This window comes from Musca autumnalis, unplaced genomic scaffold (genome assembly GCF_047663935.1).
Source record: "Musca autumnalis isolate F117 unplaced genomic scaffold, ASM4766393v1 scaffold_5, whole genome shotgun sequence".
NCBI classification, from domain to species: Eukaryota; Metazoa; Arthropoda; class Insecta; order Diptera; family Muscidae; genus Musca; species Musca autumnalis.
This window is the reverse complement of record NW_027412088.1, coordinates 25,824,263-25,896,351: the sequence shown is the minus strand read 5'-3', so window position 1 is coordinate 25,896,351 and position 72,089 is coordinate 25,824,263. Positions and strand designations below refer to the sequence as shown.

General features: G+C 38.8%; 2 protein-coding genes and 1 pseudogene across 2 annotated transcripts; 1 reads left to right on the top strand and 2 right to left on the bottom strand.

Annotated features, from left to right (window-relative positions):
- Positions 1 to 7,909: 7,909 nt before the first annotated feature.
- LOC141405900 (fatty acid CoA ligase Acsl3 pseudogene) lies at positions 7,910 to 11,254 on the bottom strand (annotated as a pseudogene).
- Positions 11,255 to 13,492: 2,238 nt separating this feature from the next.
- Positions 13,493 to 40,568, top strand: Tmem131 (Transmembrane protein 131). The gene is made up of 5 exons (XM_073957381.1): positions 13,493 to 14,799; positions 20,932 to 22,572; positions 29,421 to 30,341; positions 30,411 to 33,103; positions 39,455 to 40,568. Exons 1-4 carry the CDS (start codon positions 14,122 to 14,124, stop codon positions 33,060 to 33,062), a joined length of 5,892 nt encoding a protein of 1,963 aa, XP_073813482.1. The 5' UTR covers positions 13,493 to 14,121; the 3' UTR covers positions 33,063 to 33,103; positions 39,455 to 40,568.
- Ufc1 (Ubiquitin-fold modifier conjugating enzyme 1) lies at positions 40,160 to 43,548 on the bottom strand. The gene is made up of 4 exons (XM_073957382.1): positions 43,297 to 43,548; positions 43,105 to 43,236; positions 42,870 to 43,037; positions 40,160 to 40,735 (listed from the first exon to the last, which is right to left on the bottom strand). Exons 1-4 carry the CDS (start codon positions 43,417 to 43,419, stop codon positions 40,664 to 40,666), a joined length of 495 nt encoding a protein of 164 aa, XP_073813483.1. The 5' UTR covers positions 43,420 to 43,548; the 3' UTR covers positions 40,160 to 40,663.
- Positions 43,549 to 72,089: the final 28,541 nt, after the last annotated feature.

The window sequence follows — 72,089 nt, the reverse complement described above, 5'->3', positions numbered from 1 at the left end:
CGAGAGACTTCCTTGTCCAGCTAGTAGGGGATTCTGGTAACCTCTGGGAAGGCTGTAAACTAGCTGCTGTCCCTGTGGAGGAGATTCCCAGGAGGATTGTGGCCACTACGTGGGTGCCGCCTCCTGACTCTGACGCAGGGGGAGTTGTTAAGATGCTGCGGAAGCAAAATAGGGGTCTGTCGGTAGACGGCTGGAGGCTTTTGAAGCGCTTCAGAGAGAGAGACGGCATGGTGATGCGTTTCACCATTGACAGTGAGAGTGCTGAATACATCAGAGACTGTGGGGGAGTGCTGTACTTCGGGTCCGGTGGACTTCGGTTCAGGTTCTCGGGGTCACAGTAAGGTTGTTCAGCAGCACGGTCTCAAGGTGTTGCAGATTAATCTGCACCACTGTAAGGCCGCAGCTGCTGAACTCCTTCTCTCCCTCACAGACTCTGCTGTGGATATTGCTTTGGTCCAGGAACCCTATTTGTATAAAAATAGGGTTTCTGGGCTAAACAATAAGCACTTCTCACTATTCCATGCGAATAATGGAGATAAAGTAAGAACTTGTATTGTAGCTAGAAAAAGTTTAAATCTTATTCAACTCTACAATTACAGTGATGGTGATACGACTGTGGTGAGACTGGATGGGGTTACCGGTAGGGCTCTAGTCTTGGCCTCAGTCTATATGCCGTATGAGGCACCCGACCCACCTAGCGAATTGGTGCGCAAACTTGTGGAGGAGACGGCGGGCAGCTGCAGATTGGTGATGGGCTGTGATGCAAATGCTCACCACTTTCACTGGGGAAGCAGAGACACCAATACGAGGGGTGAGTCCATATTCGATTTTATTTTAGTTAATAATCTTAGAGTATGCAACAGGGGTGACACCGCCACCTTTCATAATAGGGTAAGGGAGGAGGTCTTAGACATCACTCTTACGAATATGGAAGATACTTCCATAATGGACTGGAGAGTATCGAATGAGTGTTCTTTTTCAGATCACAGGGCGATACACTTTCGAGTGCATTTTGGAGGTAAAAGGCAACTACCTCATAGGAATCCAAGGAGAACAAGCTGGGAAATCTACAACTCCCTTGCTTCCTCGAGGTTGTGCGAGTTCTCCGAACCACGTACAACGGAGGAAATAGATGGCCAAGTTGAAGATCTCACGCGTGTCCTCCTGTGTTGCTATGAGAAGTCCTGCCCGTTAACTTATCCTGGTAGGAGAACACAACCAGTTTGGTGGAATAAGGAGCTGGCTAAGCTTAGGAAAAGTTGTAGGAAAGCATATAATAAAGCTAACAGAACAAAGTCTGATACCGACTGGAATCTCTATAAAGAGAGTTTCAATCGGTATAAGAGTGAAATCAGGAAAGCTAAAAGGGACTCGTGGAAAAGCTTTAGTGAGTCGATAGAAGGGGTTAATGCAGCGGCGAGATTCCGTAAGGTGATCTCGAAGGATCCAAAACCCTTCGGGAGTATCAAACGGGATGATGGTACCTGGACTAACTCCGCTCTGGAGACTCTAGATCTGCTGACAGGAACACACTTCCCTGGGAGTGAGGATGCCAGCTCGAGTGCACCGAGTGTGTATGAAAGCAGGAACCGCACGCCCGAGGAGGTGGCTCTTGTCAACAGATTAATAAGCTATCCCAAGATCTCATGGGCGATAAGTACTTTTCAGCCATATAAGTCTCCTGGACCTGATGGTGTCATTCCAGCGATGCTTCAGAATGCACCGGCTGTGCTGATAACCATCCTTCAGAAGATTTTTAAGGCATGTTTACTACTATCGCACATTCCGGCACTATGGAAAGAGGTGACAGTGACCTATATTCCCAAAGCTGGGAAACCAAGTCACTCGTTGCCTAAAGACTATAGGCCGATTAGTCTTTCCTCTTTTCTCTTAAAGACTTTGGAAAGGTTGTTAGACTTAGAAATTAGAACTTTCTTCAGCAGTGACCTCATAAGCAATTCTCAACATGCTTATATTAAAGGTAAATCAACAGAAACAGCGCTACACTGTGTCGTAGGTTGTATAGAGAAGAATATGGGGGATTCGAATTTCACTTTGGCTGCCTTTCTGGACATAGAGGGTGCCTTTAATAACGTGAAGCTCGAATCCATTCATCTCGCTCTAGAATCACTGGGTGTCCCCTCTATCTTAATAGATTGGATTGACAGTATGCTTAGAAGCAGACTGATCAATTCTAATATTGGGGAGAGCTCTATTAGGAGATCTGTCACCAGGGGCACACCTCAAGGGGGTGTCTTATCCCCCTTGCTCTGGCTACTGGTGATAAATGGGATACTCTTGGAATTCGACAATTTAGGAACAAGGGTAGTTGCTTATGCGGATGATGTGGTAATCCTGATTAGTGGGAAATTCTTAACCACATTATCTGATTTAATGCAAAGGGCACTTGCTAAACTCTCACGCTGGGCTCACAACAATGGACTGGGTGTGAATCCGGCTAAGACAGAGCTGGTGCTCTTTACTAGGAAAAGAAAGATCAGCGAGTTCGTACCACCAACACTAGATGGAGTGCAGTTGAATCTCTCTACGGAGGCGAAATACCTGGGTGTGATTCTTGACCATCAACTTAGATGGAAAAGGAACACAGAGGAGCGCACCAAAAGGGGTCTAATTGCACTCTATTCTTGTAAGAACTCGATAGGTAAGAGTTGGGGTCTGAGACCAAATGTCGTACATTGGTTGTTCTCGACAGTGGTATGCCCCATTCTGACCTATGGGTGTCTTGTTTGGTGGCAGGCCCTGAATAGTAAGTCAAATTTGTCTAGACTAGCTAGTGTGCAAAGATCAGCCTCAGTTCTTATTACGGGGGCAATGAAGAGCACCCCTCAAGCAGCACTGAGTGCAATACTGAACATCCACCCTCTGGATGCTTCTGTTCAGTATCTAGCATCCCGTAGTGCCTTGAGGCTCAAGGAGTTTAATCTATGGCGTACTTCAGGGTCTGGACATGCTAGCATTTTACATCTTAGCAGTCAGATCGGACTATGTGGCGGTGGGTCTGAAACAGACTACATCTCGCCTTCGCTGGACTTTGATGTAGCGGAGGTCTATATCCCTGCCAGAAGTGAATGGGAGCATGGCAGGCCACTACCCGACAGCCTCTCCATCTTTACTGATGGCTCTAAGATGGTCGAAGGTACTGGTGCGGGGGTGTACTGCAATGAGCTAAACATTAAACGCTCTTACAAGCTTAATACGAATTGCAGTGTCTTTCAAGCGGAGGTCTTCGCAGTAATGAAGGCCTTAGAATTAATAGTAGGACTGACGGACGAAACAGGTAGGGCAGTCACAATCTATGTAGATAGCCAGGCCGCCCTTAAGGCGCTAAGGTCTTATACTATTAAATCTAGGATTGTTCAAAACTGTAGGGCCTTGTTAAAAACTTGTAACTCACGTGTTAGGCTATGCTGGGTACCAGGGCACTGCAATGTTGAGGGAAACGAGATTGTTGACGAATTAGCAAGACGTGGCTCCCAGTCCTCTAACCTTATGGTAGAGGACTACGTCAAACCCCCGCTTTGCTATTTTCTCGGCAAGCTTAGCCAGTTCTACGCAGAGAAAACCGAAAGGATATGGCAGGACGTACCTGGTTGTAAGGTATCAAAGTCTATCTGGCCGGCTATCTCGAGGCGTAGGACTGCGTCCCTTCTCTCACTATGCAAGTCGGAGATCAGGATCGCCACAGGAGTCATAACTGGCCACTGCGGCATTAGATCTATGACGTGCAAGTGGGATGGCAACAGCATTGAGTACTGTAGGCTATGTGAGGATGAGGAGGAAACGGAGACAATTGAGCACCTTTTATGTAAATGTCCTAGACTAATTGTCAAACGGCATTTACTTTTTGGTGTACACGTGATTGAATCTCTTTCCTACTTTTCCTCTGTCGACCCAAAAATCTTGGTAGCGTACTGCAAGAGCCTTAAGTGGCTCTGGGGCAGTACAGTGCGGTCTTAATCTGCATCCGTATGTAGCATGTAGTATACATATATTTACATATTTACTTATATCCATATTTTCCTTACTTTCATTTACTCTTCTCCTACTCTTGATCATTACTAATTACTGTATTTTCTTCTCCCTCCTCTCATCTATTCTGTACACTTCCATTTTCTCCCTCTCCTTCCTATCCAAACCCCCTACATAACCAACCATATCCCAAACACATAGCATTGGAACTCTCACATTATCATCTTTGGCATCACCATAACAAACACCCTAACCAGCAAAAAATCATCATCTCCATTATGCATGCAATCACCATATATTCAACACAATAACCTGATTTACATCACAACAACAACACCAGCAATCACCAATAACAAACACATTAACCAGCAACAATCATCATCTCCATTATGCACACAATCACCATATACTCAACACAATAACCGGATTCACCTAAGTACATCACAACAAAACACCATCAATCAACAATAACAACAATAGTCTGGATGATCACAATGGACCTCAAGGTCTCCGAGTGGAGTGGCTGTCAGCATTGGCAGTCACGCATCCTGAACCTAACCTAACCTTCGATTCGATTAAAAGGCATCTTGTTTTCTTTATTATTGTCCTATTCATTCTCTCAGCCATCCCATTTTGTTCTGGGGTATAGGGCACTGTGGTTTGATGATCAATTCCATTTTGGAATCATTATTCTCTTCGTTTGCTTGTTACAGAATTCCGTTCCATTGTCACTTCTTAAGGATTTGATTTTTTTGTACGATTGATTTTCTACTAATTCCTTGAACTCCAGGAACTTTTCTGCAACTTCCGGTTTTCTTTTTAAAAAGTATACAAACAATTTCTTGAGAAATCGTCTATAAATGTTAGCATATATTTTGATCCACTTATTGAAGGAACTTCCATTGGGCCACAGAGGTCTGTGTGCACCAAACCTAAAATATCATTGGCTCTGTTCCACCATCTTTAAACGGCGCTTTTGATTTTTAACCCTTCAAACACGAAACACAATCTTTATCACTTATTTCGCAGTCCTCACCTAGAACAGCACCTGAAGACATGTTCCTCAACGTTTCTTTATTGACATGTCCAGTTCGATTATGCCATAGCTCGCCCAGCTTAATTTTTTCTTGGCAATATTCATTCGAAACATACCATCTATCAATTCGCCTGTAACGATGATATCTCCGGCTTTGTTCAGAACTTTACATCCCATTCTGTTGAATACAAATTCGTACGAGCTTTCAACGATTTTGGAAACTGATGGCAAATTAATGCACAAATTTGGAACATGCAGGACGTCCTGAAAAGTTACATTTTCCTTCTTGAACTTTCCAACCATTGAGACCATATCCTCATTTCCATCACCATTCACAAGTATCTTTGTATTATTCGCTATAACTACTTCAGAAATTTTTTTTTTTTTTTTTTTGAAAGTCGTCGTTGAAAAATTCTGATTTGGAGCACATATGGGCGTTTGCACCAGAATCAAACGTTCCAGAATTGCCTTTATCTTCTTCATAGAATCGCCTTTTGAATTTTTGCATGGGCATTTTGCAGCAATGTGCCCGTACTGATTACAGCTGTAGCATTTAGGTCCTCTAGCTTTCCTTACTTTTTTGTTGCTAGCAAATGCCACATCCGTTGATTCCGTCATTGCATCTTGTAGCAATTTGTATTTTATTGAATCTCCCGTGATTTTAATACCGGAACTTAGGATTCCCATAATCATCGGCTTATATTCCTTGGGTAATCCAGCCAGAACAAATACGGCAGATCAAACACGTAGGTAGAGACAACATTTTATGGAAATAAGCAACTACCCAAACTCACACGACGCAGAAGAAAATCCAGCTACGGATGATGACAGAATAGTAGACCAAAGGATATCTGTAGAGCATCCAAATATTGAAGAAATTGCTAGTGTCATAAATAAACTAAAGAGAAACAAAGCTCCAGGTGAAGATGGTATGCCTCCAGAACTCCACCAATCAAATCCTGTGGTATCCGCCGAGATAATGTACCCATTTATATATGAAGCATGGTCCAATGAACAGTTTCCCAGCAAATGGACAAACGGGGCAATAGTAAAATTACACAAGAAAAATGACCGGACCGACTGCAATAATTGGAGGGGCATAACCCTTTTAAATGCTATATACAAAATAATAGCCACCATTATAAACAACAGACTCAAATGCGTTGAAGAATCACTGCGTGACGAGCAAGCCGGCTTTAGACCACACCGTAATTGCGTAGATCAAACCAATACTCTTCGTATTATAATAGAGCAATCGGTTGAATGGCGGCCCCTCTATACTTGGTTTTTGTAGACTTTAAAAAGGCCTTCGACTCTATCCGGTGTTGCGCAATATGGTCGGCACTGAAAGAAAGAGGAATACCTCAAAAGATTTTAAACCTAATAAAGGCAATGTAGGCAAATACCAAGCTACATGTCCGACACAATGGCACAAGAAGCGAGGACTTTGAGACGAACGCAGGAGTAAAACAAGGTTGCCCCTTGTGACCTCTCCTTTTTGCAATTACTTTGGACGTAATAATGTCAAAACTGGTAACGAAAAAAAGAGGAATTGTCTGGAACCTGAATAGACACTTGGAAGATCTCGATTTTGCAGACGACATCTGCTTATTGTCGCACAAATTCAGCGACATGCAGAACAAAATAAATGAACTTGTCCAACTGGCTAGAGCAGCGGGACTGGAAATTAATATTGAAAAAACAAAAGCTATGCGCATTAACAACTCATCGAGTAGCCATATAATGATTGACAACCAGCAGATAGAATATGTACAATCATTCTGCTATTTAGGAAGTATGATGTCGGCAAATGGTGATGTGGAAGATGACATCACAATCAGGCTAAACAAGGCGAGATCTGCATTTGGCAGAATGAACAAAATATGGCGGTCATCGCAAATATCAATAAAAACTAAAACAAGAATATTCAACTTATGTGTTAAATCCACCCTCCTGTACGGTAGCGAAACCTGGAAAATGACGTCCAGTATAATGTAGAGACTACAGACATTCATAAACAAATGTCTTCGAATATTATGTCGCATATTCTGGCCAAACCAAATAACAAACGACGACCTTTGGAGAATAACAAATGAGGAGCCAATTAATGTTCAAATAAATAGAAGAAAATGAAAATGAATAGGCCATACACTGCGAAAGACTCAAAAGAGCATAGCTAGAAGTGCTCTAGAATGGAATCCACAAGGCAGCCGTCGTTCAGGACGACCAAAAAATACCTGCAGAAGAACTATTTTAAAAGAATTACAAAATCAAAACATAAACTTTGAACATATTAAATTAATATGTAATGATAGAATAAGATGGAATTCTCTCGTAGAAGCCCTATGTTCCCATGCGGAATAAATAAAGGAAAAAAATCCAGCCAGAAGCATAGATCCAATCCATTCTTCGTCGACATTGAGCCCAGCCGACCTTAGCTTGTGTGTCGTATTAATTATTTTCGTTGAAGAGTACTTCAACGCTGGAGCAATCCTTCAATTTGGTTGAGCAAAACTTCTGGATGAGCCCAACTCTCCTTACAATACCGCTATCTTCGTATATGCCCTGTAATGTTGTCCATATTTCCTGCGCACTTTTGCACTCACGTATGCGGGGATACACCGCTTTGTCCACCAACAAAATCAGTTCAGCTTTGGCTTGAACTTTCTTACCTTCCTTTTCTTCTGTTCCTTGAACTGAACTCCAAAGGCCTTTTATTTGAAAATATGCCTCAACTGCAAATTTCCAATCTTCAAAATTCTCGCTTCCACGAAGCTTTTCCAACTGCAAATTGGTCGACATTGTATTATCCTTTTTTTGCTATACGCGAAATCACACAAAAATTCAAAATTATACGCGGAAGGGAAGGCCCATAACCTGTTATTGTGTTAAAAGTTTTAACGGAAGTAATAAATTTTATTTTTCAATTGACAACTTAGAATACAAAGGTATATTGATGATACAATATTTAATATAGCAAAGTATTATTTTGGGAGTTCATATCACTCTTTAACATATTATTTATTTAATAAATAAATTTAATTTTAATTTATTAATTCATATACATGAGAACATAGCCCATAGGGCCAGAAACCACAATACATTTACTACTCCAAAATCTTAAAAACTAACAATTAATTTTCAATTATCTAAAAAATTTAAATCAAATAACATTTAAAATAACAATAGAAAATAAAGTAATCATTTAAGGAACAATTAATAATATTAATGTAAATAATGAATCAGCTTTAGTATCGTAAGAAATTTGCAGCAACACACAAGCAATACATATTAAATTCCATGCAAGTTGGTATATTCCAGTAACCGTCTCCTATAACACTTTAAGGAGCCACTGAACGACTTTAGAATCTGTAGCAAACTATTGAATATTAATGCTGCTCTTACAAAAAAGAACCTCTCCAACAAAGAAGTCATGATTTGCGTATTCCTCACTGTGTCAAATTGTGTGCAATATTTGCGATTTGTTGTTCCCATTATGAAATTAAATAGATGTATCGGTAAGCCTCACGACAATAGTCTTATGCCACACGCAGAAACTTGCACTAAAATCTTGGTTTGTATTTAAGTACAAAGCGTAATAAAGTATTGGAGTTACAGTATGGAATTTAGAATGTGCGCGTACAATTTAAAGTTTCAATATTATTGTTTCATCATATAGTAATAAATAATTCTGTCTTTTTATATTGCTGTACTATAACTTTCATTGCATGAAAAATTGTTGTGATCCGTATTGGTAAGGACCGTGAGGTAAGGAGATTAAATATAGTACATGGTAAACTTTTCGCGAAGTGCATATGTATTTGGAAACGGCTAAAACTGCATCTAGTTATTTAGTCAATTTCATGAAGCGTACATGCGGTTTATGTCATGCTGATATTTGTCTTGGATGTCTTTGCGTTTTAGTTTGAAAGCAGCAGTTACAAGACCCATATCTGGTGACCAAACTTCTTTGCACAGTGTTATGGCAGCGGGAACTTCAAACTTTTGCAATTTACATTTGCCTGCGTGTTCCGCTATTTCCTTAATAACAGCCTTTTCAATGTCTACATTCGAGCAAAGTTCTTCAAATGTTTTGCCTTTGAGCCCAAGCCGTAATGACAACTCCTCCAAATGCTTTTGATTGGGTACTACTAATGCGACAGTGAATTGTTTAGTTGGATCGCCATATACACATATATTTTCAACCAAGGGACATGTCTTTAGTTCGGATTCCACTTTTCCAAGTGAAACATATTCGCCAGCTTGTAACTTAACCAAATCCTTTTTGCGATCAATAATTTTAAGTACACCATCTGGATGCATTTCGCCAATATCGCCTGTTTTGAACCAGCGCTTTCCATCTTCTTCAAAGTACTCTTCTGATGTTTTGTTTGGTAATTTGTAGTATCCCATAGAAACGCATTCGCCTCCAACAAGTACTTCACCCTGAGGGTATGGTTTATTGGTGACTCTATAGCCTCCTTCTTCCCAATTGACTAAACGTATATCGCAAACTGTCAATGGCGCTCCAACACGACCGTACTGCATGTCACGATAATCCATGACTGTAGCTCCAGATGTAGTTTCCGTCAATCCGTATCCCTGAATTACGTCAACGCACAAACAAGTCTTTATTTGTTCGTGTGTGTGCGGTGAAAGTGGTGCACCACCAGACATCATAATGCGAACACGGCCGCCCATTAACTTGGCAACTTTATTAAATATCAATCTATCAATCAAAGGAGTGTTGTAGCCTTTCTGGGTCCATTTTACTTTATATTGGTAAAGAAATTGGAAAAGCGCTTTTTTGAAGGCGGAACCAGAATTAACTTTGTCGATTATTCCCCTCGATATGCGATCTAATATGAGTGGGACAGTGGTCATACAAGTTGGTTTCAAAATGGTGGCATCACCTTTGGAGCCTCTCATAATTCTACTGCTAGTATCAATTAAAGTTAGTGGTGTGGAATAACCAATTGGTACACCCGTCATTAAACACACACTTTCAGCTACCAACTCGAAAACATGTGCCAGGGGAAGAAAACCAATAAGAACATCGTCGGGATAGATTGGAACAATATCGCAAAAACCTTTCATTGTTGCAATGCAATTTTTGTGTGACAACAGGACACCCTTTGGAGTGCCAGTTGAACCAGATGTATACATGATGATGGCAATGTCATCGCTCTTTGGAGAAACGCTCTCGAATTTACTCTCCTGGCCTTGGCTTGTAACTTTTGAGAATGGAATAATTTGTACGCCTTCCTTAAAACCCGATGTATCCGTTTTATGCAACTGATCTTCCATATAAATTATGGTGTTGACGTTTGGACACTTGTCTAACAACAATTTAAATTTGGGCAGCAAGTCGTGGGATGTAATTACTGTAGTCACTTCGGTTTCACTTATACAATGGGCAACACCCTCATCCCCTAATGTTGCATAGACGGTTACTATTGTCATGGATTGCTTGAAGCAGCCATGTGCAGCAATCATCCATTCTGCTCGTGTCTCAGCAAAAATGGCAATGTTTCTTCTAGGTTCCTGACCACATTCTCGCAAACCACGTCCAAAAGCTGCAGCTAAACGTTCAGCTTCGTTAAAGTTTTTCCATTTGTATTCACCCAACTTGTACTTTTTAAAGATTCTACCATTCGGCTGCACTTCATCTTCTTCACTTAAAATTTGACGTGTACCGAGGCAGCGCTTGGATGAATGCGTTTTAGCCACGTAATTGAAAACCTTTTCAAGTGTATCTATGTTGTCCTGCAACATTTTAATATGAACATCTCGAGGCGGTTCGATTGTCCGATAAGTTATTGACTCGTCGTTTGAGACAATTTTTGCCTTAACACGTTTTGATTCTTGCCTGCGTTTCCATGGCCTTTGTAGTACCAAATATATTGGTAGTGTAATTATATCACATAAGAATGCAATAGCTTTTATAGCCCCAACAGCACTCTGTATCCATAGGCTTTCGATTTGTGCATCATCTTCGATGAACATCTTTGTTTCGTTTTAACCTTTCTATTATATGTGGTTATGATAGGTCTATATTTTTATGCTGTACTACAAATGTCCCTGCAAGAATTTTACAGGGTTCTTCTTTCGGACTTTTGATCCTTAGTTATCCTTGACTTAGCTGCAGTTTAAACTGATGTATGATGTTTATATAAATGGTGTATGATTTTAGGCTTGCTTATAGCTATATCACGCCATATTAGAGTTGCACAATCTAGTTCATTTGAAAGATATAGTTCAATAGTTCAGCTCTTTTAACCGAACTAGTTCAGTAATCTAGTTCATACTTCACTATCCAGTTCAATCATCCGACAAATGTATGTATGTGTTAGTAAATCAGAGTTGTAATTGCAGACAGACTGTCTTGTGTAAATACATAATAAGCTGTGTTCCAGAACTAAAAAGTTTTAACAATTTTTACCACTTTTACATTATTTTACCACAAAATCGATGGTTAGACTAGCACGTTCTCAACAAACGCGAATTGTAAAAGAAAGAGGACGAGCAAAAATCTTAAATTTAACGTTAACGTGTATGGACACCAACGAAACTTGAAAAGAAACCAAAGAAATTGGTTTCAAGAAACCTTGCTAGTCTGACCATAGACAAAGTGTTCCTGGGGCTCAATTCTGTTTCTATGAAAATGTGAAATGAAAACCTTTATAAAGAAAAAAACTGTCAAATGAAAAAAATGTATAAAGGAAATATTTTTCATTTTAAATTTTCATAGCTGTTTTGGAACCGCTCATGGCCCTATGGGTTACTGTGTTTGTCAAATAAATTAAATTAAAAAAAATTAAAATTTTTGTAGGTAATCAAAAAATGAGTTAAGGCATCGACACATAAGAAGCATGGCATTCTTGCTGAAAAGACTAAAGACTAAAGGCCTGCGTACATAAGCTGCCTTGCATGCTTACCTTGCTTACTTCTGATAAAAGAATAAAAAAGAAAAGGGCAACCCAGTTCGAAATTTCCTCGGCCTTCTTTATTCTTTTATTTTTATTATGTCAAAAATGAAGCAGGAAAGCAAGGCAATCAGGCAGCTTATGTACGCAGGCCTTAAGTTCGACCTAATAAAAGATTTCAAAATCACATTTGAATTAGGTCTAACTTGGTCTTTTGTCACTTACCAGACATGACTTAAGGCCAGAACAGAATCAATCGTCGCTTGCTTCCCCAAATGTCAAATTATAAAGGAATGGCAGAGCCTCTTTGCAAATCCGCATGCGGAGGCTCTGGCATTACTTTATAATTTAACATTTGGGAAGCAAGCAAAGCAATCGACGATTGATTCTGTTCTGTTCTTTAAGCAATAATGCCATGCTTCTTATGTGTCGAGGCCTTTAGAGAATCCCACTATAGGTCACGTAAAGGGCTGTTTACACCATCTATCAATGTCGTATGAGATGTCAAATTTTCTACCTGCGAATGTTGTACACATAGTGTGACCACTATGAAAATTTTCATCTATCAAAATGATTTGGCAACACATATGTAAATTTTTCATTTAGGGAGCGCTCTATTTGATACGGCATTCTCGTATGTAAACATAAATTTATCAGCTGTTTTCTGGCATTCTAAAAAATTGAAAAACATAAATCTTTTAAAAAAGTAAATGGAATGGTGTTTTTTTATGTTATTTTCAAATCGATTGGTCGAAAGAAGCAGTCTTGCAAATGATTGTTTTGTGGCAAAAACATGAATGCCTCTATAACCCCAAAAACCAATTCTATCACAACAAAAATGCTAGATATTCCTTTTTCATTCAAAAAAATTACAATTTGCGCAAATTTGCAACTCAACAATAAATGTAAACAATGACAAAACAGCTGTTTTTATATTTATAGGTTATGTCATACGAAAATAACGCTTGTAGGTATGAACGCACAAATTGAAAGTTGTATGGACGACGTCAATTTTGACAAACATAGAGAATGTCGAATGGTTGAAAGAAATGACAGCTCATATGACATTGATAGATGGTGTAAACAGCCCTTAAGTAGCACAACAACTCTATTTTGGCCGAAAATTCTTCAAGATGTCAAAATGTTTGTTTACGTTTTCGTACAATTTATTCAAAATAACAAACAAATTGAGGCATAGAAACCACGACGCTGGGGTTTACGCCGCCTTATAAAGCTGAAAACACATCCAACGTTTGAGTAAAGTTTTGTGTTATTTGTGGTAGAAGAATAAAAACAAATTAAACTTGGCAGCACTTTGTCGTTAATTCATCTATTAGAAATGACACAAAACTTTACACAAACGTTAGATGTGTTTTCAGCTTTATAAGGTGGCGTAAAACGCCAGCGATGTGTTTTCAGCTTAATTTTATCATGATTTTACCATTAAAAAAGTAAAGGAACAAAGCTAATAACTTGTCATAATGACATTTTTCCAATGTCCCGCATTCTCCTCATTTTTTGCAATGTTACATTTAATCAGCTGATTTTAATTTATTCTGCAGATTGGCAACTCTTAAACAAAGAGTGTTTTTGATAAAGACGTATAAGTATTACGGTAAAAGAAGCAGAAGAATTATTTGTTTAAATAAAGACCATTATGCAAAAACATTTGCTAATTGTCGACAACAAATTGGAAAAAACAGAAGGAGAATAAACAAATCTACAAGCGACAACCAATAGAAGTCTTAATGAGACCAACGCGACGACGACGGACACAATCTCAGCAAACAGAAGAACAAATCGCAAAAAGGAAGAACAAAAACATCATCATTTTGGTTCATCGGCTGTCAACGTTAGATAGAAGCAGGCAAGAATCAAATCATCCTGTTGTGCTTGAAAGAAGAAGTACAAGAAGTATGTTTGAACGTTTGTGTTGTGAGTTTTTATTTTGAAATAAAAAGGAACAGCGCGACTGCAGACAGACATCAGACACAGAAGAAAGAAACAGAAGAAAACGTATAAAATACTTTAAAGGAGGAGTAGCAGACATTTTGAAATAGAATTTCGCGTTTTGGAATTCTCGTGTGTTTATAAATAAAGCACCACAAGGCAGAAGAACCAACCGAGATCAACCAAATAATATATACAACACACACAGACAAACGTACAATGTTCTCTTATCAACGTTTGTGGTTATCATTGCTAGTTTTAGCTTTTCTTACAACAACAATGTGGTGTTTTGCCAGTGAAGTGGAGATTTTGATTTCGGAAAATAGCAACACGGTCACTTTAAAACATGGTCATCACATGGAGACACAATCCGCAGCAGCAGCAACGGCCACACTTAAAGATATAACAGACGCCGGAGGTGGTGATGGCGGAGGCATTGAAGAAGAATTGGACAATGATATTAGTTTGGAGTTATTGAATCGTTTACGTTTTGAGCCGCCAGAATTGGATTTTGGCATATGGTCAGTGGGTACTGTGCAATCACATACAGTGACTTTGATCAATCAAAATCGCAATCACAGTGTTTATTTAAGTTCAGTAACGACGGGTAGAACACAAGCGTTCTATAGTAGTTTATTTGAAGCGAAAACTGTGCCTCCTAATGATGGCAATGCAACATTCGATGTGGTCTTTTTACCTCGGGATAATGGTGCTGTTAGCACAAATTTACACATACACACATCATTTGGCAAGCTATTGCTAATGGTGCGGGGAGAAGGACGTGAATGTCCGTATAGATTAAAGCCTTTGGTAGGCATAAAGGCTCCATTAAATGCCACATTAATGCCCATGATTCATATGTATAATCCACACGAGAGATCATTGCAGATATTGGAGGTAAGATATTTTGTAAATTATTATAGACCTACCTGTTAACAAAATTTCATAATTTTCTAAGTCCAGCCAGTAAATTCATCTTATGCCTTATTATATCTTAGATAGGGTATTCTTGTCAAAGGATTTGTTGAAGTGGTAGTAGGACTAATGAGCAAATGCTTGAGTCAGGTTAAATGTCTGAAGGCAGAAACACAATGAAATACGCCGCTTTTTTCACGCTCAGTTTCATGTAGAAGATTAAAGGCCAAGTAATACCTAATTCAAATGCTACCTAATTAATTTGAATTAGGTAGTACTTTGCCTTTAGTCTCTTACAGGAAACTGAGCGTGATAAAGCGGCGTATTTCATTGTGTTTCTACCTTTAAGGCTGCAAATTTGACGGCTTTCGTAGCTGTCTTTTCGATCGATATGTGATTATATTTTTTAGGTACTCCGTTGTGATCGTTGTGATTGCTTGCTTAAGTTAGAGCTAAGATCCTTCCCATGGCCCCTTTTGGATGCTTCCATATGTAAACGTGTTAAACTCCCAGCAAAGACCAACCACCCGAAAAAACTTCAACTTTGAAGCTCTTGTACAAGATACATACATATATTACATTTTATATTCCCAAAGATGAATATTTTTGGAAGAATCTGCAATAAGTTTCTTTTTTAGATGAATTTTTAAAAAATTGCTGCCAACAATCGCAGCACCATTTATCCATTTCAGCTGTTTTGTGTTTGTCTGTCACTACTTTTGCTTTAAACTTACTTATCGAGAGCGTTATCTATGTGATAACCAACCTATCTCCCAAAATAAATGAACATTTACTTGCGCGCATAAGTATGTAAATCTGAAAGTTTGTGATAATGAAGAATATGATGATATGTTTAGTGTGGCTCTCCACCATGAGGAAAACTTCAAGCGGGAATATATATAATATCAAATTGTATTCTATATTGGCAATTTTATCTTATAATTTGTATACCCTGTTAAAGAGGGTATATGCACTTGGATATGTCAAAATAATATGTCGGTGAATCCGAAATAACGGTATGTGTTAAAACCTAATTTGCCTTAGACAATTTGGAGTCAATTCTTTTCGACTTATTGTTTTTGTTGTAGCGACGCAAATATGTTCGTTTGAATATATTTTCAATTATCTGGTTCAGGTTACTCTGTGTTCAAATTAAACCTAATCTGCAAACTGGACTGGCTGCTTCCACGAATAATAGGGAGATAAATAAGTGGGTTTAACTGGGCACTTAAACCAGTGTGTCGTGAAGTCCTAATCCACTGAGTACCGCTATGATTTCCTTACCAAATTGGCGCCGCATAGAACGGTATATTGCTTCGTTAGAGATGAACAAGTTTATTTTGTCAGCACCGCATGTGATCCCGCTAGAGACTTGATGACCTTGTCCCTATTTCTGATTTTGGAAGACCCCTTTCAAGAGGTCTTGAATCTATAGAAGAACACTTAAGTAGGTTTTCAAAATATAGAAGATTCTTTGGAGGCTTCCAACGGCACAAGTCAGTCATTACAGTCAAGAGTTTATGAAGACCTCTTAAAAGCCTTCTTTGCGAGTTCTTCCACATATAGAAAACACATTAAAGGGGTCTTTCATTTATAGAAGACCCTCTTTAAGAGGTCTTGAATCTATAGAAGATCCCTTTAAGAGGTCTTCCATCTATAGAAGACCCCATTTAAGAGGTATTTCATCTATAGAAGACCCCCTAAAGATGTCTTCCATCTACAGAAGATCAATTTAAGAGTAAGAGATCTTCCATCAATAGAATAACTTTTGATCCTTCTTTAAGAGGACTTGGATCTGAAGAAGACCTCTACAAAAAGCCTGCCTTTCGACTTCTTCCACCTATAAAGGACCCCTTTAAGAGATCTTCAATCTTTGGGGAAGGCTGTTTAAGAGGTCTTCAATCTATAGAAGACCCTTCAATATAAAGAAACCCCCTTTAAGATGTCCTTTATCTATAGAATACCTCTTTAAGAGCCCTTCTATCTATAAAATACCCTTTAAGAGGTCTTTCATCAATAGAAGACCCCATATAAGAGGTATTACATCTATATGATACCTGTTTAATAGCTCTTCTATCTGTAGAATACCCTTTAAGAGGTCTTTTATCTATAGAAGACCCCTTTAAGAGGTTTTACATCTATAGAAGACCCCGTTAAAACTTCTTACATCTACAGAAGACCCTTTAATATGGCTTCAATCTATAGAAGATCCATTTAAGAGGTTTCCATCTATAGAATACCACATTAAAAGGTGGTCTGCCTTTTGTACCTTCTTTAAGAGGTCTTCCTTCTGAAGAAGAAGACCACTGTAAAAACCTTCTTTGAGAGTTCTTCCAACATAGCGGAACCCCTTTAAGAGTTCTTTCATTTATAGGTCTTTTTAAGAGGTCCTGCATCTATAGAAGACGCCTTTAAGATATCTTCCATCTACTAAAGACCCCAATAAGAGGTCTTCCATCCATAATAGACCCCTATAAGAGGCCTTCAATCTATAGAATATCTCATTAAAAGGGTCGTCTGCCTTTTGGGCCTCATCTAAGTGGGCCTGAAGTAGGGTGTCCAAAAAACCGGTTTTTCCAAACAAAACGGTTTTCGGTTAACCGAAATTTTCAGTTTTTTCAAAAACCGGTTTTCGGTTTTCAAAAATTTTCAAAACCGGTTAACCGGTTTAAACCGGTTTTGTAAAATAGGTACAAAATTGCTCATAATTGATAACTATTTGATTAAAAATGTGCGGCAAGGGGTAAATTAAGTATAACTAATTCTTTATTATATAATTATCTGATAATATCCTTGTTATTTAACATTCAACCTTAAAGTGGAGACAGCAAACATAAGTCAGAAATTGTGCTCTAAGAATAGAAAAAGCCCTTACAAATATACGATTGTGTAACAAAGGAATTAATCTTACATTTTATTAAGTCTGGATTCTCCTTCTTGCAGTGAGAACCTCAAGTTATCGTGCCGGAATCAAAATGTACTTTGTTAAAGTTACCCTTTACAACCTTAAATTCGACAAGTTCTTAGTTTACTGTAATAATTCAAAAACGTATGAATAACGTCATTCAAACAACCGTGTGATATTACGTATACGCAGTATTTTCATAGATCGTTCAATTGAACTATATTGGAGTTGTGCCATTTTACACTAAATATTTTCAAGTTTAAAGGTATCTGACATTTATAATTTAGCCGTACCTTTTGTTAGTTATGTTTAGTTTACTTTCAGGAATACAATTGTAATGAAATTTTAAAAATATTACTACTTTTTTAAAACCGGTTAACCGACACAAATAACCGGTTTTTTCGGTTAACCGAAAATGACGTTTTTGGCGAAAACCGGTTTCGGTTTTGTAACTCAAAACCGGTTAACCGGTTTCGGTTTTGGACACCCTAGCCTGAAGAAGATCACAGAATGGCCTTATACTTTGTAAGATGTCAAAAAAGGTTTATTTGCCGGCAACTTGATGACCTTGTTTCCACTATTGATCTTGTCGCAAATAGCTGTGGCATGCTATCGAACGTTATACCCACAGTCTTAAGGTAGTTTGTGGTTGGAATCAAACACCAACGGCGGGAACATCCTGCCAACTTCCCACGCTTCTGATACGATTTGGGTGTGTGGCTAACAACAAATTGAGGGGGCTTGTCATGTACCATTGAGATTTCGTGCGGGCCCAACGCCTTGAATGATTTCGGATGATGTCTGCAACATGGCCCATTGCAAATTGTGGTGCTACCTAATCGGCTGACAGTGCTTTTATACGACGTACAACATTCATCTTCGCCCTACTACTCTTGCAGTTCTCTATAAATTGGCTAATAACATGAGCACCTCTTTGGATCAGTCACTATCACGCCCTTAAAAGTATTATCCTTAAATCGCGGATTCGAGAGTTTTTGAGACGTTGCCCACCATTTGCTCAATCCTGATGCAATTTTGTGCATTGTGTCAGGTTGTTTATCCACTTTTCCCCCTTATGTGCGCGTCTTCAGGTTTCGTATGACGCTCATTTTCTAGTCCCATCGCTAGAGTTGGGCAATTGAACGAACTAGGACAGTGAACTAGTTCGTTCAATAACGTATGAGTAACATCATACAAACTAACGTGAGATATTAATTATACGCATTTTGTTCATACAAACGACCGGTGTCCAATGAACTAGATTGTGAACTAGGTCGTTCAATTGCCCAACACTACCTATCGCCTCTACTGGGAAATTTGGTCTAATTTCGGTATTCGATCAACAGATTGTCCCGCAAAATGTTCTCAGCTACCCGATGATTTGAGGAAATGGGCAGCTCTGTAAAGAGGTCATTGGTAAATTGTTTAAATCCTTGCCAATCAGCTTTTCCATGGTTCAAAAAAAGTATGGTGGTCAGTGGTTACCAAGTCGTGTGGTTCAAGAGTAAGTTCTTTATCTTCTGGGTCTTCAGGGTTCATATGGCGAAACTCATCACGCTTCGGTTTGAGGTCAGGTCTTCCATGGATAAGTTAGCTTTAAGTATGTTCGACCGTAGTAGCATATCGGTGGCTGATTGATTCATCGGTTTCTGAATCAATAAACTGAAAGCCGCCTTGAGATATTTCACCGACTAAATAATACTTATTAATTCTGCAATCATGAATCGGCCCTGCAATCCGACCCTCTGAGGCTTAAGTCTTCTGAATAACTCAGCTCCCTTCTGATGGCTACAATCTGCCCTCGTATAAGTTTATAATGAGTACATTGAGCTATATCCAAATCTGAACCGATTTCGATATAATTTGGGACACTTATTTCTAGACCGAATTCAGTCAAACATTCCAAATTTCATCAAAATCGGACGTATAAAGCGTGTTTGGTGCAGCAAATACGTGAAATCGGGCGAAAATATATATGGGAGCTATATCCAAATCTAAACCGAAATGCATATAATTTGGCACATTTATTTCTAGACCGAATTCAGTCAAACATTCCAAATTTCATCGAAATCGGACATACACAGCGTGAAAATTCGTGAAATCGGCCGAAAATATATATGGGAGCTATATCCAAATGTGAGCCGATTTCGATATAATTTGGCACACTTATTTGTAGACCGAATTTAGTCACACATTCAAAATTTCATCAAAATTGGACGTATATAGCGTGTTTGGTGCAGCAAATACGTGAAATCGGGCGAAAATATATACGGGAGCTATATCCAAATCTAAACCGATTTCGATATAATTTGGCACATTTATTTCTAGACCGAATTTAGTCACACATTCCAACTTTCATCAAAATCGGACGTATGTAGCGTGTTTGGTGCAGCAAATACGTGAAATCGGGCGAAAATATATACGGGAGCTATATCCAAATGTGAACCGATTTTCACCAAAAGCAATAGCGTTCTTCCTATGGCTAAAAAAATTGTAGTCCCCAATTTTCAGCTGAATCAGACAAAAAATGCGACCTGTACGTTGCGAACAAAAATACATGGACAGACGGACGGACGGACGGACATGCATAAATCGACTCAGAAAGTGATTATATGTATATCCCTAAAAGGAACTATGGGTCTATTTCGTTTCCTTTTGTATGTTACATACAAATGCACAAAGACATAATACCCCTTACCACAGTGTGGTGTAGTGTAAAAATAATCGGTTACGTTCTGAGACACAAATCACCTCTTACTTCACGCCTCAAGTATTTTGTTCACCCCCATTTACTCCTATTTTTTTTTTGCAAATTTCTTGGGGCTAAGATTTATTAGGGTATTTAAAAAGAAGAGTACGCGATAGTCCGTTCATAAAATACTCTGAAAATAAGCGTAAATTGGGTGAACAAAATGCTTGAGACGTGAAGTGAGAGGTGAAGTGTGTCTCAGAACATATCCGATTGTAACATTTATGTTAAAAGAGTAGTTAATGTATAGAGGTTTTTGAAACCGGTTATTATGACCCTATGGGCTAGGTTATTGTATTTGAATAGATAAAAACATATAATCCCTTGTATCCTTGCTGGTACCTTTTAAATACAATCACGAAGAAGATACTAATTCCATACATATCATAGTATTCCTTATTTAATTTTACTTTTCAATGCCTTACTGATATTGAAATAATATCTTCCGTTTTTTTTTCAGATTTACAGCAGCGGAGGTCAATTCCAACTAGAATTACCAAGTGGAGATGCAGAAGGACCACAAGGTCTATGGGAAATACCCCCATATAGTACGAAACCCATAATACGTATACGTTTTCAAGGTTATACAGCGGGTAATCATTCTGCCTATATACGTATAAAAATTGCAGAACCGCACAATGAAGGTAGTAGCAACTATGCTCATAATGATGATGGCGATGAGACCACCTCAAGTTCATCATCATCATCATCGCCATCCTCCACAAAAGAACAAGTATTGGTGGTGCCAGTTGAATTTGAAATATTATCCGAGTATGGCTTGTATGCTGTCAATCCTCTCATAGATTTTGGTTATATTACCATTGATGATGATCAGCAACAGCTGGATCACGCAACAATAAAACCCCTTAAACAAAAACTCTTTCTAAGGCACTCCAAAAATCAATTGGATATAAATAATTTGGAATTTGAATCACTTACATCCATTAAGGGGGTAATGATGGCCTCAAAAGATGCTGATGGTGACAGTGAAAGACGTAATATAGATATCTCCACAATTGCCATAGATCCAAGAGAAATTATTGAGCCAGTCACTTATTTAAATGAAAAACTAAAATTAATACTTAAACACACGACATCGGCATCGGCGGTACATACATATCACAATGTGGAGCTTATAATACGGGCTCATATCTTTAAAGGCTCCTTGCACTATGATCGAAATTCAACACTAATTTTGGATCAGGAAATATTATCACCAACACAAAGGCCAGCTGACGATAATGATGTGGCATTACACATAAGTGAAAATCTACAAAAACAACGGCACATAATGCTGCGCAATGATTTTCAAGTCCCGTTGCTATTTTATAATATAACGACAGAACTTAATGAAAGCTCTAAGCTAAACTTATACCTGCAACCCTTAAAGAGTAAAGAAAACGAAGTGGAAGAAGAAAATGTTGTGGTTTTACAACCAGGTCATACATTGGATTTAATTGTGGCTTTTAGATTAGCCATGCAAAAGCAACAACAGCTACAAGAAGAACAAAAGCAACAACAACAACAACAACAGGAAGATCTCAAAGATCTAATGAGAAATTATAAGACTGCCATTTATGTTTACACGAATATAACAAATTTCCAAATACCCATTGTTATAAGTTCAACACGTTTGTTTGTCACAACGCAAACGTTATCGTTATGGCGCTCAAATAATTCAGTTTATACCAAAGAAATACAACTAAGTTCCGTACCTTTTCGTGAGTTCTCACACAAAGGTTTTATTATTTTACAAAACCGCAATTCAATACCGATAAAGCTGAACAATTGGGATTTTCAAAAAACCTCGGGTATCTATTATGTGGTGAAATTTGCTGGCTCAATACCGGCGAGCGAAATAAATAAAAGTAACGACTATACTGTAGATTTGGAGAAGAGTGATTACAAGTTGAATTCAATATTGGAAGAAGGTGATATAGCCGTATTTGAGGTTAATTTGCTGCCATATACAGAGTTAAGTACAGCCTATCTTAACATAGCGACAACATATGAAAACATAACAATAGACATCAAGTTCAACATTGTCTTTGGCAAATTGGAGGTGGATCAGGAGAAGTTGCATTTTGCCAATTGTTTTCCGGTAAGTGAAGAGATACACTTTTTCATTGTTCAGTTTTAAGGTTAGTTTTCAAAGGAGTTGAAAATGTATGCCATAGGTAGTATAGCTTGTGTTTACCGACAAAGCGTAAATGTACCATCCATAGGTCACTTTTTCCCATTAAGGACAAAGCTGTTTAGTATTAAGAGGTGGTAGACCTTCATATGGTCTTATAAAGGACCTATCCATATATGAGCTTCAAAATTCTGTGGGAAACCACAGATGATCTTTTGAAAAACTAAGGATGTCAGCAAATCTGACTCATACAGTCCGCAATGCAGTTAGCAATGACTCTTGAGGCTTTACTCCCCCCAGTTATCCAGTTGCGGCTCATCAGCATGGTTTTCGTAAGCAGCACAGTACTACCGCAGAGCTGCACGTCATCTTCACACATATTAGTCGAGGAAACGACCAGAACAAGTGCGACAGTACAGTGTTGGTGGAGCTCGGATTATCAAAAGCCTTTGATACTGTCATGGGTCCACGCTGTTTGAAGACATCGAACAGACTATCCTCCAGCCATGTTTGAAACGTTGAATAATCAATTATATTTAATGTTGACGCCAGTCGTACATGAAATTAAGGAACAATAAGTCGAAGCTACGTCGAGTGAAACGGGCGAGTTTGACAAGGAGGGGTGATATCAGTTTTTAAACTCTATCTTTTCTGTATTTCACCCCCTCCAGACGTTATTAATATCATTAAGATCGTGCTTCTATAGACCATTTCTGAAAGAAAGGGTGCTTAGAAAGGGTGCTTCTATAGATTCTTTCTGAAGGAACGGGTGCTTATATAAACCCTTTCTGAAAAAACGGGTGCTTTTATAGACCCTTTATGAAAGAACGGGTGCTTCTATACAACCTTTCCGAAAGGAAGATTCCTTCTATAGAGGAAGGGAGCTTCTATATCCATGCCATTTCTGAAAGAAAGGGTGCTTCTATAGACCCTTTCTGAAAGAAAGTGTGCTTCATTAGACCCTTGCTGAATAAAAGCGTGCTTCTATAGACCCTTTCTGAAAGAACTGGTGCTTCTACAGACCCTTTCTGAAGGAACGGGTGCTTCTATAGACCCTTTCTGAAGAAACGGGTGCTCCTATAGACCCTTTCTGAAAGAAAGGGTGCTTCTATAGACCCTTTCCGAAAGAAAGGGTGCTTCTATATACCCTTTCCGAAAGAAAGGGTGCTTCTATATACCCTTTCCGAAAGAAAGGGTGCTTCTATAGACCCTTTACGAAAGAAAGGGTGCTTCTATAGACCCTTTCCGAAAGAAAGGGTGCTTCTATAGACCCTTTCCGAAAGAAAGGGTGCTTCTATAGACCCTTTCCGAAAGAACGGGTGCTTCTATAGAGCCTTTCTGAAAGAACGGGTGCTTCTATAGACCCTTTCTGAAAGAACGGGTGCTTCTGTAGACCCTTTCTGAAAGAACGGGTGCTTCTATAGACCCTTTCTGAAAGAAGGGGTGCTTCTATAGACCCTTTCTGAAAGAACGGGTGCTTCTATAGACCCTTTCTGAAAGAACGGGTGCCTCTATAGACCCTTTCTGAAAGAACGGGTGCCTCTATAGGCTCTTTCCGAAAGAAAGGGTGCTTCTATAGACCCTTTCCGACAGAAAGGGTGCTTCTATAGACCCTTTCCGAAAGAAAATTTGCTTCTATAGACCCTTTTCGAAAGAAAGGGTGCTTCTATAGACCCTTTCCGAAAGAAAGGGTGCTTCTATAGACCCTTTCCGAAAGAAAGGGTGCTTCTATAGACCCTTTCCGAAAGAAGGGGTGCTTCTATAGACCCTTTCCGAAAGAAAGGGTGCTTCTATAGACCCTTTCCGAAAGAAGGGGTGCTTCTATAGACCCTTTCCGAAAGAAAGGGTGCTTCTATAGACCCTTTCCGAAAGAAAGGGTGCTTCTATAGACCCTTTCCGAAAGAAAGGGTGCTTCTATAGACCCTTTCCGAAAGAAAGGGGGCTTCTATAGACCCTTTCCGAAAGAAAGGGTGCTTCTATAGACCCTTTCCGAAAGAAAGGGGGCTTCTATAGACCCTTTCCGAAAGAAAGGGTGCTTCTATAGACCCTTTCCGAAAGAAACGGTGCTTCTATAGACCCTTTCCGAAAGAACGGGTGCTTCTATAGACCCTTTCCGAAAGATAGGGTGCTTCTGTAGACCCTTTCCGAAAGAAAGGGTGCTTCTATAGACCCTTTCCGAAAGAAAGGGTGCTTCTATAGACCCTTTTCGAAAGGAAGGGTGCTTCTATAGACCCTTTCCGAAAGAAAGGGTGCTTCTATAGACCCTTTCCGAAAGAAAGGGGGCTTCTATAGACCCTTTCCGAAAGAAAGGGTGCTTCTATAGACCCTTTCCGAAAGAAAGGATGCTTCTATAGACCCTTTCCGAAGGAAAGGGTGCTTCTTTAGACCCTTTCCGAAAGAAAGGGTGCTTCTATAGACCCTTTCCGAAAGAAAGGGTGCTTCTATAGACCCTTTCCGAAAGAAAGGGTGCTTCTATAGACCCTTTCCGAAAGAAAGGGGGCTTCTATAGACCCTTTCCGAAAGAAAGGGTGCTTCTGTAGACCCTTTCCGAAAGAAAGGGTGCTTCTATAGACCCTTTCCGAAAGGAAGGGTGCTTCTATAGACCCTTTCCGAAAGGAAGGGTGCTTCTATAGACCCTTTCCGAAAGGAAGGGTGCTTCTATAGACCCTTTCCGAAAGGAAGGGTGCTTCTATAGACCCTTTCCGAAAGGAAGGGTGCTTCTATAGACCCTTTCCGAAAGGAAGGGTGCTTCTATAGACCCTTTCCGAAAGGAAGGGTGCTTCTATAGACCCTTTCCGAAAGAAAGGATGCTTCTATAGACCCTTTCCGAAGGAAAGGGTGCTTCTTTAGACCCTTTCCGAAAGAAAGGGTGCTTCTTTAGACCCTTTCCGAAAGAAAGGGTGCTTCTATAGACCCTTTCCGAAAGAAAGGGTGCTTCTATAGACCCTTTCCGAAAGAAAGGGTGCTTCTATAGACCCTTTCCGAAAGAAAGGGTGCTTCTATAGACCCTTTCCGAAAGAAAGGGTGCTTCTATAGACCCTTTCCGAAAGAAAGGGTGCTTCTATAGACCCTTTCCGAAAAAAAGGGTGCTTCTATAGACCCTTTCCGAAAGAAAGGTGCTTCCATAGACCCTTTCCGAAAGAAAGGGTGCTTCTATAGACCCTTTCAGAAAGAAAGGGTGCTTCTATAGACCCTTTCCGAAAGAAAGGGTGCTTCTATAGACCCTTTCCGAAAGAAAGGGTGCTTCTATAGACCCTTTCCGAAAGAAAGGGTGCTTCTATAGACCCTTTCCGAAAGAAAGGGTGCTTCTATAGACCCTTTCCGAAAGAAAGGGTGCTTCTATAGACCCTTTCCGAAAGAAAGGGTGCTTCTATAGACCCTTTCCGAAAGAAAGGGTGCTTCTATAGACCCTTTCCGAAAGAAAGGGTGCTTCTATAGACCCTTTCCGAAAGAAAGGGTGCTTCTATAGACCCTTTCCGAAAGAAAGGGTGCTTCTATAGACCCTTTCCGAAAGAAAGGGTGCTTCTATAGACCCTTTCCGAATGAAAGGGGGCTTCTATAGACCCTTTCCGAAAGAAAGGGTGCTTCTTTAGACCCTTTCCGAAAGAAAGGGTGCTTCTTTAGACCCTTTCCGAAAGAAAGGGTGCTTCTATAGACCCTTTCCGAAAGAAAGGGTGCTTCTATAGACCCTTTCCGAAAGAAAGGGTGCTTCTATAGACCCTTTCCGAAAGAAAGGGTGCTTCTATAGACCCTTTCCGAAAGAAAGGGTGCTTCTATAGACCCTTTCCGAAAGAAAGGGTGCTTCTATAGACCCTTTCCGAAAGAAAGGGTGCTTCTATAGACCCTTTCCGAAAGAAAGGGTGCTTCTATAGACCCTTTCTGAAAGAACGGGTACATCTATATACCCTTTCCGAAAGAAAGGGTGCTTCTATAGACCCTTTCTGAAAGAAAGGGTGCTTCAATAGACCCTTTCGGAAAGAAACGGTGCTTCTATAGACCCTTTCCGAAAGAAAGGGTGCTTCAATAGACCCTTTCGGAAAGAAAGGGTGCTTCTATAGACCCTTTCCGAAAGAAAGGGTGCTTCTATAGACCCTTTCCGAAAGAAAGGGTGCTTCTATAGACCCTTTCCGAAAGAAAGGGTGCTTCTATAGACCCTTTCCGAAAGAAAGGGTGCTTCTATAGACCCTTTCCGAAAGAAAGGGTGATTCTATAGACCCTTTCCGAAAGAAAGGGTGCTTCTATAGACCCTTTCCGAAAGAAAGGGTACTTCTATAGACCCTTTCCGAAAGAAAGGGTACTTCTATAGACCCTTTCCGAAAGAAAGGGTACTTCTATAGACCCTTTCCGAAAGAAAGGGTACTTCTATAGACCCTTTCCGAAAGAAAGGGTGCTTCTATAGACCCTTTCCGAAAGAAAGGGTGCTTCTATAGACCCTTTCCGAAAGAAAGGGTGCTTCTATAGACCCTTTCCGAAAGAAAGGGTGCTTCTATAGACCCTTTCCGAAAGAAAGGATGCTTCTATAGACCCTTTCCGAAAGAAAGGGTGCTTCTATAGACCCTTTCCGAAAGAAAGGGTCCTTCTATAGACCCTTTCCGAAAGAAAGGGTGCTTCTATAGACCCTTTCCGAAAGAAAGGGTGCTTCTATAGACCCTTTCCGAAAGAAAGGGTGCTTCTATAGACCCTTTCCGAAAGAAAGGGTGCTTCTATAGACCCTTTCCGAAAGAAAGGGTGCTTCTATAGACCCTTTCCGAAAGAAAGGGTGCTTCTATAGACCCTATCCGAAAGAAAGGGTGCTTCTATAGACCCTTTCCGGAAGAAAGGGTGTTTCTATAGACCCTTTCCGAAAGAAAGGGTGCTTCTATAGACCCTTTCCGGAAGAAAGGGTGCTTCTATAGACCCTTTCCGAAAGAAAGGGTGTTTCTATAGACCCTTTCCGAAAGAAAGGGTGCTTCTATAGACCCTTTCCGAAAGAAAGGGTGCTTCTATAGACCCTTTCCGAAAGAAAGGGTGCTTCTATAGACCCTTTCCGAAAGAAAGGGTGCTTCTATAGACCCTTTCCGAAAGAAAGGGTGCTTCTATAGACCCTTTCCGAAAGAAAGGGTGCTTCTATAGACCCTTTCCGAAAGAAAGGGTGCTTCTATAGACCCTTTCCGAAAGAATGGGTGCTTCTATAGACCCTTTCCGAAAGAAAGGGTGCTTCTACAGACCCTTTCCGAAAGAAAGGGTGCTTCTATAGACCCTTTCCGAAAGAAAGGGTGCTTCTATAGACCCTTTCCGAAAGAAAGGGTGCTTCTATAGACCCTTTCCGAAAGAAAGGGTGCTTCTATAGACCTTTTCCGAAAGAAAGGGTTCTTCTATAGACCTTTTCCGAAAGAAAGGGTTCTTCTATAGACCTTTTCCGAAAGAAAGGGTTCTTCTATAGACCTTTTCCGAAAGAAAGGGTGCTTCTATAGACCCTTTCGGGTGCGGTTCCGAAAGAAAGGGTTCTTCTATAGACCTTTTCCGAAAGAAAGGGTGCTTCTATAGACCTTTTCCGAAAGAAAGGGTTCTTCTATAGACCTTTTCCGAAAGAAAGGGTGCTTCTATAGACCCTTTCCGAAAGAAAGGGTGCTTCTATAGACCCTTTCCGAAAGAAAGGGTGCTTCTATAGACCCTTTCCGAAAGAAAGGGTGCTTCTATAGACCCTTTCCGAAAAAAAGGGTGCTTCTATAGACCCTTTCTGAAAGAAACGGTGCTTCTATAAATCCTATCTGATAGAAAAGGTGCTTCTATAAACCATATCTGAACGAACGGGTGCTTGTATAGACCCTTTCTAAAAAGAACGGTTGCTTCTATAGACCTTTTGTGAAAGAACTGGTGATTCTATAGACCCTTTCTGAAGGAACGGGTAGTTCTATAGACGCTTTCTGAAAGAACGGGTGCTTCTATAGACCATTTCTGAAGGAACGGGTAGTTCTATAGACCCTTTCTGAAAGAACGGGTGCTTCTATGGACCCTTTCTGAAAGAACGGGTGCTTCTATAGACCCTTTCTGAAAAAACGTTTGCTTCTATAGACCCTTTCTGAAAGAACCCTTTAGAAGGAACGGGTGCTTCTATAGACCCTTTCTGAAAGAAAAAGTGCTTCTTTAGACCCTTTCTGAAAGATAGGGTGCTTCTATAGACCTTTTCTGAAGGAAAGGGTGCATCTATGGATACTTTCTGAAAGAAAGGGTACTTCTATAGACCCTTTGTGGAAGATAGGATGCTTTTGTATAATCTTTCTGAAAGAAAGGGTGGTTCTTTGGACCCGTATAGAAATAGAGGGTGCTTCTTTGGACCCTTCCAGAAAGAAGAGGTGCTTCTTTGGACCCTTCCAGAAAGAAAGGGTGCTTCTTTGGACCCTTCCAGAAATAAAGGGTGCTTCTTTCGACCCTTCCAGAAAGAAAGGGTGCTTCTTTCGACCCTTCCAGAAAGAAAGGGTGCTTCTTTCGACCCTTCAAGAAAGAAAGGTTGCTTCTTTCGACCCTTCCAGAAAGAAAGGTTGCTTCTTTGGACCCTTCCAGAAAGAAAGGATGCTTCTATGGATCCTTTCTGAAGGGAAGGGCTCTTCTATAGACCCTATATTTTCAAGAGTGGTTAGCCCCTTAGAAAGTTATACATATATCTTTCCGCCCTGTAAAAGTTCTCTACAAGTGATGGCGTACATTGTTCCCATATCATTATTCTCAATAGGACTACACTTTTTAATAAGTATAATACTGTTCCGGGCCTTAAACGGGACTTTTTTGTAATTACATTTTTCCAACAACATTTAATTGTTATTTTTCTTTTTCAGGGTAAAATGTGTTCTTCCGAACTGAGCATACGTTCCACCTTCAGCCATGCCATACACATGAAGCATATAAATTTTAGCGATCCAGGCCTAAGATTCATCGACAAGAGTTCTCAGGGTTCATTAATTGCCCCAAATTCTGTGACAACTGTAGGTCGTATCTATTTTGAACCTTCAGCATTATGTGGAAATCGTTGTTACATTCCCCAACATACCGATGAATCCATTACATTTCCGGTCAGTTCACAAGTTGATAAAATTCTTAATATGCCACACTTCGATGAGGTTGAGCTGCGACGACGTACCGAGCTGTATCGTCATTTTAAATCTTATTTTCAAAGTTTGGATTTTACCATGACAACCAAAGAAAAACAGGATTTTCAATTGAATCTTATGATTGAAATACAATGGCCCCAACTGATACCCACTAGGCAGATAATACCCACAGTTGAAGTTAATAAAACGCAAGTATTTGAGGTGAAAATTTCAAATCCATCAGATAAACCTATACTCATTGACTACTCGCTGGCTGATCCAAAGTTGGCGAAGGAAACCCAAATCTCTTTGCCCTTGGAGGTGATCATTTTAACACCCTCCTGCTATTTAACCGATAAGGCGGTGTTTTCCTTGGTCAGTCCAGCACCCAAGAAACCAATACTAATACCGGGGTTAACTTCAATTCGTGTGCCTATAACTTTCCAAGCCTCATCTACGGGTAACTATTGTACACTGCTACACATACGCAATAATTTGACATTGTATGAGGGCACATGGATTAGTGCCAAGGCTGTGCATTCACAATTTCGTTTGGGAAATCGAAAACCAGGCTCACAAACACCATTGCTATTCGAAATTTCAGAACAACAATTGAACACTGCATGTTCACCCAGGGAGGATAAACAAACTGTGGTGGCACATCCTCAGGTGAGATTTTTCTTATATTAACACCTTTGAATCCACCTAATTTTATAATCTACTCGTCCCCGCCCCCAGGTAATTTCTCGACGTGTTTTTACAGCTCGCAATTCGGGTGAACTACCAATTTGGATTGATGGCTTTTTGATTGGTGATCAACCCTGCAGGGGTTATGGTTTTCAAATAATGGACTGTAAAGGTTTTCAACTAAAGGCCAACTCATCGAAGACAATAGAAATTCAGTTTCAAACAGATTTCACAGCCACTCGCATTACAAAAGTCCTCTCCCTCAGAACAAACCTCACCTATCCCGTAAATTATGTGTTGGTTGCCCAATTGCCCACCAAGGGCATGGAACAATGTGCAGCTTTGCTACCACGTCCGCCATGGGAAGAAAAGATACGCAATGCCAGCATTATTATGCTTATAATAACATTTGTCCTGGTACTTATTGCCGTTCACATAGACTATGGTAACATTATGTATACCCAGGCGGCGTTGTATGGTGCCCGGGAAAAGGGTCAAATACATCCAACATTTAATTTGCGAAACATAGCCATGCGTCAAAATAACAATGAGAACAGCACGACGGATGTGGACGTGACATTGAAAAACAAAAGTGGTTTGAAAAAGCGTAACATCAATTCCAAAAATCAAAGATTAACCAATGGCGAGGCGGTGGTAACATCTTCGACGACAAGTTCCTTTTCTGCCTTACCCAATATGACCCTAGCCGAAATGGTTAATTGGACTTTTGGTACAAAGTCATTGAGGAAAGCCAACAAGATGAATAGAAGCAAGGATGCTGTTGTCGCACCAACACCACTTACAACAGCAACAAACTCCAACACAGCGGTGGTGGCAAACGATCAAAAAAATTGTAAAAATAAATTTAGTGAAAAATCATTGGTGGAGAAAATGGATGAAGATGTGAAAAAAGCACAAATTTCCAAAAAACCAACCAAAGTGGCCGAAAAACAACCCACCAAAAGTGTGGATGAAGAACCCAAATCACCCAAGGAAGAGGTGAAGAAGGAGAAACTGCCCCTAACAAAAACTACAACATGTAAAAATTCAACTAGTCCGCCCGAACCTAGTGCTGTAACATCTAAAGAACAAAGAAAGTCCTTGGATTCGTCTACAACAACTACTACTCCAGTGGAAACAGTATCAACACGTCAAGTTAAAACACCTCCCCCAGTCTTTATGGCATCATCAGTTTCTCCGCCTTCTGCTGTGTCTGCAAATAAAGTTAGCACGCCTTTAGTAATGCCTATGACCGAAATAACAAATCAGCAGACACCCATTGCCAAGGAATCAACTAATGGCCGAAAACTGGGTAAAACACCAGGACGTGAAAGACGAAAACAGACTACTCAAAATACCTCACCCACCACATCTTCCTGTTCTTCGGCATCAACATCTTCTTCGTCCTCCCGTTCATTACCGCCTCTACCGCAACAGGTTCAATGGAACAGCACAACTAAACGCTTTGAACGCAAAACGAAAAGTAGAGCCTCGAATTCTCTTAAATTCCCTTCACATGGCAATAACAGTATTAGCCATGTCAATTCTGTTTACTCACAAATGGCAGCAGCGGCCAATGACCACAATGATCAGACATTTCATCAAGATGTTTTGTCGCCTTGGGACTACAGCAGTCACATAACATTCAGTGATGTTCTACAACAGACTCAGCAATTTGCCAATGCCCAATCTGCCGCCAATAGTGGAAATTCCAATTCGAACTCAACGTCATTGCTCAATAATGATTTGATATATGATTCCATGTCTCAGCCTTCAACTGCATCATCTACACCACCTCCACCACCGTTTGCTAGAGTTGAAAATTCCGAAATACCTAAGGCTGATCTGGGCCCAATTGGATCCCGGAAATCACCCTCTTCAACTCCCGCCTGGGAGACAATGAACAGTGCCATAACATTACAACTACCGAGGCCATTGAATACAACCATAACAACTACTTCAGCAATAACAGTACCACCACCACCACCTAGCTTAGCCTATGATTTGCACAGTCGTCCTAATTTTGGTTTAAATGATTTGTTAACAGCTCGTCAAACAATACAGCAAATAGCTGCTGCCAATGCTGCCGCACAACAACAACAACAACAGCAGCAGCAGCAACAACAACATGATTTTGATATTGCTGCCAAGTTAAGAGCTATAAAGGCCCATGAAATGATTAGACTGCAACATTTGGAACAACAATTTTTATTGCAACAACAGCAGCAGCAACAACAATTTATGAATTACAATACAACACTTAATAACAATTGGTCTACTCCATCTCCTGCATCATGGACCCCTTTTTTGGCAAATGGTGTTGGCAATTTACCAACATCTAGTCATTCAAGTGTGGCCGATGATATATTTGTTCCATCATCTTCGTCATCGTCTTCTTTTATTCATTATGCCAATAGCCAACAATATCCCTTAAATGCGGAAACATTAAACCCCTTGCCCAGTGCAGTTTCCACTTCTGCTCCAGTGGTTGCTACTTCAACAGCAACTTATGGTGAAAACAACATCACAACAACAACATCAAACAATAATGGCAGTGACGGTGGCTTAAATGATTCTGATAACATGCCCATGTTCAATTTATTTGGCGGTTTAAGTGCCATATGGAGTGATAATTGGTTACAATCTACACAGCAACAACAACAACAGCAGCAGCAGCAACAGCAAAAACCTTCTTCTGAATAATGAAAATGGCACAAAGACTCTACAGTCAGTCGTCAGCTAAGGTAAGTTTCATTATATATTGGACGTTATGTTGTTTGTTAGAAACGATTTTCATATTTAAAAATAATGCCGAAGTACTTGGATTCTGAAGAGAGAACCAGGGTGACTCTCTCGATTCTGTATTGGTAATGTGAAAGATTTGATTTTTTTACTTCCCTGTCGGACTTTTATCAACCAGTTGATAAAATGGTTGGTTATAAATCGACAAGTCATCTAGAGATCAACCACTTTGAACAGAAACAAGTAAAAAAGTATCAGTCGGCTTTGACGACAGATATATACCCTCAGCCAATTTCAAGTGAAACTTTCACCTACGGACAGATCGAATGTATTTAAGGTCTCTTCAGAATTTTGTGGCCCTTTTTGGACATTTGAACTTGCCGACAAAAATGTGTATTAGGAATTAACTGCACTAAGGCACAAATGTTGAACCTTTGTGGGGGAGGCACAGGAAGTTGGACCGGTATTGCCCCATGAAACTAAGTTTGGATATAATATGACGAAGTCCAAATGTTGGACCAAATCGGTTGAACAGTTCGAGAATTATCGTGCTCTCTCTCTCCGACAGCCACATATGGTGACATAGGGATTTTTACACCTTTAGGGCTGTTTTTCTAAGAAATATGGACTTGCCCCTGAAAAAAATTTTACCGTCGTAATGGAGGTAGCGAATGCAAATCGCTTCCACAAAAATTAAAGTGATTCGAGAACAGGTACTAAAGAGAACTTATCCGAAATCGAGTGTGAGAGGTACCAGAAGGAGTAGACAAATATAGTCCATATTCGAATCTGATCTATATCTGGTAGATGTATTAGGATGTGCAAAGTATGGATTACATCGGTCACTCACTTCAAGAGTTATCGTGCGCACAATTTTTCCGAACATTTCTGAATTTTTGTGGGGGAGGTAACTGAAGGATTGGACCGATATGGCTTATCTTCGAACTTAAACTATGTTTGGAGAAAATATTACGAAAGCCAAAATTTGGACAGAATCGGCGGATCCGTTCGAGAGTTATCTTGCGCTTCAACCACTACAGACGGTGTCATAGGGTTTTTGTGCACCTTTCACGTTATTTTCTCAGGAAGTATGAACTTGCCCCTAATGAAACTTGTACCGTCGTATGGGGTGCAGTGAATACTAGTTATTTTAATAAAATTCGAAGCAATTCGAGAGCAGGTCCTAAACTGAACTTGCCCGAAAATTTGTGTGGGAGGTACCCGTAGGGTGAAGTAGGGGATGGAAGATACCAAGCAACGGTCCTGACCGGTTTTAACATGGCAAAGCCCAGGATTTATCTTGGTCCCTCTTTCATCTCTAGTGGACACTGACCTCCCCATGGTGTCACCTGGGGAACTGCCTTTAACACCCGTTAAAGGTAGTGAGCTAACATGTGCCGCGCGTTCACCCATAAGAACGTTAAAACTTGGGTTTGGGCGTCGGGTTAGTAACCCTCCCCTAGAAAAAACAGCCTACTATGAAAAAACAAAAGAAAAACAAACCCCTCTAAAGTTGACGAACCCCGCAAACGTTTCAAGGACCATGATCTACGAATCTTCACCTGGAATGTTCGCACTCTTTATAGAGAATGTGCAGTCTTCGCATTGGCAGACGTACTTGAAAAGTACAAGGCCGATATTACTGTCATACAGGAAATACGATGGATTGGGAAAGGCGTCACAACAACAACCTAAAGGTGACGCACTGTATTATAGCTGACATGACGTAAAGCATGAGTTTGGTTGCGGATTTGTAGTTAGTCGGAGACTAAAACATCTGGTATCCAGCTTCACTCCAGTGAATGAAAGACTTGCTGCAATTCGAATAAAAGCTAAATTCTTCAACATTAACTTTATTTTGCGCTCATGCTCCCACTGAAGAAAAGGACGAACAGACCAAAGATAGAAGAAACATATGACCGTTGCCCTGCCCATGACATTAAAATCATTCTAGGCGATTTTAACGCCAAAATTGGAAAGGAAAATATCTTTGGCCCAACAGTCGGGAAATTCAGTCTCCACAGTGAAACATCTGACAATGGTATGAGGCTGATAGACTTTGCAGCTGCAAAAAACATGGTAGTTAGCAGTACCAGATTTAATCATCTCGATATTCATAAGGGCACCTGGCTGTCTGCAGATCAAAGAACAAGTAATCAAATTGATGATGTTGTGATAGATGGAAGACATTCATCCAGCGTGTTGGATGTACGATCGTTCCGAGGCGCAAACATTGATTCGGAACACTACCTTGTTGCCCGTCTGAACGTTGCAAATAAAGCACGAACAGACACAACGCGGAAGTTGGACATCGATAGGCTGCAAACACAACAGATAGCCACAGCATATTCCACTCAACTAGCCCAATTGCTTAACGCGAGCACTCCTTGTCCCGATAGCATAACAACACAATGGCAACATATTGCCCACTCCATGCAAACAGCCGCAAAATCCACACCTTGCTGGTCTCTTCAGGAGGATGTGCCTGTACCAAAGCCATCTGTTTGATGTTTCACTCTTCGGTAGAATTTTCGGACTTCATTCTGACTCCTGTACATTTCGATTTTTTCACACTCCCGCTTTTCCATTTCTCTCTTTTTCTTGCGGAAAAGACGTTTCTCTTCTCTCCTTTTCTCCCGATATCTCTCTTGTGCGTTACGTAACAGATGCAGATAGCGTGCTCAGGATATGGAAAGAACATTTCTCCAATCTGCTGGTATCCAATAGTAGCGAAGACGATGATACCACAGATCCAATCCCAGAAGATGGTATAGAATGTATACCGCCCGGCCAAGATGAGGTAAAAACAGCAATCAACCGGCTGAAGAATAATAAAGCAGCAGGAGCCGATGGCTTACCAGCCGAGCTGTTTAAAACCGGAGGCGACGCGCTGATAAGGCAAGAAGAACGCGTACCCGACGATTGGAACCTGAGCATCCTATGTCCCGTCCACAAGAAAGGAGATAAGACTGTATGCTCCAACTATAGGGACATAAGTCTTCTCCCTATTGCCTATAAGATAGTGTCAGGGATATTGTGCGAACGACTAAAGCCAATGGTCAACGAAATAATTGGATGATACCAATGTGGCTTTAGACCTGGCAAGTCCACCATAGACTAGATATTTACCCTGCGGCAAATCCTAGAGAAGACCCAAGAGATGCAGATCGACACACTTTTTGTCGATTATAAAGCAGCATTCGACAGTCCCCTCCGATCAAAGGTATTCCATGCAATGTCTTAATTTGGTATCCCCGCAAAGCTCATCCGGATTTGTAAGATGACTTTAACTGATACTAGGTCCTCAGTTAAAATTGGAAAGAACCTCTCCGAAGAATTTTGTACCAAAAGAGGTTTCAGACAAGGAGACAGCCTTTCGTGTGACCTATTCAACATTTTGCTGGAAAGGGTAATACGAGATGCAAATGTCAAAAGAAATGGCACAATTTACACCAATAGCCACATGTTACTTGCTTATGCTGATGGAAGGAAATGAAGTAACTGATACCTTTAGGAAGGTCGAAGCAGAATCTGCGAAAGTGGATCTGGCGGTAAACGGCGAAAAGACCAAATTGATGGTGTCTACGCGCAAAGCGTCCATAGAGCTCGGATCAACTGTGGAAGTTGGTACCTACAATTTTGAGGTAGTTAAAGACTTCGTCTACCTCGGCACTACCATAAACACAACAAACAACATCAGTTGTGAAATAAGAAAAAGAATTGTATTGGCCAACAGATGCTACTATGGTTTAAGTAAGCAGTTTAAAAACAAAGCCACATCTCGTCAAACAAAAATAACACTATACAAAACGCTCATACTACCCGTGCTAATGTATGGCTCCGAAGCATGGGTACTTGCGCAAGCAGCTAAGGCAGTGCTTGGTGTGTTTGAGAGGAAAATTCTTCGAAAGATCTACGGGCCGATATGCGTTGACGGTGAATATAGACGTCGTATGAACCACGAGCTATATCAGCTATACAAAGACATGAATATAGTTAAACGTATCGAGATGCAACGATTGCGTTGGCTAGGCCATATCATGAGAATTAGCGATAATGAACCCGCTAAAAAGGCGTATGAATACATGCCACATGGCGGTGCACGCAGAATCGGCAGGCCTAAGCTTCGATGGAGCATACAAGTGGATGAAGAAATGAAAAGGCGCGGTATTCCAAAAAGCGAAGCGAAAAACAGAGAGTAATGGAGATCTTTTCTTAGTTCGGTCTATGGAACAAATGTTCTGTAATGGGCCAGCTAAGTAAGTTAGTAAGTAATGATAAAGTGTGAAAGCTGTAATTAAGCTTTCAAAAGTTCTTTCGTGAAATATGAAAGCTCTTTTCACGTGAAATACAAAACTTCAATTGCTTTCACAGGTGAAGTGCATGTGTGATGTGAAATGGATACACGGTGAATTCCAGAATGAAGTTGTGCTTGAAAAATGTACAAAATTATTTTTGTAAAACTTTTTGACATTGTTGTGACGGATTGCTCTACCTTAGTAAATGGCGGTTGGTGGTGCGATTAGGTTTTCATAGTGCGATTTTTTTCATTCACTAGCAAATACTCGATCGAATCGAATGTCGTAATAGGCCCCTGATTGTGTAATTAAATAATGAAAATATCTTTTTCCGTTCGAATTTTGACCAGGAAATGACGATTCTGAACTACTGTAAATCGTTAACTCTATCGAAATTATTTCAATCTTAAACTTCAGTATAATCTAAAGCGGCCATCTATTGCAGAAATATAAGTACATAGGCTGTCAAATTTAAATTAAAAATTTGACAGCAAATGTTATAGATAACCTCTGTGGAGGTCACCCTAATTGGCAAATATCTTTAAATATTTTTCTAATTTTTATAATTTATTTATTTTTTATACCCTCAGCCTTTAGGCTAAGGAGGGTATATACACTTTGATACGATGAAAATGTGCCTCATAGAAATAATTGTTTTAGACCCCAAGTATGTTTGGACGAAATGTGTTTCAGACAATTTGGAGTCGATCTAGCCATGTCCGTCCGTCTGTCTGTCTGTCTGTCCTGCTGGCTGGAGCGCACGATAACTCTCGAACGGATGAACGGATTCGGTTCAAATTTTGGCTTCCGTAATATTTTGCCCAAACTTAGTTTAAGTTCGAAGATGAGCTACATCGGTCCACTCCTTCCGGTACCTCCCCCACAAAAGTTCGAAAATGTTCGGAAAGTTTGTGCGCACGATAACTGTTAAAGGGAGTGACCGATTTGGTCCATACTTTGTATAGCGTAAACTTTCTACCAGAGGAATATGAGGTTTTTATATGGTCTCAATAGGTCCACTCCTTCGTGTACCTCCCACACAAAATTTCGGAAAAGTTCAGTTTAGGGCCATCTCTCGAATCGCTTTGATTTTTGTTTTAGCAACTTGTATTCACTGCCCTCCCTACGACGTTACAAGTTTCATCAGGGGCAAGTCCATACTTCCTGAGAAAATAGCCTGAAAGTTGCCAAAAACCCCTATGACACCGTGTGAGGTGGTTGGAGCGCAAGATAACTCTCGAACGGATGAACGGATTCGGTTCAAATTTTGGCTTCCGTAATATTTTGCCCAAACTTAGTTTAAGTTCGAAGATGAGCTACATCGGTCCACTCCTTCCGGTACCTCCCCCACAAAAATTCAAAAATGTTCGGAAAAATTGTTCGTACGGTAACTCTTGAAGGGAGTGGCCGAATTGGTCTACACTTTACACATCCTAATATATCTACCAAATATAGATCAGGTTCAAATACGGACTATATTTGTCCACTCCATCCGGTACCTCACACAAAAAATTTCGGATAAGTTCACTTTAAGACCAAATACCGAATCACTTTGATTTTTGTTGAAGCAACTTGCATTCGCTGCCTCAATTACGATGGTAAAAGTTTTTTAGGGGCAAGTCCATACTTCTTGAGCAAACAGCCCGAAGAGTGTAAAAACCCCCTATCGCACCATATGTTGTGCCTGGAGATCCACTTCCATAACGGTCAATGTTGATCCATTCCTTTTAGTATCTCCTCCGCAAAACTTTTGATCTTTAATCCTAATCAACATTTTTGTCGGTTCAAACGCCCAACATTTTTAAAACCCCCTAAATACAGACGTATTTTGGGAAAAAAATTTTTTCAATATACACAAGCTGAGGGTATATCTCTTTCGGCAAAGCCGACTGATACTTTTTTACTTGTTTAATCATAATATAAAATTTCAATTCAAATTCGTTATTCGCCAGTGCTAATACATCACGCCTATTTTTACAAATCATTACTCATTTACTTCTCTCTATATGTAATCTATACATTAACACATTCTACCTTCTTTTCTTCTACTTACAGCAATGTCCGCTAGCAATATTTTGCCACACGCACACACATTTTGAAATTCCATAAAATTCAGTCTTCGACATTAAAACCAACTCAGCTTTTGTGGTAATGAAAATATCAACTATGATGTGAATTGTTTTCTAATCATAAACAACCTTGATATCTACAAAATAAAACCACAACTACTGGAAGCAGCAGCAACAGCCAGCCAGCCAGCCCAGGTTTTAAAACTTTAACCACACCCCCCTCTCCCAGCCTCCCTATCTCCCTATAACAGAATACTTGACATTTCCCAAAATTGTTTATTTTCTTTAATTTGCCAAAATTTTTGTTAATTAATTTTAAAGTTTATTTGTTTGTTTTTGTAGAGTTTTATACAAACAAACAAACGTTCTACATACATATACAACAAATCCTTTGGATTTTCTAAAAACAAAGAGGATTAAAAAATTTTGTTTGTTTTTTCTTTTCTGTTTTCGCCAAACCCTCCAAATATAAGAAATACCAAAAAATAAAGCCAACAAATAACAATTATAAAACAAAAATAATTTAAGTAATTTAACAAAAATATTTACCGCCCTCCCTCCCACAATTACCAAGTAACCTCTCCATTTAATTTACAGTTTTTTTTTTTTCTTAATTTCTTAAACACACCATAATGGTTGTGCGCAGAACAAATAATTTAATTTAAATAAAAAAAAATACTCAAATGAATAATTTGAATAATACGAAAATAATGGATTTTTCAATTTATTAATCTTTTTTATTTTTAACAAATTAATTCTAAATTTTTTCTTATGCAAAGAAATATGCCATTGTTTTTCTTTTTTTTTAATTTTTTTTTTATATTTCAAAAGAAACATTGTTATGTTATTATATTTTTTCGTTTTTAAACATTTAAAGAAAAGTTATATAAAAATCAAATTCAACATTTTTTCAAAAATTTGGTCTTTATTGTTTTTTTCTTCTTTATTTTGTTTCTTTTTTTCTAACTATTCCCAGCTGAAATATTTACAAAATAATTTTCATTTTTTTTCAACCAGAGGATAAAACTATTTAAATATGAATAAAACAACAAAAGCAAACATGCATTGAAAACCTACAAAAGGTTAACATAAAAAAACAAGATTTCATGGAGTTTTTCTTATCGATTTTAGGGTAGTTATGAATATGAATAAATATTGTTTCTCGGTGTTGATTGCCGCGTGGAACGTACTGTGCTTACTTATCCTTGTAGGTAATAATGCCCTTTTCTATCAAATCGGGAATTTCCACCGCCAACCAGGGAGCCAACTAAAAATAGTAAAAAAAACACGTAGTGAGTAAAAGTGTTTATTTTTAAATTTATTTAATTGAAATTCAAAACTTTAAGAGATTAATATCACAATACTGAAAAACAGTCCTAGCTTGAAAAAAAATATTTTAAAAATTATGGATCTGAGGGTGCTTAAAAATTCTTTTAAAAAAGCACGATTATGGCTCTGAGGGTGCTTGAAACGGTCTTATAGAAATCCTGTCAAAAATCCATGTTTTTAGAAAATTTCTTTTAAAAATCTAAAATTTTGCTCCGAAGGTACTTCAAAAAATCTTTTAAAATCGTTTATAAAAAAAATCATTAAACAAGTAAAAAAGTATCAGAGATATACCCTCAGCCTGTGCAAATTGAAACACTTTTTTCACAAAAAACTTATGTATTTAGGGGGTTTCAAAATTTTGGTCGAATGAACCGACAAAAATGTTGATTAGGATTAAAGGAATGGACCGACATAGACCATGGGGGTGCCACAGGGGATTTTTACAACCTTCGGGCTGTTTTCTCAAGAAGCATGGACTTGCCCCTGAAACAACTTTTACCATCGTAATTGAGGCAGCGAATGTAAGTTGCTTCAACAAAAATCAATAGCAGGTCTTAAAGTGAACTTATCCAAAATTTTGTGTGGGAGGTACGGGATGGAGTGGACAAATATAGTCCATATTCTGGTAGATATTATGAGAATGTGTAAAGTATGGACCACATCGGTCACTCCCATCAAGAGTTATCGTGCGCACAATTTTTCCGAATATTTTTGAACTTTTGTGGGGTAGGTACCTGAAGGAGTGGACCGATATGGCTTATCTACGAACTTAAACTAAGTTTGGAAACAATATTACGAAGGCCAAATTTTGGCCGGAATCGGCATATCCGTTCGAGAATTATCTTGCGCTTCCACACATAAACATGGTGTCATAGGGTTTGTTTTTCAACTTTCAGGCTATTTTTTCAGGAATTATGGACTTGACCCTGAGAAAACATGTACCTTCGTATAGGGGACAGTAAATACAAGATGTTACAACAAAAACCAAGGCGATTCGAGAGCAGGTCCATATTGGAACCTCATCTACGTCTGGTAGAAATTTCATAACGTGCAAAATATGCACCAAATCGGTTACTCCCTTCAAGAGTTATTATACGCACAAATTTTCCGAACATTTTCGAACTTTTGTGGGGGAGGTACCGGAAGGAGTGGACCGATATAATCCATCTTTGAACTTGAACTAAGTTTGGACAAAATATTACGAAAGCCAAATTTTGGACCGAATCGGCAGATCCGTTCGAGAGTTACCTTGCGCTCCAACCTCTACACACGGTGTCATAGGGTTTTTTGTAACTTTCAGGCTATTTTCTCAGGAAGTATGGACTTGCCCCTAATGAAACTGACAGCGTCGTATAGAGGACAGCGAATACAACATGCGTAAACAAAAATCAAAGCGATTCGAGACCAGGTCCTAAACTGAACTTTTCCGAAATTTTGTGTGGGAGGTACTCGAAGGAGTTTACCGATTGAGTCCATATTGGAACCTCATCTAAGTCTAGCAGAAATTTCATAATGTGCAAAGTATGGACCAAATCGGCTTTTTTTAAAATCGATAATAAAAAATTTTGCCTTCCAAATATTTTTAGAAATCTGGTACTTGAGATGAGGTTACGTTTAAGGACACCACGCAAATTGTTACGAAATTTTTACCAGAGACAGGTATAGTTTCCAGTTGTCCTGACCTGTCTCTGGTACATGTTTTGTGGTGGAAGCCTAGCAATTCCAAAGTCTTTCAAATATTTCATTACTATGGCATCGTAAATAAGCACAAAACGCAAACAAATAGGACAATGCACCATCAAAATGTTATAAACTTTTGTGAATTTAGAAAAAAAAAATAATTCTGATATTAAAAGAATGGACCGGAACGGCTACACCCTTCGAGCTTTGTCGCGCTATTGGTAGACGTATGACTTTTTAAATGTTTAAGGAAATTTGGACTCCCATGTTGTGATTAGGAGTACAAGACTCATGTGCGTTTGAAGTTTCAAAACAAGTGGAAACGGTCGTATGAGTCTTTTCCTTAAAATATCACTACTTTTCTATTTTTTCTTATATTCATTCAAACTTACCCCCAACGCCATGGCATGAGCAATACCAAATTTGGGAACATTTCTTGCCCACAATGGCTTAAAGTGATCTGTTAAACAAATTTTACCACCACGATACATTTTGGCAGTTTTACCATCCAGTTCGGGTAAGGCTATTTCAGGAGCTGTTACAGGATACGTTACTGGTATCTAAAAAAAAACAAAGACCATATTAACAAACATTAACAAAATCATAAATTGCATCTATCCAACTTACATCAAATTCCACATCAAACTCATATTTCAGAAGATTATGCATATACCAACATTTGCCAAACCATTTGGTGCCTTCTTTATTCGATTCCAAATGAAACCAATCAGAGCCGTTTTCTTTATTGTTTTGAACATACTACAAAACATAGAATTTATTTAAATTATGCATTTGAATTTTTATTTGATAAATTGTTACCTTAATTAAGGCCAAATATTCTTCCTTCAAACGTTGCACCCATATATCTTTGTCGCGTGGGCCAGCTCTCGTTTGTAGCAATGGTATGCTACTCAATGTCTTTTTGGTACATTCATCTACCATTTTGCTGAATAATTAAATATATGTTGCAGTTTTTTTAGTAAATTATTGAATTTATTTGAAAATTGTAGATGTTTTTGTTACTAATTTCTTCAGGTGGTGACACGTAAATAAAGACAGCGTTGTCTGTCTGAAAAAAGTGCGAGAAAATACAACTATGCAATTGCCAGCATATGTTATCTTGTGATTAGTTGACAACGTAACGTACGTGGCTAAATTGAAAGAAATACCTAGTAGAAACAAAATGGTAATGGAATGGACGAATAAAAGCAGTCAATATAAATTAAAATTATACCTCGATTATACGTAAAGACTAGTTAAAACGCCGTTTGCACTAAAGCTTTTTGCCGGGATAACCTACTGTATGAGGATTTATTTGACGTTTGTGCTATGGAATTGACATTTGAAACCCATTGGGTTTATTAAATCCGGTTAAGTGCAAACGGGGTTTACTCAAAATGTGTACAAATTGTTACTAGATGTTGTTCGTTTACTCTACAGTACAATGCAAAATACCTTAGAGTGTTTCTACACGTTATGTTTTACACATGTTATGCATATCAACTGTCACTTTTTTCACTCATATGTAATTCCTTCTGCACGGCAATATTTTATTTTTCATTCGTTTTCTGTTGTTTACGTAATTTATTGTTACGAATGTAACTGATAGGTTTAAGTTAATTTAGTTTAATTTCCGTTAATTTAAAAATTTGAATTGTAACGTAACGTTTTATTATAGCCCGTTTCCACGGTACGTCGTTCGTTCTCTATTCGTTATTCAACCCATAACTACAAATAAATTACTTATTTCCCCACACAAAATTCTATGAACGAACGACAATTTTTCTACGTTGTTCGATTAGAAATACTCTCTGAACGACGAATAAGTATGTCCCATCCCTAACAAATAGAGAATTTATCGAAAAAATTAATTATGACATGTCTAAATTCAAAATTGAAAATTTTGTTGAAAACACACAATTTTTTAGAAAAAAGTAAAAAGATGAATGAAAATTAATGAACTAAACATTTTATATAGATGCAGAAGGAAGAAGGTTGTGTTTTCTTCTTATTTCCACACACATTTCTTATCCAATAGTTCAAAATCGCGAAAAAAATCAGAAACAAAAAGGAAACAAACAACTGAAAGTCTGTATACACAAACGTTGTTTTGACATGTCTCTCTCTCTTTAATTTTGAAAATATAGAAACATATAAAAATATATTGAAAATACAAAATTATTCAGAATTTATGGAAAAAATGAATGAAATGTGTGTAGTTAAATATAAAAGATACATTTGAAGGAAAGTCCATTGCTTTTCCTATTCATTTAATGTATATTTTATTGTTTTCGGTTCAAATTTTCGCGAAAACAAGGAAACAAAAATGAAGGAAATTTTGTTTATGTTTTTGTTAATTACGAATGGTGTCGTGGAAACGGGTTAATTCGTGTACGTCGTTCGACAGGCGAACAACGTAATTGAAACGCTCGTGTGAACATGACATAAATGGAAAGAAATACCTAGTAGAAACAAAATGGTAATGGAATGGACGAATAAAAGCAGTAAATATAAATTAAAATTATACCTCGATTATGCGTAAAGACTAATTAAAACGCCGTTTGCACTAAAGCTTTTTGCCGGGATAACCTACTGTATGAGGATTTATTTGACGTTTGTGCTATGGAATTGACATTTGAAACCCGATGGGTTTATTAAATCCGGTTAAGTGCAAACGGGGCTTACTCAAAATGTGTACAAATTGTTACTAGATGTTGTTCGTTTACTCTACAGTACAATGCAAAATACCTTAAAGCGTTTATACACGGTATATTTTAAACATGTTATGCATAGTAACTGTCACTTTATTTTATTTTTCATTCGTTTTCTGCTGTTTTCGTAATTTATATTGCGGACAACACAAACAGCTGTTTTTCTTTTGCTGCACAGACGAGAATAGAGTGCGTTCTATTCGTAAAAATAGATGTATACCCATGGCAGAACTACCAGGTAGTGGTATCACACCAGCTGATCGAATATGAAAAGTCAAATCCCTTTATCATGGTATAACAAGAAAGGTAATTTCATGCTAACAGCTGATTTAAATTTTTTTCATGTTTTGAATTTGAAGTACATTCATTGTCAAACTGATGTTGTTTGACATGGTAAACATTGTACACAAACACATACAAAACGACATTTGTCATTATAAAATACATATATACATCAAACATCAAATCGAATAGTTAAATAATTGAAAAATAGCTTATATTCATATAACAAATAGAATTGTGACGGAATTGTTTAATTTATAAATGTTCCAAGGAGCGAAAAATTTATTAGCGACGAGCGGAAGTGCTTATTGTCGGCTTTGCTCAGTCTGTGACACAAATAAAAGAAGTAAACCTAGTTCTGATGTGGCTAAAATCTTCAAAATACCTAAAATCCGGAGTGAGCGTTTATGGGGAGCTAAACCAAAACATGGACTTATTTGGACCATCTTCGAATAAAAACCAAGTTTGGAAGAAATATCGGTTATTCCGCTCGATAGTTATTAGCGTTCCAGCCAAGGTTATTCCAATGGATAAAGAGAGATAATTCTGGTTTATATGTGTAGTTTTTTGCAACTATCATCTCGAGGAGAATGTACTTCCCAAACAGAATGTAATACTATTGTAGTAAGAACTTCAAAAACTATGATAAATAAACTTTAGAATTTTATCCGAGAACAGGAAAAAAGTTTGTACTTGTACATATATGATATCCACTTTCAAATTTGAAGTAAGTATGAAAGCCGTATTACGATGTGTAAACTTTGGACCAAATGGATCAATCTACTCATTGTACACCGTAATATAAGCCACGAGGACTACCTGCTGTAAAGATTTCAAAACAATCCGACGCATGTCCTTCACCGGCACATTTGAGAATAATTTTGAAATATTGTGTGGGAGGTACCCCAAGGAATGGACCGATATAGGCCATATTGGATCCTTATCTACGTCTGGAATAAATATTACGATGTGCAAAGCATAGACCAAATCGGCTGCTCTCATCGAGATTAATTGTGCAAACCATTTTAGCGAAAATGTTTAAACTTTTCTGGGGAAGGTACCGGAAGGAGTAGAGCGATCTACGAATTTAAACTAAGCTTGGTGAAAACATTAGGTTCCCGCGCGTTCCAGAAAGACAGGCGGATGGACATACACGTCTAAACCGATTCCAAATTTTCTGAAACCGATTTCGTCCAAACATAGGTACATATCGACACCTCCAAATAATAGTATGCTAAGTCTAAAAAGTGAGTTTCGCAGGAGAAGCTCTCAAAGTGTGGACATTTTTTTAACTTCTGTACTATGCTAAGTCAATATTTGTTTATAACTTCAGTTCGGATTGACCGATCATTACCAAAATTTGACAGAATTTAAGTTAAAGGATGATCGACACCTCCAAATAATAGTTTGCTAATTCTGAACAGGGAGTTTTGCAGGACAAGCTCTAAAAGTTTGGAAATTTCTTTGACCTTCAGTACTATGCTAAGTAAATATTTGTTTATAACTTCTGTTCGGATTGTCCGATTATTACCAAAATTTGACAGAATTTAAGTTAAAGGACGTTAAATATAAAAATGTAAAGAACTTGAAAACATGCTAAGTCGACTTAGCATACTATTGTTTGGAGGCGTCGATATGCATGTGTTTATAGTACCTTCGTTTGCTTAAAGTTCAAAAGGAGGACCAATATGCATAATAAACGTATATTCCTGGAGGTTGAAAGGGACCAAAAATAGATTTTCTTTAAAGATTTTTAGGATATAAAAATTATGACAATAATTATCGTACTTACACGTCCCAAAAAGGATATAAAAACTATGGTGTTTTGGTGTTCAATATAATTAACGTTAATATTTACAGTAGGTACGAAAAAAAACAAAGATAACGAACGTAATTTGCTAAAGATTTCTTGAGGAGAGCCAAACAGGATTTCTTCAAGAGATTTTGATGGGGACTATTTGCAGTATTTTAAGGAAAGCGAAGTATTCGGCTCTTGTCTTCATATAATTCCCGTTCTATGTTCCACATGCCAAACAAATAGCATGCCAACATAGAACATATTTTGCACCAGGAAATCAGTTTGTGTCTTTCATTCTAAGTGTTCATAGCCCATCTTTCAGCACTTGGTCTCCATATCCGATGACGCGCCAGCTTCAAAAATACAAAACAATGATTTGTTTTGGTTTTTTCTTTTTTTATTTTCACAAAAAGTACGTATAAAGGTTTTTTTACATACATATGTATGTATTTCAAAATATAAACAAACTATATTTTGTTTTTGTTGTGAAATGTCATGCCGTATTGTTGTTGTTCTGTATGTGACACGCTCCCGTACAGACATACAGGTTTGTATTTATATAAATTTGACAGATGCGACTACCTTTTATCATTCTACCATGTCCCTTTATAAAAAAATTATTTTTGTTGTAATTTTCCCAACAACATAAAGAAAGTTTTGGAGTTTTATACCCTGATCGAAGACTAAATACCAAATTTCAGCCATCTCGGTGTGATGAAGCCAAAACCTTCAAAATACCGAAAATCGGGAGATATCGTCCTATGGGGGCTATATCAAAACGTGGACCTATATAAACATTTTATGGTAGAAATGTTTCTTAGCCTCTGGAAACATAAAATACAAACTTGCAACCGATTCTGTTGTCAAATGGGACTAATACATTAAAAATATATTAAAATGACGCGTACCTTATATGGGCCGTTATATGGGGGCTATACCAAAACGTGGACCTATATAAACCAACTTGGTAGGAATGTTTTTTGGCCTCCGGAGACACAAAATACTAAATTACAACCAATTCGGTGGTAAAATGGGACAAATATCTTAAAAATTCCTTAAAACGACGACGCGTCACGCGTTATTTTGTATGAGGGCTATAAGAAAGCGTGGACTTACATAGCCCGCTTTCAATACCAAAAGTCCTACGTACAAATAATAAATTTTCCCAAAATTTCATCCACCTACGTCAATCCGTTCGGACGCTAGAGTGATTTCCACAGACGGACAAACGGACGGACATGGCTATATCGATGTAGAATTGCACGCTGATCAAGAATATATAGCCCTGTTCCTTTACGTGCAAGAATCTTCAAGTTTTACCACTTTTAACTCGGAAAGCGTCCCTTTACTTCAGAGACCATACAATTCGTATGGTAGCAGTTTACAACTTTTGCTACTTTTGCCGGTTTTACCATTTTTAAAAGTAAAGGAACAGACCAATATATAGTTTGTGGGGTCTACAATGATTATTTCGAGTAGTTACAAACGTAGTGACAAACTTAATATACCCCCATCCTATGGTGGAGGGTAATAAAAACATCCAACAAATCAACATACATATTTACGTAGATTATGGTGATAATGACGGTAATAAACGCTAATCTAAATGTACTGGTCGGGGACCCAGAGCTATTTTTTAAATATTTTTAAATTAGAATAATTAAGTATATTGACATAAAGACAAAGAGAGAAAAATGGGCTGTAATTGTTTTGTTTTTTTTTTAAATAAATATGAATAATAAATACTTAACTCAGGAATTGTTAAAAAAAAAAATGCAAGTACCTATTAACTGAAACTGTGTTTAATTTTAACCAAAGTGGTGACAGATGGACGGACGTATCCCGCCAAAAAGTAAACAAAATTTGCATCTGGCAATACCGTGACTGAAATCTCAAATTTTAAAGCATACTTTTAGGCGTTTTTCACAAAATGTAGCAGAGGTGTTGCCAGATTTTCGGAAAAATTTTGTACGGAGTTGCCAGGTACATTTTTTCAACCATTTTTTTAGCAAAGTTGCCAGATGTAAAATTGTATTTTCTGACGGGATACTTGCTACTTTTTTTAACTTTTCTAGGCGCCTGGTATTTTTTGGCGAGGTTATTAAAAACAATTGTTTTCATATTTATTATAATTACATATTTATAAAAAATAAGAATAATTAATAAACAATTATTTTTTATTAAAATAAAAAAATATAAAAGCTAAAAGAAGGCAATTACTCTCTGTAATAGAGGGTAATAAATGAAGTTGAGCCAATGGGGGAATACTCCACTCAAGATATCTTTCATCTATAGAAGACCCCTTTAAGAGATGTTTCTTCTATAGAAGAACCTTTAAGAAATCTTCCGTCTATTGAAGACCTCTTTAAGATGTCTTCCGCCTATAGAAGACCCATTTAAGAGATCTTCCATCTATAGAAGATCCCTTTAAGCGGTCTTACATCTACAGAAGATACATTTAAGAGATATTCCATATATAGAAGACCCCTTTAAGAGATCTTCCGTCTATTGAAGACCTCTTTAAGATGTCTTCCGCCTATAGAAGACCCCTTTAAGAGATCTTCCATCTATAGAAGATCCCTTTAAGCGGTCTTCCATCTACAGAAGATCCATTTAAAAAGTCTTCAATGTATAGAAAAATCGTTTAAAAGACCTTCAAATCTGCCATCTACATCATTTCAGCCGTCCATGTGATGAACAGTGTGGCAGTGGACTTAGCTGGGAATATTCTCATATTCTTTATATGGAAAAACTGCACTGTGAACCCCACAAAGTGCCTCCGTGGTGCAAAGGTTCGATTCCCAGGCCGGAAAAAACATCATACTTTCCAACGGTGGTAAAGTATCCCTCAGTGCAATGTGGACGACATTTCCTGGGTATTCCAGCCATGTAAAAGACACGCCGTTCGGACTCGGCGATAACAAGTAGGTCCCATATCATTGATATGAGAGAAGTCTTCCGTGTCCTTTCAAGGATGTGTATGGGAACATATGCATGTGTGAATTCCATAAAAGACTGACGCCTAATGTTTGAAACATGACTGGATGGAAGTCTTCTCTGTGTCCCCCAAATAGCTTGGTATGGTTTGGTTTAACCAAAGTAGTGACAGATGGACGGACGTTGAATATGACAAATTTTCTGGTTGTGACGTCACCACAGTTTGAGAAAAAACGTGTTTTTCTTCCAAAATTTTACAAAAATACCTGGCGCCCAGAAATGCAGAAAAAGCAGCAAGTATCCCGCAAAAAATAAACAAAATTTGCATCTGGCAATGCCGTGACTGAATTTTCAAATTTTAAAGCATACTTTTAGGCGCTTTTCACAAAATTGAGCAGGGATGTTGCCAGATTTTCGGGAAAATTTTTGTACGGAGTTGCCAGGTATAATTTTTCAACCAGTTTTTGCGCAAAGTTACCAGATGTAAAATTTTATTTTCTGACGGGATACTTGCTACTTTTTTAACTTTTCTAGGCGCCTCGTATTTTTTGGCGACATTTCAACAAGAACACGTTTATTTCGGTTATGGTTGGTGACGACATAAACAGGTATGGTATTTTTTCAGTATACTTACTTACCTTTTACTACCATTCAAATTTTTAAATAAAAACAATGTTTCCATATTTATTATAATTACATATTTATAACAAATAAGAATAATTAATAATTGATTATTTTTTATTAAAATTAAAAAATATAAAAACAAAATAAAAATAGTGGACTTTTGTTGAATTTCTTATAGGTATTGATTTGTTTTTGTAAGTACAGAATTTCAGTTGTCTGGATATGGTATCTTTGTGCCCAAACAAAAAAATCGGGAAACATTTGAGTGGGTTGGCTGGGAAATTAGATCTAGTGTTGGATAGCGTGTTGTTAACTCGAGGCCAAAACGAACTGAGGCTTCGCTTTGCTATTAACTGATCTTACAGAACACGAACAGGTACTGATCTTCACTTCCTCATGAAGATAATTCCCTTTTGCCATCAGAAGGTACCCAGTGGCAGTCGTCAATCTATAGAAGACCTCTTTAGAAGGTCTTCCATCTATGCAAGACCCCTTTAAGAGCTCTTCCATTTATAGCAAACCACTTTAAGAGGTCTTCAATCTATAGAAGACCTCTTTAGGAGATCTTCCATATATAGAAGACCCCTTTAAGAGATCTTCCATCTATAGAAGAACCGTTAAGAGGTCTTCCACCTATAGAAGACCCTTTTAAGAGGTCTTCTATCTATAGAAGATCCCTTTAAGAGATCTTCCATCTACAGAACACCCATTTAAGAGATATTCCATATCTAGAAGAACCCTTTTAGAGATCTTCCGTCTATAGAAGAGCCCTTTAAGATGCCTTCCGTCTATGGAAGGCCCCTTTGAGAGATCTTTCATCTATAGAAGATCCACTTAAGAGGTTTCCATCCACAGAAGGGTGTCTATAGACCCTTTGTGAAAGAAAGGGTGCTTCTATAGATCCTCTCTGAAAGAAAGGGTGCTTCTATTGATCGTCTCTGAAAGAAAGGGAGCCTCTATAGACACTTTCTAAAGGAAAGGGTGCCTCTATAGACACTTGCTGAAGGAAAGGGTGCTTCTATCGAACATTTCTGAAAGAAAGGGTGCTTCTATAGACCCTCTCTGAATTAAAGGGTGCTTCTATAGACCCTTCCTGAAAGAAAGGGTCCTTCTATCGACCCTCTCTGAAAGAAAGGGTGCTTCTATCGGCCCTCTCTGAAAAAAGGTGATTCAATAGACATAGAAATGGTGATTCTATCGACGCTCTCTGAAATAGGGTGATTCAATAGACATAGAAAGGGTGCTTCTATCGACCCTCTCTGAAAAAGGGTGATTCAATAGAGATAGAAAGGGTGCTTCTATCGACCCTTTCTGAAAGGAAGTGTGCCTCTATAGACACTTTCTGAAAGAAAGGGTGTTTCTAAAGACCATCCCTGAAAGAAAGGGTGCCTCTATAGACACTTTCTGAAGGCAAGGGTGCTTCTATAGACACTTTCTGAAAGAAAGGGTGCTTCTATCGACTTTTTCTGAAAGAAAAGTTCTTCTATAGACCCATTCTGAAAGAAAGGGTGCTTCTATAGACCCTCTCTGAATCGAATGGTGCTTCTATAGAGCCAATCTGAAAGAAAGGGTGCTTCTATGGACCCTCTCTGAGAGAAAGGGTGCTTCTATAGACCCTCTCTGAAAGAAAGGGTGCTTCTATAGACCCTCTCTGAAAGAAAGGGTGCTTCTATAGACCCTCTCTGAAAGAAAGAGTGCTTCTATAGACCCTCTCTGAAAGAAAGGGTGCTTCTATAGACCCTTTCTGAAAGAAAGGGTGCTTCTACAGACCCTCTCCGAAAGAAAGGGTGCTTCTATAGACCTTCTCTGAAAGAAAGGGTGCTTCTATAGACACTCTCTGAAAGAAAGGGTGCTTCTATAGACCCTCTCTGAAAGAAAGGGTGCTTCTATAGACCCTCTCTGAAAGAAAGGGTGCTTCTATAGACCCTCTCTGAAAGAAAGGGTGCTTCTATCGACCCTTTCTGAGAGGAATTGTGCCTCTATAGACAATTTCTGAAAGGAAGTGTGCCTCTATAGACAATTTCTGAAAGAAAGGGATCTTCTATAGACCCATTTTGCAGGAGAAGGTGCTTCTATAGATCCTCTCTTAAAGAAAGAGCACTTCTATAAACTCTCCTTGAAAGAAAGGGTGCTTCTATAGGCCCTCTCTGAAAGAAACGGTGCTTCTATAGGCCCTCTGAAAGAAACGGTGCTTTTATCGACCCTTTCTGAGAGGAATTGTGCCTCTATAGACACTTTCTGAAAGAAGGGGTGCTTTTACAGACCCTCTCTGAAAGAAAGGGTGTATCTATAGACCCTCTCTGAAAGAAAGGGTGTATCTATATTCCCTTCTGAAAGAAAGGGTTGATTCTATAGACCAACTCTGAAAGAAAGGGCGTATCTATAGGCCCTCTCTGAAAGAAAGGGTGCCTCTATAGACACTTTTTGAAAGAAAGGGCGTATCTATAACCCTTCTGAAAGAAAGGGTGTATCTATGACCCTTTTTGAAAGAAAGGGTGCTTCTATAGACACTTTCTGAAAAAAAGGGTGTATCTATGACCCTTTCTGAAAGAAAGGGGGCTTCTGTAAGAAAGGGTGTATCTATAGACCCTCTCTGAAAGAAAGGATGCCTCTATAGACACTTTCTGAACGAAAGGGTGCTTCTATAGACCCTCTCTGAAAAAAGGATGCTTCTATCGACCCTTTCTGAAAGGAAGTTTGCCTCTATAGACACTTTCTAAAAGAAAGGGTGTATATATAGACACTTTCTGGAAGAAAGGGTGTTTCTATAGACCCTCTCTGAATGAAAGGGTGCCTCTATAGACCCTCTCTGAAAGATATGGTGCTTCTATAGACCCTCTCTGAAAGAAAGTGTGCTTCTATAGACCCTCTCTGGAATAAAGGGTGCTTCTATAGACCCTCTCTGAAAGAAAGGGTGCTTCTAGAGACCGTCTCTGAAAAAATAGTGCTTTTATCGTCCCTTCTGAAAGGAAGTGTGCCTCTTTAGACACTTTCTGAAAGGAAGTGTGCTTTTATAGACCCTCTCTGAAAGAAAGGGTGCTTCATTCGACCCTTTCTGAAAGGAAGTGTGCCTCTATACCAGGGCTGCGCTTTTTTGCAAAGACATTATACTCAGCGATCCCACTGAGTTGTCTTTGCATTTGCTTTTCTCCCTCATAACTCAAAAGTTTGTACAAATTTGTACAAACTTTTACAAAATGCTGTTCGATAACAAACTTGTTCAGTAAAAGAGAAGTACTTGCAAGTAGTTTCAAATACTTTTGACTTTCGAAGTTATCGAACAGGCCCATTATTTGGATGTTGTGTTTTCACTCATACATTCACACATGTTTTCGTTTCGATTGTTTTTGTTGGTCTCCCCTGATCTATAGACACTTTCTCAATTAAAGGGTGCTTTTATAGACCCTCTCTAAAAGAAAGGGTGATTTTATCTACCCTTTCTGAAAGAGAATGAGTGAGAGAGTTCGGTAGCAATTGTTACTAAAGGTTACCTATGTTGTCAAATGTGAAATCTTGTAAATTTTATTCGGGACAATTTTTTTCCCAGCAAAAATGTCAATTAAACCGACCCATCTAATATTTGAAAGTCATTTATGCCGCAAGTAAGCTATTCCGTTCAAATCCTATTTTCTTACTGACCAGATTCCCGATGATCAACTCAACAAGAAACCTAAAGTTTCCCTCTTTCATAAAAAAAATAAAAAGGTGGGTATCAAAGATCACAAGCTGACTTTTGGTCACAATATTTGACAAACTGCAACAAATATTTTCCAAACGCCACAGGTATTACAACATCACGCTATGTCAGCGAAGAAGTAGTCAATTTATTTTGATATGGTTGGTTTTTTTTTTTTAGTTTGGATTCCTTTAAATCCTGGCCAATGGAGATATCAATGTTTTGTCAACGTTTTAGTTATGCCAGCCAAAGCGTTACAAATTATTCGTGGTAAATATTTGCTAAGATCGGCTGGTAAGGGAAGGAATTGTAACCGCAAAGATACTACTTTTCAGATGCCGCAGAGAACAGAACAACAACAACGCCACCAACAATTGATATCCAAAAAGGCCAAAACAAAGATGAACTCACTCGAAGAGCATTACAAATTGTGTGACAAAAACATTCGAAGCTCTCAGTGTAGCCCAAAGGGAGAAACAATCATTTTGCTATGCCCAGTGAGATCCAACCGAAGAGAAGCACACACAAATAGTCCTTGTAGGGACACCCACAAAGGACACAATTTGCAACTGCCAATCTCTGTTGGAAATCCACAAAAATTGGTAGCAGTAGCGTCACCACACCACAACGCGCAGCATCGTCGTGGCCAATTTCTTCATTCTTCTTGTCAACTATTTCTTTTTCGCTCTCGCTCTTTCTTTCTTTCTTGGTTTGCGGACAAATGGAGTGCATACCTTGTTTGCTTGTTGTTTATGCCAAGAGGGATCCGACCACAAAAAATCGTAGAACTCTGCAGGTCGGTCGGTCGGTTCGCTCTTTGTTGGAACAGCAGGAGTTTTCATAATATTTTGGTTTATTACTCCTGTTTCTGCAAGCAGGACAAATTTGTCAAACCCAACAAAGTAGCGCTTCGTTGTCGTCGTCTTTTGCCAGAGCAACAAAACCCCAGGGGCCCTTCGCTAAATGCCATCTTTAGACAAATTGAGTCGTTACGGTTACGGTTGGTGTGCTTGTTGTTGTTGTTCGTTTTGGTGTCGGCACATTTAAGGAGTTTCCTTGTCTTGGCTATGTTTAGCTGCTTTGCTTTGACTGTCAATGTGTCTGTCTGTTGGTTGTCTTGTTTCAAGTATCTTCATGTGTTTGTGTGGGTGTTTGTTTTTTCTTCTTCATGTTTTTGTCATGGCTCAATTCAATTTCACTAAAGAACTACTCCCTATTTTGTATGTCTCCTTTCTTAGTGTTGTTGTTTTTACTTCCTAGTTGTTTGTTTTACATGTTTTTGTTGTAGAGGGGGTGTTGTATTTGTTTGTCAACAACAACCATCAGTCAGCCATAGGATGGATCATTTTGCTGATCTTTTTTCTCTTTCTATCTACCTCCCTCTCCTTGGTATGTCTTCCTATCATTTCAACATTTCGACAATTTTGTCAAATTATCAACTTTTTGTTTGATTTTGTCTTGAGAAAAATTGTCTCTAATTTGTTGAAATAGTTATGGCCACCCACAGATGGTCAATGTGGTTGGGAATAAAAAAATTGACCTGACTTTTGGTTAAGTTATCCATCCACATTAGTATGTGTTAATGTTGTGCAAATTGTTAGCCAGGCTTCAGCTTGATTAAGTGTTAATGTTGGGAAATTATGACTGCTGATCACAAAATTATTAAAACTCAAGAAGGGAAGCCATTGGGTATCGGCATGATATCAACAATACATATTCAACAGACGAGCTGGAGGTAGTCTTTGTAGACCAGCTAAAGGTAGTCTGTATAGACGAACTGAAGTGAGTCTTTATATACGAGCTGCAGGTAGTCTTTGTAGATAAGCAGGAGAGTCTTTAAAGACGAGCTGAAAGTGGTGTTTATAGACGAGCTGAATGGAGTATCTATAGACGAGCTAAAGGTAGTCTTTGTATACGAGCTAAAGGAGTCTTTATAGACGAGCTGGAGGGAGTCTCTATAGACGAGCTGAAGGTAGTCTTTATAGACAAGCTAAAGGTAGTCTTTACAGACGAGCTGGAGGGAGTCTCTATAGACGAGCTGGAGGAAGTATCTATAGACGAACTGAAGTGAGTCTTTATAGACGAGCTTGAGTCTTTATAGACGAGCTGAAGGTGTAATTTATAGACGAGCTGAATGGAGTCTCTATAGACGATCTGGAGGTAGTCTTTACAGACGAGCTGGAGGGAGTCCCTATAGACGAGCTGAAGGTAGTCTTTACAGACGAACTGAAGTGAGTCTTTATAGACGAGCTGGAGGTAGTCTTTGAAGATGAGCAGAAGAGTCTTAATAGACGAGCTGAAGGTGTGTTTATAGACGAGCTGAATGGAGTCTTTATAGACGAACTGAAGTGAGTCTTTATAGACGAGCTGGAGGTTGTCTTTGAAGAAGAGCAGAAGAGTCTTTATAGACAAGCTAAAGGTAGTCTTTACAGACGAGCTGGAGCGAGTGTCTATAGACGAGCTGAAGATAGTCTTTATAGACGAACTGAAGTGAGTCTTTATAGACGAGCTGGAGGTAGTCTTTGAAGATGAGCAGGAGAGTTTTTATAGACGAGCTGAAGGTGGTATTTATAGACGAGCTGAATGGAGTCTCTATAGACGAGCTAAAGGTAGTCTTTATAGACATGCTTAAGGTAGTCTTTATAGACGAACTGAAGTGAGTCTTTATAGACGAGCTGGAGGTAGTCTTTGAAGATGAGCAGAAGAGTCTTAATAGACGAACTGAAGGTGTGTTTATAGACGAGCTGAATGGAGTCTTTATAGACGAACTGAAGTGAGTCTTTATAGACGAGCTGGAGGTTGTCTTTGAAGAAGAGCAGAAGAGTCTTTATAGACAAGCTAAAGGTAGTCTTTACAGACGAGCTGGAGCGAGTCTCTATAGACGAGCTGAAGATAGTCTTTATAGACGAACTGAAGTGAGTCTTTATAGACGAGCTGGAGGTAGTCTTTGAAGATGAGCAGGAGAGTTTTTATAGACGAGCTGAAGGTGGTATTTATAGACGAGCTGAATGGAGTCTCTATAGACGAGCTAATGGTAGACTTTGTAGACGAGCTAAAGGAGTCCTTATAGACAAGCTGAAGGTAGTCTTTATAGACGAGCTAAAGGTAGTCGTTATAGACGAGCTGAAGACTGTCTCTATAAGTGGGATGAAGGGAGTCTTTATAGACGTGGTAGTCTTTATAGACACGCTAAAGGGAGTCTTTATAGTAGATGAGCAGGAGAGTCTTTATAGACGAGCTGAAGGTGGTATTTATAGACGAGCTGAATGGAGTCTCTATAGACGAGCTTAAAGTAGTCTTTATAGACAAGCTGAAGGTAGTCTTTATAGACAAGTTAAAGGTAGTCTTTACAGACGAGCTGGAGGGAGTCTCTATAGACGAGCTGAAGGTAGTCTTTATAGACGAACTGAAGTGAGTCTTTATAGACGAGCTGGAGGTAGTCTTTGTAGATGAACAGGAGAGTCTTTATAGACGAGCTGAAGGTGGTATTTATAGACGAGCTGAATGGAGTCTCTATAAACGATCTGGAGGTAGTCTTTACAGACGAGCTGGAGGGAGTCTCTATAGACGAGCTGAAGGTAGTCTTTATAGACGAACTGAAGTGAGTCTTTATAGACGAGCTGGAGGTAGTCTTTGTAGATGAGCAGAAGAGTCTTTATAGACGAGCTGAAGGTGGTATATATAGACGAGCTAATGGTAATCTTTGTAGACGAGCTAAAGGAGTCTAAAGGAGTCCTTATAGACAAGCTGAAGGTAGTTCTTATATACGAGCTAAAGGTAGTCTTTACAGACGAGCTGGATGTAGTCTTTATAGACCAGCAAAAGGTAGTCTGTATAGACGAACTGAAGTGAGTCTTTATAGACGAGCTGGAGGTAGTCTTTGTAGATGAACAGGAGAGTCTTTATAGACGAGCTGAAGGTGGTATTTATAGACGAGCTGGAGGGAGTCTCTATAGACGAGCTGAAGGTAGTCTTTATAGACGAACTGAAGTGAGTCTTTATAGACGAGCTGGAGGTAGTCTTTGAAGATGAGCAGAAGAGTCTTTATAGACGAGCTGAAGGTGGTATTTATAGACTATTATAGACGAGCTGAAGGGAGTCTTTATAGACAAGCTAAAATGAGTCTTTATAAACGAACTAAAGGAGTCTTTATAGACGAGCTGAAGGGAGTCCTTATAGACGAGCTAAAGAGAGTCTTTGTAGATGAGGTAAATGTAGTCTTTATAGAAGTGCTGATAGGGGAGTCTTTATATACGACTTAAAGGTAATCTTCATAAACGAGCCGCATAGTGAGCATGAGTCACTCAAGATGTTCAGAAGCCAGAATGAAGTCCGTACTGTAAAGATGATGAAGGTAGCCTGTTAACTGATGCAGATAGCGTACTGAGGATCTGGAAAGAGCACTTGATGAAACCTTTGGTATCGAGTATGGGCGGCGATGAAGATACCCCAGAACCAATTCCAAACGACAATTCCAAGCGACGACATTGAATATTTACCACTGAAGAACAATAAGGCAGCAGGATGAACTAATGGGCTCGCTGCCTGACGAACTGTTTAAGGCCGGTGGCGACTGATGCATCAGTTTCTTTGCAAAAATTTGGCTGGGGGAAGACATACCCTACGATTGGATCCTCAGTCTACTATGTCCTGTGCACTAGAAAGAAAACAAGACGGTTCGTGCCAACTACAGTGCGAGGTTTCAGACAAGGTGAGAGTCTATCGTGTGACTTATTGCTGGAAAAGGTCATACGAGTCGCAAGTGTGTACATAAGCAATATACAATAAAAATAATCCTACTAACATACGCAGAGGACATCGGCATCATCGGTTAAAAGGAGCATATGTTCCCACAACATTCCCGAAGGGTATTGGGTCAATGTTATGGGGGCTAGTCTGAGTCCGAACGGTGTGTCTTACGACACCACTTGTAGAGAAGTCATTCATGACTGAAATAGTCAGAAAATGTAAGCCAGCATTACCCTGAGGGAATTTGTCACCGTCGAAAATGTTGATGTTCTGGTCAGGGAATCGCAGACCTTCTGAGTGCAAGGCGGAAGTGCTTATTACTGCACTTCGGTCGAAATTAATCGTTTAAAAGCAAAACCACCTCTCGTCACACAAATATTACCACATTCTAACACTACCCGTTCTAATGTATGGATCCGAAGCAGATGAGGCAGAACTCGATGTGTTTGAGAGAAAAATTTGAATGATTTATGGACCAATATGCGTTAACGGTGAATACCGATATATCAACCACGAACTGTACCAACCGTCCAACATCAATATAGAAACGCATCGAGTTACAACGATTGCGTTGGCTGGGTCATGTCAGTAGTATGGATAAAGATGCCCCGCTAGAAAGGCATATAAATACGAGCAATTTGATATCATATTCCCCAAGGAAGACCAAAATTGCGATCGAAAGTCCAAGATGATCTATTCTTAGTTCGGCTTAAGGAACAAAACGTTATGTTTACAATAAAATTTATCTATGTTAATAAGTAAGATTATGTTGTTGATCAATTCCGATTGGTCTATAGGATGTTACCACGGTCCGCCTTAACTAACTTTAAATGAATGGTGCTTACACTTGGGAAGTGTTTGCGGATTCTGCAACTACAATGTTTATAGTTGAGAAAAATTAAAAAACCCAAAAAAAACTCGGAGGGATTTTCAAATAAATCGCGGTCAAAGTCCGCACTTTTAGGGGTTTTTTAGGTTATAACAATTTTGCTTGGAATTCGCAGGCTCTATCGAAATGGGATTAGAGAAAATATTGTAGCAATGGAAATTCTCTACAAGATTGACGACTTTTTCTTAGGTTTTACCATTTTTTAGTGACTGTATCGCCTCCTTATAAAACAATGTCATACATGGTGCACCTTAACTAACTTTAAATGAAAACTGTTACTTTTTCAATTAATTTCTCGTTGGAATGGAGCTTAATGACCGTTTATTTTTCCAAGTGAAAAAGGAAAGCCGAAGATTCGCACCCACACAACCACCCCTATGCGATATGCATGTTTCGCCTGTTTAGGTTTATTTTAGGTTTTCTCGATTTTGCTTGGAAACCAACCGGAAGCCCAGTCGGTTTTGAAAAGGCTACAACATTTTCTTTAGTCCCATTTCGATAGGACTTGCCGTTTCCAAGCAAAATCCTGAAAACCTAAAATAAACCTATAAATGTGACCTTTGATCGCTATTTATTTTAAAATCCTTCCAGCGATTTTTTCTTCTTCTTGGAGTTTTCTCATCTATGAACATTAAAGTTAGTTAAGGTGCACCCTTCATGACATTGTTTTATAAGGAGACGATACAGTCAGTACATTGTCCCAATTGGAACTTCTATATCTCAAAAATGGTAAAACCTAGGAAAAAATCATAAAGGTCCATCTTGTAGAGAATTTTCACAGCTATAAGATCCGATAAGACTTGCCGTATTCAAGCAAAATAGCGAAAACCTAACAAAACAAGTAAAAAAGTATCTGTTAGCTTTGCTGACAGAGATATTTCCTCAGCCTGTGTATACTGAGAAAATTTTTTCCCAAAAAACGTATGTGTTTAGGGGGTTTTAAAAATTTTGGATGTATGAACCGACAAAAATTTTGATTAGGATTAAAGATCAAAAGTTTTGCGGAGGAGATACTTAAAGGAATGGATCTACATTGACCATTATGGAAGACGATCTCCAGCCACTACATATGGTGCCATAGGGGGCTTTTACACACTTCGGGCGGTTTGCTCAAGAAGTATCGACTTGCCCTGAAAAAAATTTTACCATCGTAATTGAGGCAGCGAATGCAAGTTGCTTCAACAAAAATCAAAGTAATTCGATAGCAGGTCTTAAAGTGGACTTATCCGAAATTTTGTGTGGGAGATACCGGATGGAGTGGACAAATATAGTCCCTATTAAAACCTAATCTATATCTGGTAGATATATTAGGATGTGTAAAGTATGGACCAATTCGGCCACTCCCTTCAAGAGTTACCGTACGAACAATTTTTCCTAACATTTTTGAATTTTTGTGGGGGAGGTTCTTGAAGGAGTGGACCAATATGGCATATCTTCGAACTTAAACTATGTTTGGACAACATATTATTAAGGCCAAATTTTGGGACGAATCGGCAGATCCGTTCTAGAGTTATCTTGCACTCCAACCACCTCACACGGTGTCATAGGGTTTTTACAACTTTCATGCTATTTTCTCAGGAAGTATGGACTTGCCGCAAATGAAACTTGTACCGTCGTATGGGGGGCAGTGAATACAAGCTGCTAAAATGAAGCGATACGTGTGATGGCCCTAAACTGAACTTTTCCGAATTTTTGTGTGGGAGGTACCCGAAGGTGTGTACGAAAGCCAAAATTTGAACAGAATCGGTTTATCCGTTTGAGAGTTATCGTGCGCTCCAGCCAGCCAGACAGACGGACGGACATTGCTCAATCGACTCCAAATTGTCTGAAACACATTTCGTCCGAACATACTTGGGGTCTAAAACCATTATTTCGATGAGGCACATTTTGCCCGTATGAAAGTGTATATAACCCATAAATGCTAAGGGTATAACAAAACTAAGCACTTTAGGGGGTGAGGCATACAAAAATCAGACATAGATTTTTTCCCCCTTTGAGTTAACACCAGTCTTCTGTATATTTATGAAAATCGATGTACATTTATGAAAATATTTTGATTTCCAGGGTCTGTAATTATTTTGGTTCAGTTAGTCCTATGTCATCTATATATATAAAAGAGTAGTGAGGTGAGTGACTGACTGACTGATTGACTGACTGATTCATCAGCGCCCAGACGAAACCGCTGAAGCTAGAAAGTTGAAATTTTGGGTGTAGGTTGCTGTTGGGGTGTAGGGGTGAGATAAGGCTGGGTTTTTGGAAATTCGACCTAGAAGTGTACGAAAAGTACTAAAAGGTACTAAATATGGTACCCTTTGTATTAGGCAAACGGTAAGAGCTAGAATTCTGAAATTTGGAATGAGGGTAACTGACGGAGAGCTAGAAAGATGAACCAAAGGGTTTTTGGGAATTCGAACTATAAGTGTACGAAAAGTACAAAAGGGTACTAAATTTAGTACAATTTAGATTTGGGTGAACAGATAGAGCAGGAATCCTGAAATTTGGAATGAAGGTCACTGATGAAGAGTAATGATGAAAGGTTTTTGGAAATTCGAACTATAAGGGTACGAAAAGTACTAAATGGTACTAAATTTAGTGCAATTTGGATTTCGGTAAACGGATAGAGATGGAATCCCGAAATTTGATATAAGAGTCGCTGATGAAGAATAACGATGAAAGGTTTTTGGAAATTCGAACTATAAGAGTACGAAAAGTACTAAATGGTACTAAATTTAGTACAATTTGGACTTGGGTGAACGGATAGAGCTGGAATCCTGAAATTTGAAATGGAGTTACTAATGGAGAGTAACAAAGAAAGGTTTTAGGAAATTCTACCTATTAGTGTACGAAAAGTACTAAATGGTACTCAATTTAGTACTATTTGGATTTAGGTGAACGGATAGAACTAGAATCTTGAAATTTGGAATGAGGGTCACTGATGGAGAGAAGCGATGAAAGGTTTTTGGAAATTCGAACTATAAGGGTACGAAAAGTACTAAATGGTACTAAATTTAGTACAATTTGGATTTCGGTGAACGGATTGAGCTGGAGTCCTAAAATTTGGAATGAGGGTCACTGGTGGAGAGTAACAAAGAAAAGGTTTTGGAAATTCGAACTGTGAGTGCACGAAAAGTACTAAATTTAGTAAAATTTGGATTTGGGTGAACGGATAGAGCTGGAATACTGAAATTTGGAATGAAGGTCACTGATGAAAGGTAATAATGAAAGGTTTTTGGAAGGTCGACCTTTTAGTGTACAAAAAGTACTAAATTTTGTACAAGCTGGAATCCTGAAATTTGGAATGAGGGGTCACTGATGGAGAGTAACAAAGACAGGTTTTTGGAAATTCGAACTAAAAGTGTACGAAAAGTACTAAATATAGTACAATTTGGATTTGAATTAACGAATAGTGCTGAAATTTGGAACCTTGAATTGTGAATGTGCGTTATTGTTGTTGTGAAGGGGTGAGAGAAAGTTTAGTGTTTGGAAATTCGTATTGGGAGGGAATGCTGTGTAAGTGAAGGAGTAAAACCAGAAGTCAAGTCTGAAATTTGCAATATGAGCCGCGGTTGGTGTATGTCTGTGATATGAGGTCGTAGTTCTGGAAATCCGAAATAAAAATATGGTAGCTGTGTAGGGGTGCGATACGGCAGATATGTTTTTTTTGGAATTAAATCGATTAAATGTTGGTATTTAAAATAGGTTTTAATACAACAGAACAGAGTCATATATATTTTATGCCCTTTCCGCATACGAAGTAGCGGGTATTTGCTATTTTGATATAAAAGCCAAGATGGCTGACTATAGAATGGTCCCCATTGTTTTTTTTTTTTTTGAATTTACAAGGGAAGGTGTGACTAAAATACTTATAGATAATATATGGAATTGAAATGTTTATCAATGGATCCTAGTGACCTAAAAACATTCTAACAAAAATATTGCAATATTAGATCCAAGTTTTCGCATGTCCAAACGTAGCTTAGATTCGAAGGTGAATCATATCGGTCCACTCCTTCGACTACTTCCGCCCAAAAGATCAAAACTTTCATACTTTAAATAGTGTTGTACATACTTCTGCCCCCTTAACGACGGTACAAGGTTTTTCAAGGGCAAGTCCATGCTTCCTGAGAAAATGGTCCGAATGGTCCATGTGTAGTGGCAGAAGTGCACGATAAACCACGAACGGATCAGTCGATTTGTCCTAAAAGTTTGCCTTCGTAATATATTGTCGAAACGTTCTTTAAGTTTGAAGATGAGCCATATCGGTCCACTCCTTTAGGTACTTCCCCACAAACTTTTAAAACTTTCCTTTTTTTGTTTTGCCTAATTAAGACTAAGACCATTTTTAGATTGATATTTGAATTAATTCTCTTTTCGAGTTGAGCTGTTTATGACCTAAGAGGTACATTGCAATATTAGGAATCCACAGAAATCCCACACATTCAATCATTATGCTACGTGTCACCGATGGTTAGACCGATCATCAGGCATATTAGAATGTTATTTTAGTGGGTGGACGAAGGCTAAGCTTGGAAACTAGCATTTATATCACAAATCATTCGAAAATTGTATATTCGAATTATTTATTTGGATGTTAGTTATTTAATTCCAACCCTTTCCTATAGTCCGGCTTGGCTGGTAACCCTATTTCTCAATGCTTTATTACAAATACTAAGGCAGCTTTTTTCCACCTTTATTTATATTTGTCCTTCTGTATCAGAAGATTTGATCATCAATATTTGTCATCGGAATCTTTGACAAGTTGTTGGTGGCTTAGAACGCTAAGACGCCGGCAACAGTGTCACTTGGTTGTCGGAGTCCCAGGTTCGAATCCCAGCCTGGTTCATGCTAAATCATTTTTGTTTTGCATTATTAAAGCGAAGGTCATTTTTAGAGTCATATTTCAATTAATTCTCTTTTCGAGTTGTAATAAAACATTACCAGCCAAGTCGGACTATAGGAAAGGCTTGGAATTAAATAACTAACATTAAAATAAATATGTAAATAATTCGAACATACAATCATTGAGATTTAAAAACAACAATTGTTGTTTCGATTGAAAAATTATTTATTTATATATCCCTATAAATCCGGTGTCCTCATGTTAAACACCTGTTTTTTAATGTCTCACCCATCATTGCTCTCTTCATTGCAGTAAAAAACCTTTGCCGTTTTAACCCCTTTTTTACACACGCGCACACTCGCGACCTTTTTTCCATTTGCCCTGCTCTCGTTCTCACTTTTTATTGGTTCAACAAACCACTCCGCCGCGAGAGGATCAAAAAAACCAGACAATTCAAAAAATCTTTGAAAAAACGCCTTCACCTTTTTATGAGGCGCACGCATGCTAAATGCGTGGCTTTTCGAGTAGCTGCCACAAGAAGATAAAGATGTCCAAGAAAGGAAGAAGAAAAAAACTATATCACCTAATTATTATCTGCCATTGTTTAGTGAAGATTTTTTGTATTTCGTGAACCGATTTTTTTGTCTTCGTCAGCAAAAATGCAGTCCTTTTTTATGATGCTGTGAACAAAACACACACACAAATAATTTTTTCCTATTTTTGGGATGGATTTCGTGTTAAAACGAGCCACGGCAGTGATTATCGCGCACTAATTATCGTCGAAAAGCAGGTCATTTTTCGCTGCTGTCACTAAACAATGACATTGTCATCTTTTGTCCGTCCACATGGCCTTGTTTTAGTTTTAGAATTTTTAAAATTGTTTCTAAAAATTAGAACATTTTTTGCATTGTTTTACATATTTGTTGGCGTGTCTGTCCGCCGTGGCCGTCGAGGCCTAGGTAAAAATTTTATTGGAGGAAAAACATTGTGACAATTATGCAGAGCAACATTTTTAAGCATTGTTGTATTTGTTGTTGTCGCGCCCATGGAATTTTTATTGGTTCAGATTTTTGTCAAAAGGCGGTCATAAAAATTATAATTTGCGGATATGGTCTCCGTGTGTGTGCATGCATGTCCGTCTGTCCGTTGTATCTTTTTTGTGCCTTAGTTTTTCGTTTCCTACAAAAAAGATGCTCTCCTTGTATTAGGAAAGTAGATCAATTTTTTTGTGTCTCGTTTTATGGCCGGTCTAATTTCTTCCTTTCGTTTCCTTGTGTGGCTCTGCTCTGTTTCCTTTTTATGGCCGGCCAGGCCCGGCCGGCAATGACCTCGCGCTATTTATTATTCTAATGTTTACGCTTGACCGAATTTTCTTGATTTTTTCTGAACTAATTTTTCCTTTTTGTGTGCCTTTTTATTGACAATAGCCGAACGGTCAGCGAGAAAAACAGCGACAATATTCGCGGAATTTGTCCTGTCGTTTTGAGGACCAAAACTGTAACAAGAAAGTAGATCAAGTTTTTTGTTTTCGCACCATTGTTTAGCGGCGAACAAAATTCGGAGTTTTGTTTTAGGACAGGGCCAGGCTGTTTTACTTGGAATCCGCTAAAGACATCCTTAACGCTACGCTCTAGTTAATTGTGTCCTGCTCTAATTTTTTTACAAATATGCATTTTTTCCCAAAAATTCCTCTGGCCTGTCATAATAATGACATTGAGAGCTCTGTGCACCATACCTGTCCTGCAGAAATGAGCCGAAATAAAACAAACAAAAAACAATAAGCCGCCCTCCTAAACCAATAAAACCTCTGGGTCGTCTTTGTGTTTTTTGCTACAATTTATTTTTATTGGGCCATGTTCGTAAGGAGACAACTTCTCTACTCGCGCCCTTGTTGCTTTTTTGAAATCAATTACGAAGGGAAATGTGCGATTTCCATGGAAGTGGACGAAATGACTTAATTACTTTTTCCGTTAATTTCCATATTTGTCGCCAAGGACCGACCGACCGGTCCGTTGGTTGGTGGGCCAAAGGATTGGCTGTCCGTTTAACGTTAATTTAACTTTTAGCGAAAGTGTTAAACCCTTTTTCTGGTTTCTAGGCGTCACTGCCTTCTGCTGGAAGTTGGCGAATTCGTGGTATTTTCTTTTTGTCTTTAACTCGAGATTAACATTGACGTGACATGTCCTTGTCGAAGTTCATGTGACAATATTTTATAATAGTTTGATGATATTTGAAAAGAAAGAGGTTAGGTTTGGGTTTCTTGTGAAAGCAATAAACTCAAGTTTGGAAAAAAGAATAACTTGAGTTCTCCTTACCGCAATAAAACCTTAAAGAAGTGTAAAATATTTTAGACGCCAGGTTGTAAGAACCCCTTACTGTCCTTGAGTTCTAGAGGCATACTTATGGAATTTGAAGGTTGACGTTTGGAATGATGGAAAAGAAAGTATCCTGATCGGCTTTGGTAGAGGAAGTTACAGATTCATTTTCTTCCCTCTTTTACATTCGAAACAAAAAATTAAACAAATACATACATACTCGTATGTAATTCCCAAGGAAGATTGCACTATAAATTTGATGTGGGGCTTCCACTAATTTTCATCACATCACAGCTAAAAGCGTAGTAATGGATATAACATACTGAGGAAGAATCACACCAGATGTGGAGGTGGCGGATTAGCTTTATTATTGCACCAGTCTGTTCAACACAGATCAATCTCGCTTGAGCCTGGCTCTAATGACCCTTACATGTAATGTATGGAGGTAGCAGTTAGGTGTGGAACTGCCAAGGTAGGTTGCTCAACGTTTACATACATCCCGCCGATAAATAGCTGTACTCGATGTTATAGGCCCAACATTAGCCCACTTTTGGAAGGCTCATCATGAGTTGTGGTATGTGGTTCTCCCCAACGACCAGTTGTGCGATTTTCTAACTCATTTTTTGAGTTACCGATAAAAATAGGTAAAATTGAAATGCATATAATTTCGGTCGTTAACTTAGCGACGAATAAAATGTCTACCGAGTGTTATCACCATTTATTTGAAATTTTCATTCTTAACTTTGCACGGTGGTCTTGAAGCCGCTTTAAATGGAAGGTGCTTACGTCTGGGAAGCTTTTGCGGATTTTGAAACTACAGTGTTCATAGACGAGAAAAATAAAAAAAAAATAAAAAAAACGCCGGAGCTCTTTTTAATTAAATCGCGATTCAAGTCGGAAATTTTAAGAGTTTTTAAGTTTTCACGATTTTGTTTGGAAGCCGCAAGTACTATCGACATGGGACGAAAGCAAATGTTGTAGCTCTGAAAATTCTCTACAATATTGAACTTTATGGTATTTTCGTAGGTTTAACCGTTTTTGAGAAATAGAAGTTCAAATTGGGACTGTATCGTCTTCTTATAAAACAGTGTCATGACTGCAATTTCCCAACTTAAACTTGTACCAAAAATGGTACAACCTAGGAAAAAGACACGAAAGCCAATCTTGTAGGGAATTTTCACAGCTACAACATTTTCTTTATTGCCATCCCGATAGGACTTCCGATTTTCAAGCAAAATCCTGAAGACCTGAGAAAAAAATCTGAATGATTGATCTGAACTTTTATATCTCAAAAACGGTGAAATCTAGGAAAATACTATGCAGGTCAATCTTGAACAGAATTTTCACTGCTACAACAGTTTCTTTAGTCTCATTTCGATAGGACTTGCGGTTTCCATGCAAAATCGCGAAAACCTAAAAAAAATAAAAATAAAAAATGTGAACATTGACCGCGATTTATTAAAAAATCCCTCCAGCGATTTTTTGTTGCTTTTGGATTTTTTCTCATCTATGAACATTGCTGTTTCAGAATCTGAAAAATTTCGCAGGTGTAAGCGGTTTTCACTTAAAGTTAGTTAAGACGCACCATGTATGACATTGTTTTATAAGGTAGCGATACAGTCAATGCATTGTACCAACTGGGACTTCTATATCTCAATAACGGTAAAACCTACAAAATTATTATAAAGGTCAATCTCAAGTCTCATTTCGATAGGACTTGCACTTTCCCAGCAAAATCGTGAAAACCTAAAAAAACCATAAATGTGAACTTGAATCGCGATTTTTTTAAACAGCGCTCCGGCGATTTTTTTGTTGTTTTGGTTCTTCTCATCTATGAACATTGTAGTTTTAGAATCCGCAAAAACTTCCCAGGTGTAAGCACCTTCCATTAAAAGTTGCTTCAAGAGCACCTTGTTAGTGTTTTAATTTTACCGATTTTTGTCGGTAACTCAAAAAATAAGTAAGAGAATCCCACTACAGAGGGCTATAGTGCGGGCAGAACAGATTTATAGCTCAACGTTTTGTACGGTTAAAGAGGACGCCCCTGCCAGAATTAGCGGAGAGTGTCACAGTTCGCCAGATATAAGCATCGGATCACCTAGTCTGACAAATGACGTCCCCGGACAACCTGCCGGTTCTCTTGGGTCAGACCATCTCCCCATAATTGTCTCCATCATAATTTCTTCACCTCTGATCATCGCACTTTCATCAATCATGGGAAAGCTAATTTGCCTAGTTTCAAAGAGTTCACTAATCACCGCTTCAGAGATCTGTCCAACCCTTCCAATGTTCGGGTTGAAGAGATGACGTTCCGAAACATCATAACTGATGCAGCCGCTCGTCAGATGCCTGCTGGTCGAATACCCGAAGTGAGATCAAATTTCCCAGCAGAAACGACGGATTTAGCAAATGAGCTGACGAGCCTAGTGACTGGATGACCCGGGAGTCGAGTATTTCACCAAAGTTCCCAACCTGTCTCTATCCACCCACATTGTTCCCGAAGTCTGGAAAATGGGCAGATGAAGCCAAGACAGGTTGCCAGTAACGTTGAAGCGTACAGACCGACTTCGCTATTGTCGGCGTCAGAAATAGCTATTCAGTTTCCGATCATCAGCAGAGGTTCCGTAAGCAGCACGATCGAGGACTCAACTAGAGCAAACCGTGCGATAGGGCAGTGTTGGTGACGGTGGATAGGCAACTAAATGTGTGGATGCCTGGCGTACGTGGGATTCGGGAACATGAAGTCGAAGCCTCTCGGAATGAAACAGGAAGTTCAAGCTTAAGACGGGGTGACATATCCCGAACTGTTTAATCTCTACCTCTAAATGGCATTGAGATCGTAACATATGCGGATGATTGTACGATCTTCACATCAGTTACCTTCGCTGATATAATATATGAAAGGCAGAACTCCAATTTGACTGATCTTACCCCACTTTTTCCGCGAGAAATATGCAAATATCCGCCACTAAATCTACGACCACTCTGTTTACCACAGGGTAGCACAGAGTTTAATATCCAGATCGATGGAAGCAAAATTCCGACCACTAACCACCCAAAGATTCTAAACGTAACGTTCGGAAGCATGCCACGTCTATCTGCGACAAGCAGAGATATAGGAACATGATCCTCAAGACCCTAGCCGGCAGCACTTGGGGTGTAGACAAAGAAATCTTTTTGACCACATATAAAGCGATAGGTCGGTCTGCAGGAACCTATGTGGCGCCAGTGTGGTCCGCGAACATAAGTATATCGCTGTCAGAATTTCGCCCTGAGAATTGCAACAGGCATGTCAGGAGGGATCTTCATAGTCTAGAAGGAGAGGAGAGATCTCTTATATCGGCAAGTCTATTAAGCAGGATTGAATGGCATTGACTAGATGCAGTCGCAGATGCCATAAACAACTATGGTGTGAAGAAATATAGAAATCTTCTGTCTATAGAAGACTTAAGAAGATTTCCTGTCTATAGAAGACGTTTAGAAGGTCTTCTGTTTTTAGAAGACCTTTAGAAGGTCTTCTGTCTATAGAAGACCTTTATTAGTCGTTCTGCCTATATATGACGTTTAGAAGGTCCTCCGTCTATTTAAGACTTTAAGAAGGTGTTCGGTCTATAGAAGACCTTTAGAATGTCTTCTGTTTTCAGAAGACCTTTAGAAGGTCTTCGGGCTATAGAAGACCAGTAGAAGGTCTTCGGTCTATAAAAGTCCTTTAGAAGGCTTTCCGTTTTTAGAAGACCTTTAGGTTTTCGGTCCATAGAAGACCTTTAGAAGGTCTTCGGTCTATAGAAGTCTTTTAAAAAGTGTTCGGTCCATAGAATACCTTCAGAAGGTCTTCAGCTTTTAGTATATAAAAGACTTATAGAAGGTCTTCGGTCTATAGTAGACCTTTAGAATGACTTCTGTTTTTAGAAGACTTGTAGAAGGTCTTCTGTTTAACGACCTTTAGAAAGACTTCGGTCCATGGAGGACCTTTAGAAAGTCTTCTGTTTTCAAAATAACTTTAAAACGTTTTCTGTTTTTAGGAGACCTTTAGATGGTCTCCTGTACTAGAAGACCTTTAGAAGGCCTTCTGTTTTTAGAAGACCTTTAGATGGTCTTCTGTATACAGAAAACGTTTAGAAGGTCTTTAAAAGGTCTTCTGTTTTAGAAGACCTTTAGAAGGTCTTCGGTCTACAGAAGACCTTTAGAAGATCTTCTGTTTTAGAAGACCTTAAGAAGGCCTTCTGTTTTAGAAGACCTTTAGATGGTCTTCTGTCTATAGAAGGCCTTAATTAGTCATTCTGCCTATAGAAGACGTTTAGAAGGTCTTCGGTCTATAGAAGACCTTTGGAAGGTCTTCTGTTTTAGAAGACCTTTATTAGTCGTTCTGCCTATAGAAGACATTTAGAAGGTCTTCGGTCTATAGAAGACTTTAAGAAGGTCTTCCGTCTATAGAAGACTTTTGAAAGGTCTTCGGTCTATAGAAGACCTTTAAAAGGTATTCTGTTTTTAGAGAACCTTTAGAAGGTCTTCGGTCTATAGCAGACCTTTGGAAGGTCTTCTGTTTTAGAAGACCTTTAGATGGTCTTCTGTTTTTGGAAGACCTTTAGAAGGTATTCTGTCTACAGGAGACCTTTATTAGTCGTTCTGCACATAGAAGACGTTTAGAAGGTCTTCGGTCTATAGAAGAATTTAAGAAGGTCTTCGGTCTATAGAACCCCTTTAAAACGTATTCTGTTTTTAGAGAACCTTTAGAAGGTCTTCAGTCTATAGAAGACCTTTGGACGGTCTTCTGTTTTAGAAGACCTTTAG

Excerpts from the sequence above, each read along its gene's own strand:
- Tmem131 (XM_073957381.1), top strand. The coding sequence starts at position 14,122 with ATGTTCTCTTATCAACGTTTGTGGTTATCATTGCTAGTTTTAGCTTTT. Across the intron at positions 14,800-20,931 it reads GATCATTGCAGATATTGGAG|ATTTACAGCAGCGGAGGTCA; the intron begins GTAAGATATTTT and ends TTTTTTTTTCAG. Across the intron at positions 22,573-29,420 it reads ATTTTGCCAATTGTTTTCCG|GGTAAAATGTGTTCTTCCGA; the intron begins GTAAGTGAAGAG and ends TTTCTTTTTCAG.
- Ufc1 (XM_073957382.1), bottom strand. The coding sequence starts at position 43,419 with ATGGTAGATGAATGTACCAAAAAGACATTGAGTAGCATACCATTGCTA. Across the intron at positions 43,038-43,104 it reads AGTTTGATGTGGAATTTGAT|ATACCAGTAACGTATCCTGT; the intron begins GTAAGTTGGATA and ends GTTTTTTTTTAG. Across the intron at positions 40,736-42,869 it reads CTCATGCCATGGCGTTGGGG|TTGGCTCCCTGGTTGGCGGT; the intron begins GTAAGTTTGAAT and ends TACTATTTTTAG.